This window comes from Electrophorus electricus, chromosome 7 (genome assembly GCF_041902795.1).
Source record: "Electrophorus electricus isolate QZ-2024a chromosome 7, ASM4190279v1, whole genome shotgun sequence".
Taxonomy (NCBI): domain Eukaryota; kingdom Metazoa; phylum Chordata; class Actinopteri; order Gymnotiformes; family Gymnotidae; genus Electrophorus; species Electrophorus electricus.
This window is the reverse complement of record NC_137503.1, coordinates 2900001-2957500: the sequence shown is the minus strand read 5'-3', so window position 1 is coordinate 2957500 and position 57500 is coordinate 2900001. Positions and strand designations below refer to the sequence as shown.

Genomic DNA, 57500 nt, shown 5'->3' with positions numbered 1-57500 from the left:
ATCTTTTATATAAAAAGAGCCAAACATTTCATTCTTGGTGTTAGCATGCACCTGGTACTTTATATATGCATAAAGTATTCAGACATGGATAAAAATTATATTCTACTTGAAGTCATCAGTGTGCCATGCATTACCATAAGCACTCGCGCTGTAGCTTCAAAATTTCTCCTATTCCTCTCAGCAGAGCAGGAAACCACTTTGGCTCTGAGTAAAATGGTCACCTCTTTTCCTTCAATAATGCTTTTGTAACACACTTCCCAGTGTCCTATATCTTCACAGAGTTTCCTGAGGGCGCCTTTTAGCTGGGGCGGCTCCGAGCGGCCTTCGCTGTCTGTGATAGGGCCCGTGTACTGGGCAGGTTTTCAGCGATAGCGGCTCTCCGGAGGTGAATCCTCTCTCCCAGGTCTCTCTCCGGCAGAACGCGAGAGAATGGGAATAAGGAGCAGCGGGGCGGAGGGAGTCTGGAAGAGAAAGGCAAAGAGGCAGCAGGGAATTGACACAGAGCTTGGCTTCACGCCAGGGCTGGCCTCCTCACGCCTAATGTACGAGCAGGGATTTATTTAAACTGGGAGAAGAGAGGACAGCTTCACAGCGCCAGATTAATTCCGCCTTTTTATTCAGAAAATAAAAGAGACTTTGAATTATTGAGAGATAGCGGGATTAGGAGCCTCTCTTTCCAACCCCAATCTACACTCCTTTTAATTTCCACTTCATTAGAATTCTTTTTGAAGTATTTTAATGTGGACAAAGGGAGAGAAAGAGAGAGAAAGCAGAAAATATTAAATATCAGTTAAACTGTATTAGACTTAAGCCTTGGCCTCCATTTTCCTCTCTCTCTCTCTCTCTCTCTCTCTCTCTCTTTCTATGTTTCTCCCTCTTTTTTCCACTAGTCATATTGATCCCACCCTCTTGCCTCTCAATTATCAACTTTTATTGTAGGTTTAGCCAAGTGCAGAGAGGCTTCTGTCATTTCTTCATCCGGGGGGCTCGGTCCGGCCCCGGGGCAGGAACCCCCACTCCCCTCTCTCTGCATAAACTCCCTCTGATCCATGAGCTGTCTCAGCTACATTAACCTCAGCCCTGGTGTCAGGGCTCAAAGAGGACACGGAAGCACTAACCTCCTCCAACGAGGTCAAAGGTCAGGAGGGTCAAGGCTCTGCTGTAGTGATGTTTCTGCACACTAGTGTTGCTCTCCTCACTGGGATAGACTGTTGCTGTTGGATACAGGGTGGTGCTAGGGGGGGTGAGCTAGCATCTGTTGAAAGATGGCCGTTGGTGTGTTGACAGTTTGGTCTGATGACAACGGCTTGTTATTTTCTTCCTCCTTTTCCTCGCTGTGGGCCCAGTTGCTTTTCTTTGGCTTTTTGGGGATTGTTCCTTCCTCTCCCATGATCTGTGATATCACTGGCGTGGGCTGCGTACCTCTCTGAGCTCCCAGCTGCGGCTGAAATGTGATTGTGTACCGGGGGATTCTCTCTCTGTCAGATGACTGCTGCCTAATCTCTGCCAGCGCTTTGTGTGGGGCGGATTACCACTAAAAATGTTAGCACGTATTTACAACTTCCCCAGTAAACTCACAACAGCCACTCTTGCTGAAGGGGACCCACCGACTGGCGGCTAAGCTACTTTTAGCATATTGAATCAAGCCCAGCTTTTTTAAACAACGGTGTCTGTATCTAGCCTCACTAAAGGGAGAAAATCTGTTTGACCAGGCAGTTGAAACACCGCATTCGAGAAACAGGATTACCTGTGCAAATAAGAGACGTCTCCATGCCAGAGTGCTTACAGTGTTTGTTTATGGAGGATAGGAAACTGTTCTCAGGGGAAGGCCTTATGATTCCAAATGCACTGAGAGGCCATCTGGGATTTCTGCCGTATTTAATGAGCACACAGCCTTGAGTGATTTGTGGGCGGATAATGTGATGGGACTGCAAGAATTGGCATGGTGTATAAATTCTCCAGGTGCTTAATCAAACAATTTTTGACTATGTTAAAAAACTAATAGCTGATTTTAATTCATGCTATTTTAAATTGATTTAAAAAGATTGAGACAGTACACATGTTTGAGTGAGTTTTGTGACTTTTTCATTTGCTCTCTGGACATCATTGTAAATAAAGGCTTTTGTGAGGAGTTAAGCTCTGGGAGTCTATAATGTGCTCTGTGGAGTGGATGGCCTGCTCTTCCCCTCCCACGGCAACCGGCAGTGGAGTGGAGTCAGGCAGTTGGCTCGCGCGCTAGCATCTGGGTCTTATCAGCGCATCGGGACGCCAGCGTGTGATTTAGAGCCTGACGATGTGGCCCTTGTGTCGGCCTGTTGTCATTGAAATAAAGCCGGGGGCCCCCGCAACTCTCTGTCTCCCCCTCGTCTGCGCGGAACAAGTGTATCTTCAGAAACACGCTGGCCTCTTATGATAATGGTGCTGCTTGCGTGGGTGTGTGCGGGGTGTGTATGTGTGTGTTGGTGTGTGTGTCTGTGTGTATACATGCATTTTAGGGTTCCCTCTGGGGTATTTGAGAAGCTAAAACCCTATTTGATCTACATGCTGAGATTAGTAAGGCTAGAGCTAGCCTTGCTGAACATGCTAACGTTACATAGCTTACCTTTGCTAAAGTGTCCCCCTTAACTACGACATGGAAAAAGCAAATTAAATAGACATGGGTGAATATTTCTGATCTTCCTATGGCTTTCTAAGATTTTATTTCATAAGTCTACAAAAATGTTGGGCAAAAACTGACAGCACAGTCTGAGCGCTAAATGGGAAATCATCCAGTATCTGATGCTGACAACAGCCTGCAGACAGGGAGGAGGTGTCACCAGAGGAAAGAATGTTGGGACGCCGGTCTGATGCCATGTGTGTACCCCAAAAATAGAGCTGGACATAGAAAAAAAACTGAGGTCTTCTTCATCCTCAGGCCAAAGGGCAGGGATCCTAATATTAAACCTGACCTATAAATAAAATATACTGCACTTGAGTCAGTAGGTACCCTGGACAGCTTGTCCAGGAAGTCCTCCGAAAAGCATTGAGGATAGCATGTGGTTTATAAAAATGAAGAGAGAGAGACAGAGACTGACAAAGTGAGAGAGAGAGAGAGAGAGAGAGAGAGAGAGAGAGAGAGAGAGAGAGAGAGAATAAGGCAGAGAACAATGTCAAATTCAGTGTTTAAAAGAGAATGCTTGATATCCATCATCTATTTAAACAAACCTAATGCTTGACTGCTTGTCGTGGACTGCATTTCATACATAAAATGTGTTCCGTCAGTGATATTTGGCCTTATCAGAGGCAAGAGAGGCAGAGGTGTGCTGTGGGAGGCAGGGTGGGAGCACTGGGCTGTTTGTGCAGGATGATTGAGGCCCCAGAGCTGGAGATGCACCAGTGATAACATCAGTCTGTCTGTCTGTCAGCCAAGCAGACAGGACGTGTGTGTGTGTGTGTGTGTGTGTTCTGTAAGAAAGAGGATAGAGACATAGATGGAGATGGAGCACAAAAAGAGAAAATGTAAAAGGGACACGAAGGTTTGGCTGTAGTTGGTACGTCTGGTTGAAGTCAATATGGGACGTGGCCATAAGGTTCTGGCCGTCCCTGTGGGAGGGGAGGGGTGGGGTGGGGTGGGGAGTTTCCCTTAACCCCCCCTCCCCACAGCCAAGCCTGCTTGAATCCTCCCAACGGATCCTCCCAAAAAAACATCACAAAAGCGTCGGAGGGTGACTCCACCAATGAGAGGCGTCAGGGCCAGAGGGCAGGGGTGGGTTACACTCCGCAGCTACCCGTGCACAGGTCAGGGAAGGCTGTCACAGAGGTCAAGGGTAATGGGGGCAGGCACAGTGGAATGGAGAGGGCAGACCATGAAGGCTGTGGCCTGCTGACTCTCTGGTGACCGAGGCAATGATGGTTCTGATGGGTGCTTTCACTGGCTGTCTCCCACTCTCTGCAGCACGGATAGAGCAGAGAGGTTAGACACAGGTGTTAAAGGGCAGGCCATGGCTGACTAGGCAACACGTGTGTGTGTGTGTGTGTGTGTGTGTGTGTGTGTGTGTGTGTGTGTGTGTGTGTGTTTGCAAGCTTTATATGCACTTTCACTGTTTCACATTTCACATGCTTTTGCTGCTTCAAGTTCATATTTGATAAAGAGTGAGAACTTGTGACGTTACGTGTGTGTATGCGCACTTGTGTGTGTGTGTGTGTACGCGTGTAGGTGGGCTTCAGCAGGGGGTCTTCCACCTGGCCTGCAGAAGACAGCCAGATCCATGAACAGGATTCAGAGCTGCATGAGGCAGGGTTCTGCAGAGATGAAGGATTCCATTTGTCAGATCAGTGGCTTTCATGAATTCTTAAAGAATGGGGAAATACACCAGTCTAATTACACTTGTAAAGACACGGAGGATATATGGCTAGAACATACAAGCACTTCATATGGAGAAAATTTTTTTGCCATTCACAACTGGTCATATAATTTCATACATAAAGCATAATGCGAGGATAAATTAATGCACTTGTTACAGAATGAATATATATATATATATATATATATATATATATATATATATATATATATATATATATATCCTGAAGAATTGCAAGAAGGCAGAGAGCCCTGGGGTCAGTGCAGAGAGGTGGTGTAGGTTGAACTGATGAGTGGATGCTTCTTGTTCTCTGCCCACGCTGAACCTCTGGAGTGGCAGGTATACACAGGGAAAATAAGTTCACAAGAAAGACTGATGTCTTGCGTTTTCCGTGTTGATGCTGGAGACCAAACAAAATCAGGCTCATGTCAGCTTTAAGATGTGATTTGTTAGCCCTGTTAGTGATTCTGTTCCTTTGTGAATGTACTAAGAGCAGTTTGAAGTGTGTAGATACATGACCTAATACTGTGGTTATAACGATAGGTACCTGTTTCATTGTCCTGTATCCAAGGAGAGAGTCTCAGTGTAGCAGTCATTTATTGACATGCAGGTTAGTGTACACACAAATACGTGCACTCATACGCCAACAACCTCACACACAGAATGCCTTGTCTTTTATCCACACTAATGTATGCTTATAAAGACAGCTTATTGCCATCCATTGTTTCCCCTCATAATCTCTACATCAGGTCAATCTCTACATCAGGTCAAAATATTACACGTGGTTCAGTGGTTCTACAACAACAACAACAAATTTTTTTTAAACAAACAAAAACCAGAAAGTAGAAGATTGTGTTCTTTAGTGCAATGTCACCCACTTATGATAAAATCAGAAAAGGTATTTTTCTTCATGCGTTAGCCGCTCAGTGGATCTCCATGTGGCTTGCGAACCTTGCTGTGACATTCAGGCTTCTTCTGTGCATTTTTACTGTTGTTGTTCCAGCTTCAAGAGTAACAGCCCCCAGATGATTCAATCAGATATGAACCGAATGCAAACCCTCTGTTAAAAATCAATGAACCTCCTGGGCCTCAGTATGTAATTATATTTGTGATTAGTATTGATTAGGCATTGGACTATCCAAGGCCTCTAGATCGTAGCTAAAACAATTCTTGAATACAAACATCATAATGCAGGTGGTAATGTTGTTATCGTGTCAGAGGTAGTTAAGGCCCTATATGATTAACACTGTGTTATCCACCTAGTAAGGGATGCAGTCTTGTCAGCAGTGGTGGCTCAGTGTTTAAGGTGCTTGACTCCTAATCAGAAGGTTGCCAGTTCAAGCCCTGCCACTGTTGGGCCCCTGAGAAAGACCCTTAATTGCTCCAGTTGTGTTCAGTCATAATTGTAAGTCGCTTTGGATAAAAGCGTCAGCTAAAATGCTGTAAGTTTATTGTTAGGTACCTATGCTTTTGAGAGTTTAACTCAGTAAAAGTGAAATTTGTTATTTTTTTTGTTATTTTAATAATCTTTTCTAAACAGACTAATCTTTTCTAGGCCCAGATTTGCCTTTTTTTTTTTCTTTTTTTTTTGTAAAACACAAATACTATCTCTTACAAAAACAAACAACAGCAAAAATAAATAAATAAAAAAAAACCCCCACAAAGCTGTGTTCTTCAGGTGATAATCTGTATGTATTTTGTAGCGCTATGTGTGTACATCAGTATTCTTATGTGTGTGTGTTCATGTGCGTGCGCTTGTGTGTGGGTGTGTGCGTGTGAGTGTGTGTGTCCATACACATTTGTGTGTCGTCTTGTCCCTTTAACACAGCTGCTTCGCTGGAGGGAAACTGCAGGCTGTGATGGCTTAGATGTGCCAGTGATCTATAGTTTTTACTGCACCAGATTGTCTGCAAGCTTGAAGAGATTAGTTGCATCTGGGGCTTTAAAGAAGGTGGCAAATTGTGGCCTTTCTTTAGTGCGGCCGATAAGGCCTTAAATGAAGGGAGTGCGCTTATCAGTCCACTGCTAGCCATAAATCACAAACGCCTGCTCCTGCTCCTGCTACCCCTGGTGGTTCCTATCTGCATGTTGAGCTGAGGGAGAGCCCAGCGTTACCTCACAACATGAGCACACACTCTCTTTCTCTCTCTCTCTCACATGCACACACACGCGCGCACATACGCACGCACATGCGCACACATACGCACACACTCCCGCACATACATGCGCACACACACGCACACACCTGCGCACGCACACACACACACACACGCACGCACACGCATGCACACACACGTGCGCACACACACCCACACACACACACACACGTGCACACACACAAACACACACACACACACACACACACACACACACACACACATGCACACACACATTCACACACATGCACACACACATGTAGACATGAACAGTGCTTTTCTCTGTTTTCTATTTCTTCTCTCCTATGCGTGTGTGTGTGTGTGTGTGTGTGTGTGTTTTGTGTGTGTGTGTGTGTGTGTGTGTGTGTTGGTGTTTTCAAGTCTTCAAAGAAAAGAGTCATTTTCTGTTGGACGACTATCAAAGTTTAATCCAGAGAAAAACACCAACACTTTAGTACCAGTTCAGCTGAATGGGATGAGAAAACATTTAATGTGATATTGTCCCTCTTTTGTCTCCCTTCAACTAAAAGGAAAATAAAGAGGATAGCATGAGCTTTAATGAGCTTGTGTAAATGATTCGCTTGCTTAATTATTTCTCTCTCTTTCTTCCCCTTCAGTAATTACAGCGAGCACTCGTTCATACTTCGGTTGTGTTTTCGACGACTCATAGCCCTTTAAATTCTATTCATCATTTCTCTCGTGTTGTGTATGCGTGAGCGTCCGCCACACACAAATCACTTCTCCATTCTTATTTATCAGCCTCTTGAACTCTCTAATGGCAGGCTTTGTGTTGCTCTACACAATAACACTACAGATAGGGAAGGCAGACTCTTCATTCAGGGTTTCGACGGCGCTGCGTGTCTGAGGGTGACTTGCGGAGACTAGCCGAAGACGGATGGGTTAGCCGCTGCCGGCTAGAACTCTGGGTTAGTGCAGGCCCGGCTCGCAGTAGATCAGGCCCTACACATTTAGTGTCCTGGAAATGATTGAGGACTGTTAGGCCCAGCCTGGCCCGAGCATTAGAACAAGCAGCTTAAGATCCTAATCTTGCCAGTCACTGCCTGCAGGATGACTGTAGATTATCAGGTCAGGATAATGTGTTGGGGGAAGGGGGCGGGTGTTGATAAACAACCATGGCTTTATTGGTTGATAATTATATGTTAAGCCAACACTCCCTGCTCACTAGCGAATTGCATGCGTAAGAGATGTGGGGGGTCACTTGCCCCCCCTTATCAAGGTCATGAGTCATCGTTCGGTTGACTCGGCAGTCCCCTGCCCAGCTAGGGTTGCTGAGCAGGTCGTCTTGGCTGTTTGTCCGGTCTTTCAACACTGTATTCCCGTACTGCTGAACTCAGTGGAGGGCTGGACCACTACTGAAACAGCTGAATGAGATGTAATCATGGCACTGGCGTTAGGTGCGTTATTACAGCCAATTTAAAGGGGAAATGGCTGAATTAGCATTGCGTGACATCTCTGATGGATTTCATTGTCTGAAAGCATTAAGATCTTTGCTGAAAATGTGTACATTGAAGACAACAGATCTAGTGTAAAAAACCCCACAGATTTTAGGTATTGGACAGCCTGGTTCATGCTTGTTACGCAGCACTTGCTGATTGTTATGACTGTTGATACACCTCTCACAGTCCTTTATAGGTGGAAGGTCACCATCTGCTTTGGCTTGCTATTATTGCCTTATCCTGTAACTTTCACAAAGGAGGCTGCCACATTCCCATAATCCCTCTCTCCAAAGCAAAATGAAACAAACCAGAGAGCAAGCAATTTCATTGTTCACTGATATCTTTAATTGTGATGAGAGGGAGGGGTGGATTATGCAGATTGGGGTAAGCCCTCCTGACAAGGCGCATTTGAAAGCGAATGGGCCATAGTACAGGAATATGTGTCAGTGTTTGCGGCTTAGTGGAACATCTTGGCTATAATAGGGTAATCCAAGAGTCAGGGGGATGCCTCCTTCCTTCCGCCTGCCAAGACACAGGCAAGGACCAGCCCCCTCAACCCCGCCGCACGTCCTGCAATGGGGTTCGTGCCAATGGGGAGGACATGGAACAGGACAGCGTCCACTCTTCGGTGATCGCTGCAGTCAGTACCGCTGCTTGGTCCAGTCCTGGACCGCGGGGTGTACAAACCCGCTGAACGGGTCCGCCTCGGGTCTCTCGTCCACCCCTGCAATTAGCCAAGACGCTTTGAGCGGTGAACATGATGGTCTGGCAAAGAAATCCCATGTGGCTAGAGATAAAGGACATGTTTAAAGATGTTCAGAGATTTGGCTGGATGTTTGAGAAGGTAGAGATGGCTGGTGAGTTGTGTTGGCAGGGCTGTTTGGATCATACTGTAAAACTCTGTCTGCGCTGACCTTACGGTTGCTTCAGTGGTGCATACACCCTCGTGGAATGTGCCACGGCTGCATTTAGCAAGAAGTCAGGGAGAATAGCGTGCTTCGGACCCATGGCAGAGGTCAAACTCTTGTTAGTTCCGCGCAATTCACCCAAGGATTTCTCCTTGTGTTGGGGTTTGGAGGAGGGAGGGAGGGAGGTGGAATGGAAGTGCAAAAGAAGGCCGTGTGATTTGTATAAAGGATAAACAAAGAGCTAAAACTAATTACTGCTGGAGGTCAGTACTCCAAATGCATATTCAAAAGCGCAGGGCGTTGCAGCGAATTTATGGCAGTCACACTTATTTAGCAGCCTGAATAGGCAATTTCGCAGCGAATCTGGAGAGAAAAGGGGACATGAAAAGTTGTGAAGAATTGATGACGGACTCCTTGAGAGTGAGCAAAATAAAATTGACCATGAAATCTGTAGCCGAGAATTAAATTGGGTGGAAGAGGAGATGAAAAGCGGGGGGGGGGGCTGGGGGGGCCAAGGTGTGACTTCTAAAAGTGGTTTTGTGCAAATGCCATGGTTAATTTGCACATCAGTTAAACAGATTATTACATTTGAGAGGATCGGTTTAAAGGAAAGGAACTTTAATGGCTTGATATGTATCATTCAGAGTCATGGAGGGATGAATGCTTGGAAGCTTGTAATGGGTCGTATTTCCTGTGGGCTGAATGCAGTTTCAAAGTGAATACTCCTGACAGCAAATATTTTTTAGACCAGTGGTAAACAATCCTTATATGTGAGTGGACTCAACAGATAGCAACAGTAGTGTAGATTTCTCTGGGGGCAAAACAGTCACAGAAGCTCCATCAACTCTCTATCTGCAGCTGTTGTGCAGAGTGGTCATTTGTCGCTTCTCTCTTCATGTCCTTCATGTTTTTTGTCGGTTTTGTTTTTACCCATAACAGCTTTGAATGAAGATGTGAGAAGGACAGCCTCTGTGGGTGTTCGTTAGCACAGATTAGCTCAACCAGCAAAATCTTTTTTTCAGCACCTTTCTTCACAGTAGAGCCCTCAGCTCCACATGGATCATTTGCACAGTGATTTCTCCGAGCCCGGTTGTAGACACTGGTTACATGAAAACTTGTAGACAGTATTGTTGATCATAGAGTTTATATCCCATAGTAGCCAAAATGACAGAGTTCACACTGGGAGAACATTTTCGATTCAAAACAATCCACACTTCTCAGAGATGTCCGCAAGAGAGGTAGCCAAACCAAGCTGCCGTTAAAATAGATGCACCAAAACCAATTGTGGAATATTAACTGGGAAGTGACAAGGAGGAACGGACAAGGCGTTTTCCTGGTAGATGGAGTTCTTGCAAGCCGTGAAATTTGGATACTTGGCAATGAAGGGAACAGTTCTTGCTGGTGAGCTGAGTAGCCGGCCATCTCTGAGAGACAGAAAGACAGAGAGAGAGAGAGAGAGAGAGAGAGAGAGAGAGAGAGAGAGAGAGAGAGAGAAGAGAGAGAGAGAGAGAGAGAGAGAGAGAGGAAGAGAGAGAGAGAGAGAGAGAGAAAGAGAGAGAGAGAGAGAGAGAGAGAGAGAGAGAGAAGAACGTCTTCTTAATTGCCTTCGGTCACCCACACTGGCAAAATGGTGCCACGCAGCTTAGAATGGAGCACCAGGCAAGAGGCACAAATGGCTGATAGATATTTTATCGCTCAAGTTAACGGTTAATACATTTCCATTCCCCGTGTGAAATCTGTCACTTGAAAAAATAAAGCGGGAGGCAAATTAAAGGGAGATGGAGAGAGACCAGAGCAGCCGGGAAACGGCGCGGTTGACACAGTTTTAGGATGCCCTATCTTCTGGCCATCCCTCTTTTCAAAGGAATAAAGAAACTTTCTTTTCTTTTTTCCCCCCACTTTTCTCTTCTCTCTTTCTCTCTCTCCCTCCTGTCCTCCTATCTCTCACTGTCCTTTTCTAGTTGGGAAAAAAAATCTCATGAATGATGTATGTGTGTCTTGTTATCACCCCCGATTTCTATAGACCCCAACGCATTCACCAAGACATTTGTGGTGTAATTGTTAATTTTAATGCCATAATGGCTTCAGATGGGAGCCCTGATTAGACATTTATTGCACAATTAAATGAAACATACTCAAAAATCACAAAAGGCTTCCGTAATTATTTCAGGCCATTAATAAAATGGGCATTAAATTATATTGGACACAAAAGAGAAGTGAAATAGATTTCCATTAGAGCAAAGGAGACTCAGAGTGGGTAATAGATCCTGGCTGAATTCACTCAGAAATTAATTGTTGCCCATCCTATTTCCACACACAGTGGAATAAATGAATGAGAAAGGAAAGGATGAGAAGAAGGAGCTAGTGACCAAGCCGGAGGAGCAGGCAGGGTGGGGACATTAGGAACCTCTGATAAAAAACGCTTTTGTTTGACAGTCTACAATAGTCTTTAGATTCAAAAGAGGGAGAAAGAAGGAGGTAATGGTGAACACAGAGTGAGAGGGAGAGAGACAGAGAGAGAGAGAGAGACAGACAGACAGAGAGAGAGAGACAGAGACAGGGAGAAAGAGAGACAGACAGAGAGAGAGAGAGAGAGACAGGGAGAGAGAGAGAGAGAGAGAGAGATGTGCATTGATTCCTAATAGTTGTGGATAGGCAGCAGTCTTCCTGCAGCAGTAAATTGTAGTATTCTAAACATTCGTTTGCTGTTGAATAACCATGGCCGACAGAGCTTAAGTGTAAAACGCTTAAGACAAACAAATCGTGCTTATTGTAAAGGTCCCCTGTGAAACTGTAGAACTGCCATATTGTTTGACAATATGGACACAAACCACAAGCTAATATGCTTATCAAGATCCAATATGCACTAGAAGAAAATATGTTTTTTTTGTTGTTAAAAAATTAGTGTTGCCTAATATCAACACTGTAAGAAAAACAGCGAAAAAGAAAAAGTGAAAATAGCATTGTGTTTTCTTCATCTTTGGTAAACACACTGGAGCACTTTAAACCTTTCCAAAAGGCCAGGGCTCAGAATGGCGCTTCAGAGAACAGTGGCAATGAGAACAGTCTTTTGAAATGGTGCTCTATTGAAAACCAAACAAAAGTGAAAAGTGAAAAGGAGAACTGGTTTCTCCAAACACTTTAACGGATCCCACAGAGGGGGAAAAAAGAATCAATCGACACTTTATATCCATGTTTATTATTTGAGTTTCACATCTAAATCAATTTATCTGCCTTGAAAAGTGCTCAGATCTTTTAATTGCTTCACTTTCATCTTGGCTTTTTTCCCTGTGTACCTTGGTCCCTGGCCTGGACTGGAAGATGCTTGCCCACATGCCTTTGTTCCTTTAAAGATTTTATTCATCTGGCTGGTAGAGTCAATTGCTAAAAGAGATTTAGTCTAATAAGATTCAATTCCATTCATGAAGAGAATTTCTGTATATTTTTTTCCTAATATGCCTAAATGGCTGGCAGTAGTGACTAGTTGTCATTAGCTAAAAGCATTTGGCTTCCTAATTCATTTATTGCCTTGTTCAAAGATCAAAGCCAGCTAATTCTCCACATTAAAAGAACATTAGTGTTGTACACTCTGAAGGCATAAATACAACTCCTAAGTATGACATCCTTCTAATGAACCAATCAGGTGTCAGGTGATATGTCATCAACAGATGTTTCCCTGACGTCAGATTCATTTTAAACTGTAAAAAGCAGAATGCTGCGTTTGTTTGGTGTGAGTTCCAGGCAACCCGTCAAGAGTGAGCAGCGTCCCTGTCGTGGAGTGGCTCTGGACCGCCCACGAGCTGCCCAACCCTGCGACAGCCTTTCTTCCTCTTAATGAAGGTCAGAGAAGAGGCCCCTTTTTTTTTTTCCTTTTGGGTGATAATTTATCTCTATCTCCTGATATCTGGGACTGGCCCCGTAATCCTAATTGTATGGTATGACTGTGCTGTGCTTTCTCCTCTGTCACTGAAGCGTTGCCCTTCTCGTTTCATTATCAACCGATGCCTTGAACCTGTTTTTAATTTCCATTCTGTTTTATTTCATTCAATCATTGGCTCTGCGTTTCCTTTTCCATTAACTCTGCCCTCTGTTCAAAGCGTGTGGTGGCGAAAGCCGCTCATTCGACCCCCCCGCCCCATGAAATATCATATTGTGAAAAGATTTGACCATGAGAATTGTCAATTTGATTTTATATGTCTCTCGTCGGTCATATATTTCCGGCTGGTGCTCCTTTTTGGTTTGATTATGACTCGGCCCCCCTGTCGCTGATGATCATAGATTGATATGCAGGGTAGGAGTTGGGAGAGTTGAATCAGATCTGTAAGCAGCTGAAGATGGACCAGGCCTGACTGTGATCGGACCCCTACCCAGACATGAGACCCAATCCTGGGGTACGGACAGCTTGTCGTTCACTGCCTTCTTCCCAAAATAGCATTATCTCATCACCCCTATGGCTCTTCAAAAGAGGCCTGGAATGATGTGTGGGCTAATGAAATTTCTCCAAACCAAACAGAATTTTTTTTTTTTTTTTTTTTTTTTTTTTTTTTTTTTTGCAGAGGTTCCAGGAAAACTGCTTGCTGTGACAGCTGACTAAAATCAATTTCCACACTGGAGAGCAATGGGAGCCAAGAGCTGTAGCCAGAACAAACACTGCCAATTTGAATATGTGGGGAAAAAAATGCATGCATGTGAAGAGGAAGAAGACCTGGATAGGACAGGCAAGACTCCACTTCTCAACATATCATTTTTTAGAATGGGTGCAATATTCTGGGCTTTCCCTGAAGCCTGCTAATCAAAAAGAGCAGATGCTCAAGGTTGTGGAAAAGAAGCACACCGGTGTAGAGTGGGAGTCTGAATATTAAACCAACCTGGCATTAATAAAAAACATTCGAGCGTTTCAACTTTAACATACCACCAACATGCATAACTAAGCGTTTGCATGGCAACCCTCAAGAAGCAATTTTGTTCTTCCTATGGCTGTTTTGTGAGTGCATATGGTCTGTTAGTGCTTTATTAAAAAATTTAAAAGTCTCGTTTTAGTATGGTGCTTATTTTATGAATGCGTTAGAGCTTTTGTCTTTTCATAAACAATGGATATTCATATATGAGTATTTCAAATATTCTCCATTCTCCTGTTATAACTGTTCATTAGTTGATGTTCACATCTTAATTAATTTATCTCTGCTTCTAAGGTTTAAATCTTTTAATCCTGATCTTTTTCCTGTCTACCTTGGTTCTTTGCTTATATATTTGTTTGTATTAGTTTGCTGTTGTTTTTGTTATGTGTTGATACATACATATACACACACACATGTCTGTGTGTGTGTGTGTGTGTGTGTGTGTGTGTGTGTGTGTGTGTGTGTGTGTGTGTGTGTTCCTTAACACACAAATGTTTAGGAACACTATGTTTTGGGCCATATGTGCTTGGCAGTCACCTGGTCTTAATCTGCTTTAGCGTCTCTGTACTTCCGCAACAAAAGAAATTACTCCTCTTTTCGAACTTAAAATCGCTTTGGCTTCCCCACAACGTCAGTCTCTTTGCATTCACCTCGTGTCTTAACTGTGCATTAGAGCATTTTACCTTTTACATAAACACCCAGTCCCGTTGCTGAGTCCTTAGTGTTACGCACTGAAATAAACTTAGAGCGATTATTCCGGGGGGTGAATATTGGATTAGGACACAACATATAACTTAAAGTTTCACATGCCACTTCTTCCTGCCTGGGACACTGTACCAAAGCCTCCGTGCAAGCATCATGCGGGAAAAATCACGGCATAAACAGGATGGAAACAGACTAAAAGGCATTGAAATGTCAACACGGGTTTGAAGGGAGTCCTGAGTGGGACCACAAGTTAGCAGTGTATAAAAGCCACTTAGCGCATCAGCACCGTGGACAGCTACGGCGGCGCGGCTTACCTCGGCGCTCGCCAGAATAACGTGGTGTGCCAACAGCACATTCAGTTCCAGAACTCCATTTGAACCAGTTTTGACATGATAGAAGGCCAGAATATATGGGACGTGTACAATTATAAGGTTCAGTGTCACCGCGCGTTTGAAAAAGTGCTGCCAGTTGCGCGTGTGGTGTGTAGTTCATTTAATATCTCATAGTAATATGAATCTACATGTTAAGCTGCTGTCTTTTTGTCTTCTTTTTACTTCATTGTTTCTCTTTTACTTTTTCCATTTTTCATTCGTTTCTTCTCTCTCTCTCTCTCTCTCTCTCTCTCTCTCTCTCTCTCTCTCTCTCTCTCTCTCTCTATATATATATATATATATATATATATATATATATATATATATATATATATATATACATACACACACACGCACTTTCTCAAATAAAGTAATAATGATTCAGTACATTCATTTTAAACCAATAACCCAAGGGCATTATCTCTACAAGTATCTTACGTGAATAGCACGTGTCTTTAACTGTTTTAATCGTTTTTGTGAAAAGATAAACTCGGTAGCGGTCTCTACCATTCCAAATTGACTCGTGCCCTTCGTTAATTATTTTCCATGTCGTCACGCCTGCGCTCATCGATAGCCACTTCATTTGTGCTCTTCAGATACAGTGGCATTCGTCCTGCCGATGACCCGATCCTTTAGTGTTTCATCATGTTCGAGTGATTTATTTTCTTGTTTTCATTATTGAACACCGTTCATATTTTGCCGCTCGTCGAATTGTTATGTAACTACTGGTGAGGACTGAAGCGCGCATGATTCGCGGGTCCTTCTGCTATTGTGTCACTGCAGTATGCGTGGTGCGCTTGACATCCGTTAGAAAGAAGACTGAGGTCACCACTGGGTCTTCAAAATAGTCTATAAATCTTTATTGCTACAACCATTTACATATATTAAATCAGTACAGTTTTAATTTGGCACAAGCGGCGCGGCACACACACACACAGACACACACACACACACACACACACACACACATACCACACGCAATCTTTCTCTCTCTTTCTCCATACCATGAGTGTATGCGTGGCACAGGCTGTTACACATTTTACGAAACTGTTGAAGTTCTCAAACCACACACACACACACACACACACACACACTAGCCGCAAGTGGGTTACATGATCCTGGCTAACTTTCTCCGTCTAGGCCCACGTATTTCCATGCTCGTGTGATGAACTCCTAGTTAATGACTTCATGTATTAACATGCTTGATTTCCCAAATCTCACCTAATTTGGCTTTGAGCAGATTTTGTCTCTTTGTGAAATGGACGGTGCTTGCGTAAATGATGTGTGTCCCCCGAAAATTCCCGTTAATTCTCCTTGTAATTTATGTTTATAACGCGCTGGTGTTCTCCGAATTTCAAGCTGCTCTGCTCGCGCGCCGGGAAGAGCGGGCGTGCGCTGAAATTGAGAAGGAGGCTGAGAGGCAAAAGCTTGATGGATATCACCGTAGCACCAGTAGGAGAGCTAGCCTACCTCGCTTAAACCCTCTTCACTCCTTTCACACTGCTATTGTAACGCATTAAAAGAATTGCGTAATCCGTGTTTGCACCTAGGCTGTATATCCCGAATATATTAATGACTAAATTAAGATAAATAAAGTAACTTTCTCCAAGAAAAATAAGCAAATTTATTGCCTGGTCATATTTTAAAACACGAAGCCCTGCAGAATCAGTATACCAACAGTCGCTTTGGAAATATGAGTTTCTCTCAAAATCAGAAAACATTAAAATGTGTATATTGCATTCGGTGATTCAATTCAATGACAGATATAAGAGCAAAGATTATAACTCGTACTGCTCTTCTATTGCACAAGTTACCTCGGCTGGCTCTTTTTTTCAGTTTCTTCATGTCGCACGCTGAAATCGAAAGGGGACATCTCTGCTACACCTCCTTACAACATGCTTGCTTTTCACAGTACCGTTTCTTCCTAACAAGTCGTACTGTAATTTGAAAGTATCTGGTAAAGCACGCCGGCTGATATTTTTAAGCAAACAAACCTACAACTTAAGTGCTTGGATCTACAGTATCCCACGTGTAATGCAACCTATATTGTGAAATAAAGGTGAAATTATTTAAAGCTCAATTCCATTTTCACAAATGCTATGCAACTGCCGTGCCATGCTAAGAAAACAGCATATGCTGAATTACAGACACATCTTTACGACCACCTCTCTAAAGATCTTGCAGACTGCTGGCTAATATTTCACCGAGGACGCAAATCAAAGAAAGGCTCTAGTAGATCAGCCTTCTCGCCTCGGGCTGGTTAGAACAGTGATCTTTTTTAAACAGTCAGATTTGCATGTTAACATTCTCGGTGTAACCTGACTTAAAGATTTCCTCGCGGGGAGGATGTGTATGTGTGTGTTGGTTGGGGGGGTGGGGGGGGGGGGGGGGGTGGGGTTCGGAGGCGCATTCCGGTGTGACCAAGAAGCTTTTAATCCAGAATTTGTTTACCATGGGAACACACACACACACACCTATATATATATATATATATATATATATATATATATATATATATATATATATATATATATAAAATGATTTCAAAAAATTATAATTTCTTTATATCAACGATTTGAATTATATATACACGAATCTGAAAACAAAATTGATTTTGTGAGCAGATAAACTGGCAACAGAACAATATTCTAAAATCGATATGTAGGCTATTTAAATCAAATTCACAGAAGCAACGTACAAATCGTCTGCAGCATATAACAGGACATATGCCTCTCTGAATTTAATTATTGTCCTCGTGCAACGATATTAGACAGTGCTTGATTGTTTTCCAAATGTCAGATTTGTGAGAAGATATCAGACTCGGCTTCTTTTCTTGATTCGCTAGCTCTCTGTTCAGATACGGTCTATGGGCATGTTTTACACGAGGTCGCTTTGCTGCGAGATTAGAGCTGAAGAACAGGTGCAAGTCCCAACCCAGCCTGTCCCGCGAGAGGTTTGGACAATTGTTTTCGTTTAAGAAATATTGGCCCGAGGGCCACTGCTCAGACTATGGCCCCGGGAGCACGTTTAATTCCATGGGGTGTTCATAGCGTTATCCTTTGCGTTTAGCTAGGCTGTCCCCCCCCCCAAGCTTCCGTTGAAGGAAACCTTTTAAATTGGGTGCAATTACTTATCTCGATTTTTAAAAAGGATATCATATATCCAGCATATTAAGCAATAGCCTATACATCTTTAAAAAGCTTGACACTTCATTTTAAAAATAAAATAAACCGTATGTTATAAAATATTTAAAAAGAAACACCTTTATTTTGAAGTATCTAACAGAAATTAAATAAACTTATATTTACACTAATAGTTATATAGCTGAACATTATGTGCTGTTCGGTTGTTCGTATCCAAATTGCCACTATAGTATAGTTTACATTTTGTTTGCGTGTTTGTTTGTTTACTTAATTAGACAAGAGGCATGTCTTAAGGATTGGCGCCGTTAGATGTTAAGTTTTATTGCAGAAAGGTTGAAGGTCTGTGTTTGTAGATCTTAAACTAAATGGATTCGGGAGGGGAGAGAGTAACCTCCCCAATCTTTGTTTGCGTCGTAATATACATATTTTCGTAGGTATTATATCGGTTTCTCTTTGCTGATTGGTCGCTCAGGTTGGCAAGGAAACGCCCTGCGATTATGTCAGATTGCGTGCAGACCGAACCAGCCCAGCCTTTGAACTTCACCGCTTTTGGCGCTCATTCACGAGCTTTTACTCATTTCCTAGCCAGGTGCGTTACAAGACGAGAAACCTCCAAGAAAAAAAAAAACACAACCAGTTCGGTCGTCGAGCGCGGAACTTTGCCTCACCTCGGTGGATTTTGCTCTCTGTCAGCCTACCAGCGCTGCGTTGAAGAGGGACAAATCTTTTAACTTCGCGAGCGATTCCTTTAACTCGAAAGATTTACGCAGTTGGATTTTTCACTCATGCCGTTTTCACAGCTCTTCTCCAACTTACAAAAAGTGGCATGATCAGTGTGTGTCGGCAAGACAGGTGAATATTTTCTCTTGGCTGGTTAAAGAACTTTTTTGACGTTATTTTGATAGGAATAAACGGGCGCCGCAAAAATGTCAAAGCCAGCAGATCATATCAAGAGACCCATGAACGCCTTCATGGTCTGGTCTCGCGGCCAGAGGAGGAAAATGGCTCAAGAGAATCCCAAAATGCACAATTCCGAAATCAGCAAAAGGCTTGGCGCCGAGTGGAAGCTGCTCTCCGAATCCGAGAAGCGACCGTACATCGATGAGGCAAAGAGGCTCCGGGCACAGCACATGAAAGAGCACCCAGATTACAAGTACAGACCCCGGCGCAAACCCAAAAATCTGCTGAAAAAGGACAGGTACGTCTTCCCTTTGCCATACCTCGGGGACACAGATCACTTGAAAGGACTTCCGGTGTCTGCCACGGACTCTCTGTTGGGTTCCTCAGAAAAAGCCCGAGCGTTCCTGCCGCCGACGTCGGCACCATACTCCTTCCTCGACCCGAGCCAGTTTAGCTCCAGCGCCATTCAGAAAATGACAGAGATGCCCCACACGTTGACCACCAGCACTTTACCCTATGCGTCCTCTTTGGGATACCAGAACGGGGCTTTTGGTAGTTTGGCTTGCCCGAGTCAGCACACTCACACCCACCCGTCGCCCACAAACCCGGGCTACGTCGTACCCTGTAACTGCACGGCGTGGTCGGCGTCGAGTTTACAGCCCCCCGTTGCCTACATACTTTTTCCAGGTATGACCAAGAGCGGGATTGATCCGTACCCTTCAGCGCACGCCGCTGCTATGTAACGCCGCGGCCGCAAAAAAAAAAAAAAAGAGTACAAAGACGGTCTTCTCTGTGAAAACTTGAATACAGCAATGCATGTACATAAGGACAGTGCACCTCCCCCCCCACCCCCCCCCCCAAAAAACGAGAGAAACGACGAAAGCATTTATCCAGGCCGAGGGGACTTGAGAACAGAGTTGGCGAAAACTTTTCATGCGATCCAACAAGACGTTCCTTGGACCTCTGCATGGAACTTGGAATAGATGTGAGCAGGTGCCCAAAACTGTAAGAATTGTAAATGTTATAACGTTTATTAATGGCTACCGAAAAGGAGGCCTTTAACTTTATTTATTATGTACATTTTGATGCTATAATAATAATTTTGTTTCAACTAATATTATTATTGTTATTTTAAACACGAATTTGGTTTGCACAAGTGACATTTAACCTTCATATTTCTTGTATATTGTACCGATACTTTGGCACTCTGATGGTATGGGTTGGATCAAAATTAGAACTTTTGAGTTTCATGAATATACGGGTTATATTGTTTATATTTATCAAACTGGCACTTAAAATTAGACAGTCTATTTAAAATATCAAGTGGAAAAAACATATCTTTCAATACTTTTCTTTTCTTATTATTATCGTGGTTCAGTGCTAGTCATACATTCATTTCATGTGAGAAAGAACAAGTCTGAAGCGAAACGCGGTTAATGTTGTGATTTTTTATCTGCGATGGTAACTTAAAACCTGTAATGTTATGGAAAGGAAATTGTATCCAAAAGGGTGATACCTCGATTCTTTGTTCATTTGCCGAGCAAAGACGTTTTGAATAAAGACAATCTGTCTTCAAAAATACATAAACCTTGTTATATTGAATACTTACAAAACTTAAAGTCTAATATTTGCCTAATATAAAATAATTTGTCATTAAATATTAACGCATGTCTAATCTATAACTTAACTAACACTGATAACATGGTAGAACTACCATTAACATACATTCGGGTAATTGTTACCCGATTCAGTGTTAACATGCACTGAACAAAATGAAGTGCGACTATTTTCTCAAATTGTGCCCTTACAATTCAAACAGGCCAATTTCGGGTTTGTTTAAAATTGATATTTTCCACGCTTAATATGCACAAAACCCTAGAAAACAAAACCAAACCAAATAAAGAACAACAAAAATAGTAGCCTTTTAAAAGACATAGACTGCCTTATTTAAAATATTTATCTGGCAAAGAAAATGTTAACATTGAATTATATATCCGTTAAGAGTTATTGAACCAGTAGTACTTAAATGGTGCAACGTTTCAAGGGGGCGTCTAATAGCCACCTGGCTCCTCGGTTAAGATCTGAGATAAGTGTTGTCAACCCATGGCGTCCTCGATTGCTCTTTAGGGACCTCGGATCCAAATTAGATGGCAAAGCAAACAGGCCCTAGCGAACTCGGCCTTTCTGAAATCTCAGCGCTCAAACAATAGACATGAATTTATATTGAAACTAACAATAGAATTGAAATTAGTTCGCAGAGTGGGGCGCTTGGCAGGGCTAAGGCACGCCATGTAGCGCCTTGGCGTTTCTGAAATAAAAAGAACAATGTCCTGTCTATCCTTTAAAGACTCGGATTGTGTGAGATTCCCGTTTGTGAACAGTGCATCTTTTTAACGCCGCTTACTCGCAGTTTATAGCACCCTGCCGGCGCGCGCCTGATGTCCGAGCTAACGCGCAGTGACTCGCGCTGTCACATTTCCAAGGGATGCACATTGCTCTTCAGTCAGCGCTGTTGAACAGGACCTGAGTCCAAACACGAGGCCTCCGAACTATTACTGGTGCTGGATTTATTCATTATATTTATTCATTATATCGTAGGCAGTTTCCTCTTCCCCGACAGTCCATTCCTCTTATGAATAAATCCTTTTTTTCCTATTCCTCCTAACAGGTTAAGGCTATCGGAGTTTTCCTCTGTTTTTGGCTACTGTGCTCATACATTTGGGTCCTAATGTATTTTTTTTTCTCACTCGTATGTGTGTCTCCTCCAAGTTGTCGTGACGCTTAAATGAACTGATTACGTCCTTTGATGTTTGGTAGTGTGGGAGAGGACGTTACCCTAAGGGATTTTGCTCGTCTGACTTGTTCTACCGCTCAGCCGCGTCAAGATCCAGGTCTGTTCTTACAGATCCTCGGTCATCATAGCACATCATCAATGCTCCTGTTAAATTAACACGATTATTAGGTATAAAACGCATAGATTGTTAAAAAAAAAGGTTACATTTACAATACGTACTAAATGTCTTCATTCGAATAATGTTGACAAGATGGTATAAATTTTAAAATACGCTTTGTTAGGACAGGCAATACATCTGTTACCGAGAAGACACGTGACCAAATTCCCATATTCTCCCCTTTTTTCTCCTCCTCTTCATCATCATCATTATTATTATTATTATTATTATTATTATTATTATTGTCACTATTGTTACCACTATAATTATTACTATTATCGTTTTTGTTGCTGGTGTTAATAATGTTAAAGCATTAACAGTAGTCGCGCAGGCCCGCCTACACGTTATGAAAATTATGATGTGTGCGCTCCTGCTTTCAAACGTGGGAAATGCGAGTCCATTTATAACCCAATGTTTCGTTTCTCTCTTATTTACACACATAATTCCTTTTAGTGATATATTCCATTTAAAAAAAAAACAAGTCACGTGATTACTTATACTCTGCATGTGAACAGTCAAACATGTAACAACTTGCTCAGATTTGCGGCTACGTTTCATAACTTCACACGATTCGTATAATCATATAATTCGCACACCAATTTTCAAAGGGCAGAATTTCTGAAATTATAGCGATCGTGTGAATAGAAAATGGGATTCACTCAAAGGGAACACGCTTGCCGAACAATTGAGCTGCGGCTGCATACAGAGGATTGGAATTCGCGTGTACTTTTTGTCTATTGTCGCAAGGCTAGGCAATGGGATTTGCACACCGAGGTGTAATAGCATTACTGTATTAATTAAAAAATTCATTTCACATCCAGATTGTTTACTTATCTGCCAAGAACATATGCCGGGAGAAGTTAAGATTCACGATTCTGCACTATTGCCCAAGGTGCAATTCAATATAGGGTAGGGAGGGGGCGGGAGAATGCAGGCGCAGATTTTTATGACAGACTTCGCTCTTATCTGTCCCTGTAAATTAGGGTGATACTTCATTGAACCGAATACCGAAGCCGAAGTTTTGCATCAGTTCCCTAAAGCATGCAGATTCAACTTTGTCAATGATAGGCCTACTTTTAGGAGCACTTCTATAAAAGCCGGCTTTTTTTCTGCAGTGCGATAGGCTTAGAACATTTAAGCAATCAAGCATCTCAGCTGGTCGCGTTTAAGCACCCATATTTAAATGTAGCCCATTATAAATCGCTCGAGCTAAGAGTATCCTATAAAGCTTGATTGCAGCTTTGTTTTCCGTCGTGAACTTTAATGACGCAAAGGCTTAGCGTGAATAGGCAAAATATGCCTATATGTTTGTCATTTTCTGAAAACATGATTTAGGCGCCATTACAGAAAGCTAAATTGTTAAACACTCTAAATTGTCAAGTACCGGCCGTAAGATGATGCCGAAAGTGGGTCTTGTGTGAATGATAATCAACTTGTTATGTTTAGTTAAGTTGCGAGCATGGGCGTGTATAGGCGAGCATGTGCGCGTAATTAGATGTTAATTTATTACCTTTTCGTGGCTATTAATCAGCTGTGATCACTCGAACCATATTGAATTAACACAGTTAGTTTTCTTAAGTGCGAGTTGCATTATTCAAAAGTGAAAAACAAAAAACAAATAGCAAGCAGGAAGAGAAAATAATAGAGGGAAAATTATGATTTGAAATTATAGACGCCCTAAATCTCTTTTTAAGTCTTCTGACGTTTTTATTTGAGCACAACAGAGAGCTTGCGCTCACATAGCCGAATTCAATCTGCCTTATCTCTCCGGGACTGCTTTCAGCGGGAGATCAGAGAAAAGGAGGATAATTGTTCTTTATTTTATTTAATTTAATGCGACAGCCAGCGCTTTCAGGTCATTTATATGCTTAATTTAGTGATAAAAGTCAATGAGGAGGGGGGACACAAGGCGCTTTTCTTTTCTCAAACACTTTAGTTGAAAATATAAAACACATGAAACAAAAGTAGGGGGACATGACACTTTTAATTGAATGCCATGGGTCATTTGCCTTATTGTCTCCTAATGTCACCCTGAAATCATCGGCGCTGAATTAAATTTGATATGTAGCTTGTGAATATCTCCCTCTGCATCTTGCCATGCTAATTTTCTATTTCATTGGAACGGAAATCAGCAGAATGCAACAGCAGCCTCTACCGCAGCAGGCCCGAAACGGAAGTACGCATTCAGCAGATGTAACATTTATTTAAAATCGACAATAATAATAATAATAATAATTATTATTATTATTATTATGCATTATATACTGGGCGTATGATTATCTCAGACCTGATGCAGTATGATGTGTACTATATTACATTTAAATAGAAATATGTTGGTAGGTTTAGGGTACTGCTGATCTCATTTTAAAATACTAACTATTGTCTCTGTCGCGGAAAGTCTAAAAAGCATCATTGCTAAATCCTCGTCTATCTGAAATTGGATCTGGGATACCATTTCGACAGAAGAAAAGTAAACCGCGGTCCCGTTGTTTGAAGCGCCGGCCTTGAATTTGGGTGTCCCCGAATTCTCATTTGAAAGAAATGAAATGGTGAACGAGCTGATAAGGAAATACGGAAGGGATGTGCTGAGAGAAAGGGAATCATGCCACGCTTGTTTAATGTGCGGTTCCAGTCGGGAAAGTGATTTACACTGGGACTTTACCCCTCCGACCGATATAAAGAAAGAGTACGCATACGCCCGCTCTCTCTCTCTCTCTCTCTCTCTCTCTCTCTCTCTCTCTCTCTCTCTCTCTCTTGTGTGTATGTATGTACGTGTATATATATATATATATATATATATATATAATGTATGTATGCATGTATACACACATACATACGTGTGTGTGTGTGTGCGCAGGTATGTATGGACACAACAAGCACGACAGTAATGCAACGTAGTAATATTGTATGACATTGCAAACACGTGGCCGCGAGCGCTCAGACGCGCAGTCCAGCGCAAACCGTTAAGTGACAGATTCCGAAAGGTGTGAAGTCTGGTTTACGGGTCATTTCTAAACGTTCAGCCCGGTACATTACTGTGAGCATTATGGGTTACACATACCTTTAGCGAGGTTGTAACTAGTCCACATATTTACTATACATGTATTTGTCTATAACGCGCTTCCGATGGGTGAAACAAGTTCTCAGCAGCTCTTAAACATTTAAATTTAAATAAAGATATCGAGATAAAAATGTGAAACTTTAAAGCAGAAGCCTATACACACATTGGCACACTTTAAAAAATCAAACCTTTTGATTTTTTAATGTAATGGTCATGCTTGCCATTATAGGAAAGTTTGCAGAAGAAAAGGAGCTAAATGCATTAAAAGCATTCATTCACTTATTCATCTCTTCTCATTTCATCTTTCATATATCATATAGGTCTCTGACACGTGTTTAACTCAGTCTGTTCGTGTTTGACATCATCATAAGATCAGTTCAAGTACCAGCAGTTTGGCCAAAGCAGCAACATCGTTGTGTCAGAGGAGCAAGATAGAGACTGTCCATGTGTGTAACTTACAGACTTTATGCCAAAGTTAAAAGGTTCTGTGCAAACATATGCCTGAATATTACATCTTTTCTTATACAATACTGTAGTTGTTCACAACTGGAATAGACCTGTTAATACACATTTTAAACATGAGGAACAGAATGAATTCAAGAAATAATACAAAACACACACAAACACACAAACAAACTGGGCACATAATGTTGAGTATCTCAATCTTGCTCCAGCTTGTGGACAGCTGGCCATCAGTAAACCTCAGAAATTCAGCACACAGTTAAGTCTCAGGTTAGATCACCTCCTGGCAAAGCCATGCTGGAAACATGGAAGCAATTAGCGCTCATATTTGATCCAGCAGATGTAGTGTTTCGCCTGGTACATAACCATGGGCCATTGTTAAACAGGACCTGAGATATGAACCAAAACCCAGTTGGAATGAAACAGGATTTCTAAACCGTGACCCATTCTCCATACGGCTCCATACAGGACTGAAGGGTTCTCAAAGCAAGGTTTTCGGTATTACTGTGCCGGGTGTGTCTGGGGTCTGAATATGTCCAGAACAAATATGGCTTTGTGTTTGCCTCAGAAAGGAAAAGAGTCTGAAAGTGCCTGGTATGTGAATTTAAGGGTTTCTATTTATTAGAATATAGACATGACAATGATATAATAAAATACTATACTTGAAGAAGGATATTTACCCCAAAGAACTGCTTAATTTTTTCTTTTAAAATTTTGGAGTGTGTGATACAAATGCTAAATGCCATTCTGGAGTTTGATTACTTAAAATCTCTCAGTCTCATGAAGCACTGGATCTCTGCTGAGCCCGGAACTCAACTGCTCTGTGAAGGCACCTGTAATCACATCTGAATTATTAGACAAAATCCTAAGGATGTATAGTCTTTCAGTCCAATATGGCTAACATAATGATCTTCACCTTGCACTTTGAGATTAGTGACAGTGGAATACACCTTGAAAGTTTAAAAACTTGAGAGTAAAATTCTTTTTTGTATATGGAAAATCAGATGAACAACCAGCCAACCTATCCATGTCAGAGGGGAGTTCTGGAAATGGGGAGGTATCAATTTTCACAGAGTCAAATAGCATCCACATAATATTGAAATACAATCTTCTTCCTTTCTCATTCTAAACTGTGCCTTAACAACTTATGTTCTGAGCACACACAATGACTATACGCAAAGATTATAAACTGTACAGCACAATTCTCATTTAGGTGTGCAGGTTGGTGAGGAGAGTTTGTGAAGGCTTATCTCTCAGTAAACTGAGAGAAACTGTTCCCTGAGAGTCCACGTTTGAAACAGAATAGATGCTAACAAATACATTTAGTGCAATAATTAAATTTGAACTCAACAATGACAGCAAAAAACCCAGCAACTCCCCCTTACATTAGTTGATGATATCTTGCTAAAATAGTAGTACATGATATGTAGATGTTTATTGACAACGCTGGGCAGATGTGACGTTCATTGCCACGCGTGTCACAAGCTGTCAGTCATATTGTTGGTCAGTCACATCCTGGGTGAACAGCGCCTCCCCCAGCTGTATTGTAGCCCAAGACTCAGTTGTCCATGGCTATGGAAATGAACTTAAGTCATGATGTCAATGATCTTTCACTCTGTGTGATGAGGTCACCTGTCTCACCTGAGTCCTGATGTTGGTGACCTTTCACTCTGTGGAGGTCAACTGCCTCAACTGACAGTAAAAAACATGCAACAGTGGACCAATGATCAGCCTTATTTTCAACATTGTTATGGATAACTGTTGTTTGCCTGGGTCAGGATGTTTTTTTTAATTTTTATTTTTTTTTATGAACCTCTTTGAACTAAGGAAGTCTGTTCCATTTATTCATTTTTTCAAGTAAACTCCACAACTCAATAAAATCCAAAATGGGTTTAAGGTTCATTGTGTTTCAAGAGAAAGAAAACATTGGCTGTCATGTCTGGAATATACTACATAGATCGTCAAAGGTGGGGTAATTTATGGACTGCCTAAGGCAGCCATAAAAAGTTTTATGGTAAGTTATTTTTAAAATTATTTTTATTTAATTCATCAAATGATCTTTTGTTCTTCACAGTAAATGTATGATTGATGTTGATACAAGAAGGGAAGGTGTCAAGCCAGAGGAAGGGAGAGGCCATACAGCTATACAGTGTGACTGTAGGCGCCCTGGTCGGGTCTCTGTTACGTTCAGGTTTAAGTGCTGTTGGAGTACTTTAACAGAATATCTGTTGCTCCTTTTAATATGTCTAACCCTTTCCACGCAGTCATCTGTATTTACGCTACTTTGTCAGTATCTCCATCCTGCATGTCTACGAGCTACTGGCGGATTTCTGGCGTTCGCTGCCCAGAAGCCACTGTAGGACTGTGTGTTTCTTCTTTAGAAACGTGGAGTACCTTTCTTGAATTTGAGGAACTCGTCCCGCAGGTGACCCTCAAAGAGAGGTGATGACAGGATATGGTAACAATGGAAGAAACCTTTGCTCCTCTAGTCTGTCTCAGGCCAGGAGGGAGACAGAGGTACTTGTCCTCATAAAACCCAAGGTCTACATTAAAGGTAATTACATTTGGTAACACTGGTTAGATGGTCTTTATATATATTTTTCAAAGAGTAACATTAATTCAACAAAGGGGATTAAAATGCAAAACAAAGCCTGCAGCAATTAATTGGTTTGCTGTTGGCAGGTGGGAACTCTTTTAAATGATATACGACCAGTGTGAGTTCCGACATCTCATTAGAAAAGACCCGGCAAGCAAAAATGCGCTAAGGTTTTACCATGAAATATGATTTTGTGTAATGATCAAAATAAATTTTATTCTAATGTCCAGAACTAAAAATCTGCGCTCAAACTGAGTTTGAATGTAAGTTCTTATGGATGGCAGACAGCTCCGCAGTTATTATCGGGACTATGCAGCACTCGCTACATTTTACAAGACCCATCTTCCAAGGTTAAATATAACTCCAGCAAACACCACTGTGCATGAGTACAGACATGCACACAAAACTCATACGTACTACTTATTCAGGTGATGGGTAGTCTGCTTGCTGGTCTATTCAGGGCTATGTCCATTGTGTGTGTTTATGTGTGTAGTTGTGTGCAATAGAGAGAGAGAGAGACTGAATGGATGTGTGTGTGTGTGTGTGTGTGTGTGTGTGTGAGAGAGAGAGAGAGAGAGAGAGAGAGAGAGAGAGAGACAGACACCTAATGGATGTGTGTATGTGTGTGTGTGTGACAGAGAGAGAGAGAGAGCGAGCGAGCACTGAGTGGATGCTAATCGCTGCTACCCCTGCCAGAGCATGCCTTCCTGGGCAATATGAGATTAGAGCCGTGTGTGCGTGGGGCTGTGGAGGTGAAAGGTAAAGGCACTTATCGGAAGGGTTCCCCTCAGGGGCTGGCTCCATCAAAACCCCGGCACGCACTTCGCACGGGATTAGACTAATCAAGAGAGAGCACTGGGGATGTATAGACCACTTATCAGGACAAAAAACATTGGGCTCCCTTTCCCTTTAAACAAACCCTACAGAAATGTTTGTTAATTTTATTTATTACAGGATGCTTGTCGATGTGGCAATCTTCCACGGAATCATTGAAAAGAGCTCTTCAACGCGTGGAAAGCACTCACTGTTTACGTGCCACAGAGATAGCAATGCCTTTGATGTTTTAACCTCCCCCACTCACTTATTGTCCTCATTATTTATTTATTTCCTCCTCTCTGCTCATGTTTGTGGAGCAACCACAGATCGTAATGATTTAAAGTAGTCAGTGCAACAAAGACCCCGAAAGTGATGAATATTAATACTGAGGCAACTTTTGGAGCGAAACAGGATCGTGGCAGAGGAATGCCAGTCTTATTTCAACAGACTAAAATTCCCTTCAAAGTCTTCTCCATTTCTGCAAGGGCTTTTCGATTGTTATCAAATGTATATCTGCTTTTTACGTTAATAAATGCCACTAGTTCATTATGGAAAAGTTTCCTAAATAAGATTTAAAAAAAAGAGAGAATCCATTGCTAATTTTAATTGCACTCAGCACCGGCAACCGTTTTTGGGCAGTTAATTGGAGTCAAGAAGGCCAGTTCTGGACAATTCTACTTAAGAATTGACATTCGTACACTGAAGAGAAAATGAGAGAGGAAAAAGCTCCTCTCATCAGACCTAATTGGACGTGGTCTGCGGTCCAGCGAGGACCTGATTTAAATGATTCACCCTCATTAAACCTTATGAATCATGCCTTACAGACAGCCCCATTAAGCTGCTCTCCTTTCCTCTCTGCAGCAGAACAGCCTGGGACTCTGCTCAGGAATGTTTCTGGACTCGAGGCCCATGTGATTTAACCACGCCCACATCCGTGCATACAGCACTGGGTAACCTGCGTTGGACTAGGACGCCGATATGGTGGCCTCGATGATCTTGTTGCCATGGCTGTAACGCTCTGCAGTAATCCCATTATTAATTGGCATGCCACTGAAAACCATTGTGAGAGATCAAGTCGTACATTTTTGATCAGCAGCGAGTCTAGTTATGTTTGTGAATTGTAAAATTAACATTTTCTGTTTATTTTAATTCATGCTTGTTTCTTTTAGGATATTGTAAAGTGTAGTGTTCCCACATGAATGCAATTTGAGTGAAACATATTGCATCTGTGCTTTTCAATTCACATACAATGTAACTGTACCTCAGAACTCAGAATGAATGAGCTAAATGTTATTTATGCAGTTTGGTGCCCAAGTCCATTTGAGGAAACTTCAGACTCCTCCAGATTGCTCTCAACAGTATGTAGTTTGTTGTGCTATCACCTCTATGTATGTGTTCTAGTTTGTCTGCTTTTGCAAAGTCTTGCTTGTCTGTGAAATGGATACCTCCCCATTTCCAGCAATTCATACTCATAGATCTGCGTGTTTATTGGTTTGTGTTTTTGTTGCCTTGTTTTGACTTTGTTTGCCTGATCCTTGTCTATGATCTTCAGGTTGCAATGGCCATATTACTGCTTTTAGTAATGCCTACTATAATTATAGGAAATGCCAAAAGAAAATATGACTGATCACCTCTGACTTTTGATTGTTACAATTACCAATAAATATGATAACTGTGTTGAATATGATAACTGTGTATAAAAGCATTCCCCTCTGGTCCTTTAACACTGTCTGTGTGTGTTGTTTAAGTTTATCAGTGCACAGAAAAAGACTGACATGCATTCTCCACTAGAGCGGACATGTGTTATTCACTGCCTGTGATATATAAAGTGTGTGTAATGTGATCCAAAAAAATAAAACAATAAAAACCCTGAGCTAGCGTTCTAAACACTTTGTTAAGAGTATGAAAGAGGGGAGGTGAGTATAGCAGAAGCAGGTGGAGTGTGGCAGAGAGGAGGAGGTGAGTTTGACAATGAGGAGGTGAGTATGATGGGGATATATATCACGTTTATATTATGTGTGTGTGTGTGTGTGTGTGTGTGTGTGTGTGTGTGTGTGTGTGTGTGTGTGTGTGTGTGTCTGGGACTGTTGACATGTTTGAGTTTATTTAATACATGATAGAGAAATCCAGCCATGGTGTCCCTGTGGTCCCACTCTGTCAACAAGTAACAGCAACTTGGAGAACACACAGTTAAATGCTTGTGTGTGTATGTGTGTGTGTGTGTGTGTGTGTGTGTGTGTGTGTGTGTGTGTGTGTGTGTGTGTGTGCGTGAGAGAGAGAGAGAGAGAGAGAGAGAGAGAGAGAGAGAGCGAGTGAGAGTGTTTGTGTGTGTGTGAGAGAGAGAGAGCGCGAGTGAGAGTGTGTTTGTGTGTGTGTGTGTGTGTGTAAGAGAGAGAGAGCGAGTGAGAGTGTGTTTGTGTGTGTGTGAGAGAAAGAGAGAGAGCGAGAGCGAGTGAGAGTGTGTTTGTGTGTGTGTGTGTGTGTGTGAGAGAGAGAGAGAGAGAGAGTGTGTTTGTGTGTGTGTGTGTGAGAGAGAGAGAGAGAGAGAGAGAGAGAGAGAGTGCGAGTGAATGTCAGTGTGTTTGTGAAAGAGAGTGTGAGTGAGTGTGTGTTTGTGTGTGTGTGTGTGGGTGTGTGAGAGAGAGAGCGCGTGAATGAGCATGTGTGTGTGAGTGTGTGTGTGAGTGTTTGTGTGTGTGTGTGTGTGTGTGTGTGTGTGTGTGTATAGTAACCAGCATTAACCTGTCAGTACAGAGAGCTATGTACATTAACAAAATAGCAACAAAATTGCAAGTATACTTAATTATAGTAAGATTTATCATTCTTTACCTTTAAAGAAAGTTAATATTTAGGGGCAGAGTGTAAGATACATCAATGAATAATTTCAGTTAGAACAGGATCGTCCGGTTCCTGGGCCTTATAAAGAGATGACTGATGTAGGTGAAGGAGCTATGGGTGGGTGGGAGGAACAGTGATGCTCCTGTTGAGAATGCAGGACGACGCCGGTGTGACAAGCAGCTCATGAAATTCCCTGCATTTGGTTCTTCAGCATTACAGGTGTGGTTGGATACTTTTTTATTCTAGATGGGTTATACATAAGCAGTGGGGGGGCGGGGGGGGGAATCTTATTAATGTTTAAAACGGACCTCTCAGGGACGGTACCGTAAGTCATGAATGACCTGCTCATCACCTGAAAGGTTCCTCAGCCAACTCTAACTGGGCTATTCATTCAAGTTTCAATTCCTCTCCGATTTTCTCTTCTTACTGCTGTCCGAGTGTTTTTACGTGGGTTGAATCTTTCTTGCTTTCAATTACTTTTTTTTTTCACACTGAACACACTTACACTTGCCTCATGCAACCTCTCATCTCCGTTCAACACAAGACTAGTACTTTTCTGTCTGCTCCTCAAGGCCAGCGCAGTCCGACTGCGAAGTCAAAAGTATGGTCATTTGTCTTTGTGCTGATTTTCTCGCGAAGGAGCTTTATTTCAGTTGGCTGAAAGAGATGAATATGTTGGCGAACAAAAGATACTTGTTTTGACACAGAAGTCATTGTTTTGAATGCCAGACTCTCATTGTTCTGCAGAAATGGGTTGGCATTGTTCGACTCCAGCTCTATTCGATACGCGCCGAGCTGGTAAGAGCTCTGCTTGCCTAGACTTTGAGCATCGGTGAATACCGCCCAGGAAATCAGTGGTAAAGAAGTCAGTGAAAATCTGATCCAATTACATAACAGTTCTCGGACGAAATCTAACCGAAGCTGTGAGGCTCAGAAGAAAACGTTTTAATGTGTGGAAATGTGGACATGGTTCATCTAATTTGTTAATAATTGCAATTTGAATTGTCATCTTTACTTTGCATTTACTTTCATTTTTTGTACTAAACAATGTAGTGGTCAATGCTGTTTCTAGAAAAAACTCATAAGAGCAAATAATTTTTCACCATTCTATGGGGCACAGTATACTGAAGAAACATCCTAATATGGTCTTCATTGGAATAGGACATATTTCAATAATATTATTGAAGATGACTGGCAAAGGTAGAAGACAAGTGGAGACCATCCAAGGCAGAGCTGCAGACAGGAAGGATGTAGTGAAGATTTGGTTATTTGGTTAGAAAGTGTCATTAGCATTCATCCTTCTCCCATAAGCTCGAGTAATTACAGGCGTAAGAGCAAAAAGGAAGAGCAGTTTACACTGCTAGTAATTTGATTTGCATCTTACGCTAATAACTTCTTTTGTGCGTGTTTATGTGCCGTGGCGGAACACAAAGGCTGCGCTGCTGCAGGCTAAATGAGGAGGAGTGGAAAGAGCCTTTAAAAAAGCCGAATTTTAGTTTCCTCCGTCTCATTTGGTCAGAAAGGAAAGCCCGCCGTAGGCCCGCACATGCCATCAGTGCAACAAGTGAGGCTTCTGGTCTGTCAAAAGGAAGTGCCTCAAGACACCACTGCTGTCTCCCAAGCTGCTGTCAAATTAAAAGTCCCATTAAAAAAAAAAAGTTTATAGGCACAGTAAATGACTTAGAAAGTAGACTTATGCAGGCATCATAACAGTCAAGGATGTTATGATGTGCTTGTGATGAGATGTTCCTGGTTTCCTTGGTTTTCATAGCTGTGACATAAAACCAAGATTCTCACATGTATCAAGCTGTAAACAGTGACCTTGTCTATTTATCTGGTTATATCTGGTTGCACTTTTGTTTGACAGTCAAGCTTTGTAAAAATTGTTTTGAATAAGTCATTACCCTTAAATATCACATCTCATTTTTTGAGTAAATACTCTTAAATATCACATTTGGGTATAATTCTCCCCTTTACTAAGGTTTTAGGTGAAGCTGTTCAAAAAGAAAATTATTGCTCCAATTAAAATAAGATGTCTAGGTCTGGCAGAGAGTTATAAACAAAGCACAACTATTATCCAGCCAAACCCAAAAGCACTCCTGTAGTTCAGTCAGAAGTAGTAGTGTTCTCACACTAGCCATAATATTCCATAACTGGTTTTACCAGCAAATACAAATTAATTAGATGAATGCGCTGAGTAATGAGCTGACCTGGCACCAGTATGTCTACCTTTCATTCTAATTCACTCCTCCCAGCTCTCGTTATTATATTTCAAATAACTCCTTGCTATGTCATTGCACACCTTTAAGTACATGGCCGCTGCTGTTTTTCACAATGTTTCGGTCCACTGATTATTTGAGATTTCATAGCCGAGAACCTGTTTTGTTGGTTGTGTGAATTTCACACTAGCCATTCAAATTCTCCATATGGAACGGATTCTGGGAATACAATTCTTAATATGAATGTTCAATTGTGCTTTGCAATGGGCGAAATGAGTGACCATAGTAACTGGAACACTGCACAATAGTTGGAGCTGTGCATCTTTCTGGGCTTTTCACACACCACTGATTCAAAATGCTACCAGTGATGAACAATGTTGTGGATAAAGACAGTCAGGAGGAGGGTCAGTGAGGGGAATGTTTCCCTGGTCCACATTAGGGCCCCCGATACCCACTGAAGAACATGTGAATGGCACAGTATGTCTGAACATCATTGGTGACCAAGCTCCTCCTTTCATAGATACAGTTTATCCCCTCTTGGATGGACACTTCACACATGATGAAGGTCCATGTCACCAGGCATGTGTTGTCACTGACCGGTTCCCGGAACATTCCAGAGAGTTTCCATCAAGCCCCTTTGGGATTAAGAAGGAGGAAAGGACTGTGATTTTGTTCAGCTGTCTAGTTTGCAACAGTGTAATCATATTATTGCGCTACTACTGCTTACACATAGCAAATTATCCTTGAAACACAAAACCGTATTTTCCAGGTTCCAGGAAAATGATCGTAAATACTCAGTGTTATTCTACTAGTGTCTGGTTTCATTCAGTGGGAATCTAATTTTGTTTAGAAAGATGATGCCTTGAAGAATTGCATCCATGGTGCTAGCATGCCACTGAAAGCACTGATTAAAACCTGCAAAGGAATATACATAGTGTGAATAAACGAAATGAAACGTGATCCCACTCACTTTCATCTCTGAATCAAAAAAAGCAATCACTGTGCTCTTGTGTCACCATCAGAAATGATCTGGGAAATGATGGTGTCTAAATAATGTCTCAATTAACCTAGGCAGTCATGAAGAAAAGATGAGGGAGAAAGTGAAAACACAGAGATCAGAACAGTCGTGAGTCATACCAGTGTGTGTTTGCATCCCCATGCCTGACCAGAGTCCTCAAAGCGATTAGGAGGGAGAGCAAGAGAGAGAGAGAAAAGCAGAGAGGCATTTCATATTTTAATGGACCAATTTTGTGCATTAGAACAAAACCTGCTCACTTTTGCTTTCATTGGGAGCGGTTATTTTCCTGACTACCCTAAATCAGTGTGCATAAGATCAAGGGGAACAGTTGCAGTATGGTCATATGGCACACACACACACACACACACACACACACACACACACACACACACACACACACACACTCGCAAAGCCTATATGTTCAAAAACTATTTTTGTTTCGTGTGGTAAACCATGGGAATTGCCTTCTCTTGCAGGGTTAGCGAAGGTTGCCTAACGGTAATTGCATTGAAATGAGGGCGACGCGCAAGTTGGCACCTCTGTTGTTCCTACAGTACATAATTGCTACAGCCTCAACCTCCACTGCTGCCCCCAGTACGGTACCCACACTGTCGCCCGAAGGCACCTGGCTGGGCAAAACGAGGGTGTGCATGGCTGGCTCCACCCAGCTGCGGTGGAATGGGGGTCGGACCTTGGCTGAGGCAGACAAGGCTGGGAGGGTAACCCCCAGTGCCTGTGTAATAGCACAACAACTTTCTATTTGTCTGGCAGTGCGGGTCTTTTCTTCTCCGTGTGAGTGTGACCCAGCTGCCAGGAGCAGGCCTTTGTCCGGATGAAGAGAGCAGCAGCCCGAGCGTTCGTGTTCTCTCTCTCACTCCTGAATGGCCTCTCGCTGAAGGGAGAAAGGCTCTCTCGCGGCGGCTGGGAGCTGGCATCTGCGTGGAATGACAAGAAGAGACCAAGGCTGGAATTCGGTGGATCTGTGAGAACACCAGAACAGTTTGTTTCCACTGTGGCTGTAGAAAAACTTGATTTATAGCCTGAAATGCCTAATGCCAATGTGTTTTCCTGAGCATTTGTATGGCTATAATCTCTTTGTATCGCAATGTTTATGCTTACTGTATTTATTGTTACATGAAGAGAGGTGAAATCCTAGTACCCCAACACAGAAAGAACAAAGGATCTGTTATTATGGCAGTAATGAGCACTTTGAGAACAGACGGGTGTAAACTGTGAAATAATTTAACATGTTACAGCATGACATTCATTCAACTAAACAGAAGCCAGATGTTCTTTGAAGCATTTTAATTGTTCTGTTTTGTTATGAGAGAAAGGTGTTACTCGCTGTTTGACATGGGAAGAGGGTGTGGTGTGCACTGAGAACAAGGGTCTTGTTTCACTTTCTTGATTTTCACTCAAGTCATTGCTTGAGGAGCTAAAGTTTTTTTTTCTCTTTTAAAAACATTGGAAAGATGTGAACAAAGATGTGAAAACAGAGTGAACCCAGTTAGTAAGCTATAGTAAAGTATAGTTTAAAGGCTAAGCAGGACTTAATGCACCTCCATGAAGATTTCGCATTATTTTAGGTACTGAAAAAAATGTATATGTGAATAAAAATTAAAATAACGTTAATTTCTTTAAAAATGACGAATTCAAGTAAATTGACGAAAAAACCCGAAGTCGTTCCTAAAATTCCAGAAAGCTGCCAAGTGACGTGACTGGTAGTCAGCAGTGAACAACGCTGAGATCAAGCAACACAATTCTCCAGATATTTTTGAATTTGATGAATCTCCTATGACATCGGGGGTGATTGTGTATCACAATAGTGAAATTCAATCATTTAGATTTGAGCCAGTTATAGAAGCTGCACCAGAGAGCAATGAACAACCTGACCCAGGAGTCAGAATTGCCTATTCCAACTTGTAAAAACTTATATGTTAGCCATTATACTGATAACTGATCCTAAAAGTAAAACGTATTACTACAAGCAACCGTGTCTATTAACAATTAGTTATAGCAGGTGCTTGGTTAGCTAGGAAATGCTAAATAACATAATGATTAACATCAGACACTTTGCACTGAGCTATTAATGACAGGAGCTAGATAGGTAAACTTCCACATCCCACAGGCGTGAAACGAGCACTACAGATAACAGAGTAACCCGATGGTCCTTTCCGGTGTGCCCTTTTAAAGTTAACATATTTTTCCCATTTTTAGGATATTTTGGCATATTTGTGATATTGGTGCTTAGCCTTGAACTTCAAATGAACTTCAAATACTAATTCATGGAGATTCATTTTCAGCATTACTAGCACATACCACCTGCATTAATCATTATATAGAAAAGAGATCTTAAAACAAGTGTTCTGTCTCAGAAGAAACAGCACACTGGTTCTCATGCCAATATTTCAGTAATGAAATATGTTTCACATTGTTATATACAGTGCTGAAGTAGCCTGGTGAATTGAGGCCCTACAGATCCACCTACTAAACCTACCACTTTAATTAGAAGTACCTTGTCAGTGTGTGGATCGGGTCTACGTATGAGTCTATGTACAATTCTGTGCATCAGAGTTAAACAGAACCAAACAAGTGCCTGACTGTGTTTCCAAAGGGCTTGCTAGAGTGCACATGTCCAACATCCTTTTACGTAAGAAATGTGATTTCTTGGTAAGGAAGAAGTGTTTCCTGTTTTAGAAACACCCTACCCCACCCCTGGACATAACTTTGTTGTTCTTGTTGTTGTTTATTTCTGCGTGTATGACTGCAACAACTCTTCACTTTTTAGCTTCAGTCATGCTTTAAAGAGTTCACTTTAGCGGAAAGATTTTATTTTATTTTTTTTAAGAAAATGATGCCACCTGAATACAGTCTCCGTCAGCAATGCGTTAAGACGATTACACTGAAAAGGCAAAAAACAAAACAAAACTGTTAAGTAAAAGAGCGAGGGAAAAAAAAACCAAAGAGAGTGGAGCTCCACCAGTGAAAGATGACCAGGAGTGTTTCTCAGGAAGCTCCGCCCCCTCCGGCTCTCTGGGCGGCCTGGCCTGGCTGGCATGTGCCATGTTTCCAGCACTCATCTGCCAACTGTGTCAGAGGCGCTGGCGTGTGGCGATGCCAGTCGGAGAGCAGCCCATGCCAGTGCGGAAGGAGCTTTTGTGTGGCTGGCTGATTCCCTGGCACGCACGGGCTCCTGTGCCATCAGCGCAGAGGCTTGTGCCGGAATGTGGATCCCATGTCTGCAGCTACAGGTGTGACAAGGCATGAGACATTTGTGGATCGTCTTTAAAGCATGCTGGGAAGGACCTGTAGCGGATATGGCTCTGCTGTTTCCACCCATATGTTTCCACTGTAAATGATCTCATTTACGTTGCTGCATTTCAAACCAGACCTTCCATAAACTATATCAATCTATTTTTCATATATAGGAAACATATCATTTTCACGTGATCTTAAATGTTCCACTGGAAAAATGGGTTTATAATACATTACTAAATTTACTATACAGAGTTCATGATACTATACTTACTATGGTGTGCTATGCTATGCTGAACTATTCTATAGTTCGTCACCACAGGCTAAAATGACTCTTTGGACCATATTGAAGCCCAGTAAAAACGTGCAGAGCAGTGGTGTTAAGACTGTGCTTTGCATCATTTGAAACAATGGGAATAATCCCTTTGAATTAAGTTCAGAGATTAAATAACCTATATCATTCACTAAGGTCAAGGCCAGGTTAATGGCTTAATTTGATTTAATTGCAAACAGCTTGTTGGAATTATCTGCAAACAACCCTTTTAAAACTGACCAGAATTCTCTCTCTCTCTCTCTCTCTCTCTCTCTCTCTCTCTCTCTCTCTCTCTCTCTCTCTCTAATCCTCTGTTAATGGCTGGAGTCTCAGAGGGAGAGAGAGAGAGCTGCAGGTGAGGCCGTGCTGCGCTTGGCAGAGCGCTCAGTGAAGCACAGAGGAGAGGAGACACAGAAGGCCTGAACTGTATGCTCAAGGTGACCTTTACACACACACACACACACACACACACACACACACACACACACACATTCCTCCACACTCTACCATTTCTGTGAGGCCTACTGCAAATGTGCTGTCACACTCACCCGCAAAAGTGGAGGACAAAAGAGAGAAAGGAGCCTCTGATTTTGTTTTCACTTACACAATTATCCCACAAACATCTGTCAGACACACCTGTAAATAAGAATGTTATTCAACTGCTTTACTATATAGTGGTTCTTTCAACGCAAATCTCCTCTATGCCCCCATGAAGGGCACACACACACACACACACACACACACACACACACACACACACACACACAAGCTCTTTCTCTCTCCCACTTTCCCTGCTGGGCGTTCAGTCTTCTTTATTACTGATCAAAAGCAGAGACGGAGGCTTGGCTGCGGGGCCCAGACTGACTCCTCTGGAGGGTGTTTTAATTATGAGCTGACAGTCAGGACTCCAGGAGCGAGCAGACCCAAACAAAACCCCTCCTCCCCCCCTTCAGCTCCTGGAGCAAGCGGGGCTTGCAGCCGACCTCAGGACAGTAACTCACACTACTGATTACCCCATTTCTCCCTCCCGCCATATGCAGGAACCTTCACAGAGGGGGTGGGTTTGCTGTGGCACATGCAAGCAGAGGAAAAGCCCTTGGTGTTATCCCTCAACTGGAGACCTTGTGACTGAATCCTGGGAATGTGAGTAAAAGTGGGAATTCTCCGGCATGGGTGGTGTTGTGGTGACTTTCTCTGCAGCGGACAGAAGAACCCCTAAGGCTCTCTATACCGGACAAGCAGAAGCTGAGTTTAAGCCGCCGATGTGTTGTCCTCGACGTGACCTTTGACCTGACATCTGACCCCTGCTGTGTGTCAGAGAGCAGCGGTGGTTAGCGAGGATAATGGATCGTAAAAGCATGTCGCACAGGAAGGAGGGCCCATCTCCACCACGTCACACACCCGTGGTGCCTGTGAAGGTCAAGGTGGACCAGAGCCGCTCAGCTGTGACCCCAATACCTGGCTTCCTTCCCCAATCTCCCGCCTGAAGTTGTCCGCTAACAAGATCTGACGGCATAGGATAACGGCTGGAAATTTGACGGTGGGTGGCAAAGTTGTTCTCCACCACTGACAAAATGTTGACATCGCCTTTGTCACTAATGTCACGCTGAAGTGGTTTGCCATCTTAACTTATGACAAGACCAACAGACGTTGTTTGGCAAAAAAAAAAAAAAACATCTAATATCAGATCTCATTACCTTCCTGAAGATGATTGAAAGAGGAAGTATGTATAACACTACGTGTGCGTGTGTGTGCGCGTGTGTGTGTGTGTGTGTGTGTGTGTGTGTGAGAGAGAGAGAGAGAGAGAGAGAGAAAATATTAAACATGCTAGAAGTAGTAAATGTTCCACACAAGCATTAACCACTAGTATCATTGTCTAGAAGAAAATCTTCAAACATCACACAGATCTTTATCCAGCATCACGATTAATCTCCACCTGAAACAGTAAAACCACTTCATGCCAACTCCAGCAAATCACACAAGAGCTTAATGAGTGTCAAAGGGCAAGCGCAGGATCTGATAATCTCAATGAGACGAGAGCTGGAGCCCTAAATGGATATTAATATCAAATCGGGGCCTGAGTGGTCAGAGCACAGCACCGTGAAATGCCTAATCTGCAGAACTGGGCTTGCTGTCCCAGCTGGCACTAATAGCAGATGACCCCCGGCTGGCCTCGCTCACGGCCCGATTAATAATGGAGCACCAGCATGGCCAAAGACGCCTCTGTCCCTGCCTTCCCTCCATGAGGACCCCCCGCGCCAGTCACCCCGAAAAACACAGGGCTCCCAGAAGCCTGGGAGAGGCCATTTATTATTGATGGTTGATCAGCGAGTAGGAGCGTTTCTGATGATGTGATTATGAGTCCTACCGTAGGTCTTGTTAGTGCAGTTGCAGCAAACACACATCCTGCAAAGAGAGTGGGGTGGTAAAGTGCTAAGCTGTAACAGGTCCGATCTGGGTCCGATCTGACTCAAAATGTTATTCATTAACCAATCAGTTTTTGAATAACATTTGCTGCTGCCAGATTTTCTAAACACGTGCTCACTCTGACAAAGCATGTCAAAAATTAAGTTATTTAATTAACTAAAATGCTGACAAAGTGCTCCATTTCTCCTGGAAAACCCAATACACCTATAAAGAATTGATTTGATTGTTTCTTTTGTGTGTGTGCATGTCACCACATCCAAACGGGCTATTAACACTAAAAGCTAAGCAATCACTGGGTTTGTTTACGAGCTCACTCGTGGGCCTTCACAGCCTGTCTGTTTCCTCCATGCACACATTCTCACTCGCCCTTTCAGGTGTTGATCAAACATGTCTAGACTCAGATGAATACTCGGGTATCGGGTGTCGGGCCTGAAAGCGCGTGAGGCTCCACGCAGAGTTTTACTTAACCCTTCACCTCCCGAGAACCCTGTTCCTCTCTGCCTCTGGGACCTCAGACTGGAGGAGGAGCCACACTATGCACTTCACATGCTTAGATAGACATCAGGAATGCATTGACGACTTGTGATGTAATGTGATCTACTTGTGATCAAGTGCGGTCTACTTGTGATCTACTGTCGTCTACTTGTGATCTGCTGTGTTCCAGTGACAGGCTTTTGTAATTTGATTGTGTAAAGTTACATTTACTCAGTTAAGGCCAGTTACTCCATATTTGTCTGATAGTCTGTGTAACTATTTGCTAACTATTCCACCTTGAGTCTAATTGAATAAAAGTTATATTGTATACGTGTATATGTATAATTGAACAACACCATGTAGTTTGTTATCACAATACCTGTCTTTGTGGTACCAGTTAAACCTGTGTCAACCGTGTTCTGTGGGTGCTTCAAAGAATCAGCACAGTTACATGGTCTGAAACAGTAAGTATATTTGATCTAAATAATGCAGATACATCTTTAAGCATGACAGCTGAGGATGCACCTGGCCTTCCCCACTAAAACACAAGGAATGTCACAGTCCTGTAGTATGGTAGTGGTGTTGTATTCTGCCCGTACCATCTGGCCTCCCTATAAAATGTAATAATAACTTTTAAACGTTTCATTTGTTGGGGTCAAATATGCTTTTTTATGTATGTAGTAGATGTCTCAGAATAAACAAAGAAATAACAAGAAGAAGGAAGAACATGAATGGCGAATAAATGCGAAGTTTTGAGTATCAGTTTAATTCTGTAATAAAACAGAAATTTGCTTCTACACTTCAAGTGATCCATGAAAAAACTCAGTCTGTATATTCATTAGTGATATTTTAACAAATCATTTAAGAATATTACTGTAATATTGCAGATTTCATTTGTTTGTTACACCTGTGTAATAAAGAGCTTGCATGACAGGTTTGCAATAATCAGATCATTTCCTGTTGTCAGGATTAAACCCATCAAACTTGCTATCCAAACTGCATTTCACACATACAGTCTCAAACACAATTAAAGTGCAGTAGAGGCACATTTCTGTTTATTTTCGAGAGGCAGTAATTAGAGGGTATGAATGAGTTATGACTGTGTGAGAGACTTTCTACAAAGAGGAAAGAAAAACTTGTTCACCCGATTGTGACTGCCAGAGCATTGCCCTGTGGAGCTGTTGAAAACAGAGAGAGAGAGAGAGAGAGAGAGAGAGAGAGAGAGAGAGAGAGAGAGAGAGAGAGAGAGAGAGAGAGCGAGAGAGAGAACACAAAATCCCAAACCATATCTTTATTCTTTCTATTGTATGTCATCATTCTTTTCTTTCATTCTTCTCTCTCTCTCTCTCTCTCTCTCTCTCTCTCTCTCTCTCTCTCGTTTTTTTCATTCTGCCTCGTCTTTCCCAACCTTTTCCTAACGCCCCGCCCTCAACTTTGCAACAAATTTGTTGCTTCTTCAAGTGCACTGGCAGACAAAACTTTTTTTTTTTTTTTTTGCTCCTTTTTTCTGCAACACAAGGACAGAAAGCAAGAGGAAGGCAAACATTTGCTAGCCCAGTGGGAGGATCTGCCAATGAAAATATTTGGCAATCAGGAAAGAATCGAAAGAGATAATAAAATGTTTTGGAATCTGGGCACCCTATGGACTCCCCACGCTCTCACTATCAGATTTAAGCATAGGGTAGCTCGTCTTTATCAGTATTTAGCTGCCTCTCTGCAGACCTCCGTGACAAAGGGGAAATGACTGGGCTGCAGTGCCCTCTGGTGGTGGAGAGGGGAAAGACAATCTTGCATAATTACTCTTCACTTTAACAGCTGTATGAGCCTGGGAAACTTGGCAAGGATACGGTCGCCTTACGTAAACCTGAAAGTTGGTGTGGTGGGGCGCTTTTCTGGTGTTATCTACAAAAAAAAAAAAAAAAAAAAAAAAAAAAAGGAGCATATATTCCACAGAGAGAAAAGAAGATGCATAAAAAAGAGGGCAGATCAACTGACATGATCTAAAAAACATAAAAGTGTGTGAAACCTAAACGCTGACATCTGTCTGCATGTCCATGTGTAGATGTTTTTGGCAAAATCCCACAATTCCAAGCAGCCTCCTACATCACCTGGTGCCAGGTGCGGTGCCCAGGCAAATACTGGAGAAGCCTATAGAAGGAGTTCTCTGAGGCCCTGCCCCTGAGTGGCGGTGTGGGTGGCGACCTGTGCCTGGTGCCCTCGCGCCGTCCAGTCTCCACTTATGGAGACAGCTCCCCCTGGTGCGGGGAGAGGGGCGAGGCTGAGAGGATTTTGCCAGGGCTTGTGTTCACTGATGATGAACAAGGCCTCGTTACTGAGCACTGTAATGCAGGCGCAGATAGTGCACTCGTTAGTGTCACTAACGAGCACTTCAGATCCCACTGCCACTGTAATTGAGCCTTTTTGTTCTGCGAGCGACTCAGAATGTGTGCAGACCGTCTTCCTCTGAGAGCTCTGTCATCACTTCCTCATCTGTCTGTTCACTCTTTCACAGTCTCTCCCCACCATATTTACGCTCTCACGTCAGTGGCTTGATTCAGGGGCTGATTTATTTGGTGAAGGCCTGTGCTATAATGCTGCCGAGCCTTAATTGAACCCAGTTGCTGGGAAGGCACTGCAGATCCATCATAGCGGCCAGCCAAGCCCGGCCCGGGAAGAGCTAAGCTGCGTCTGCCTGGCGGAACGGTCTCTGCTATTTGTGCCAACCAGAAAATACCTGTGAGGAGAAGCAGAGCTCAGACTGATAGTTCTGCAGATTCATGCATGGTGCCGTTGACGATCTTAAAATGAAATACAAAGATACAGATGCAAATCTGCTTCTGATTCTTTTTTTTTGTGATAATAAAATCTTGTACTATATAAATAGCCCTTCGTTCCCATGACCTGTGCCATCCTGTGGTGAGAGAGCGAGGAGAGTTTACTCTATGTGTTGGAGATTCTTCGTCGCTTCTTACTCCCACAGCAGGAAGTGTTTCAGCGTGGATGATTTGAAGGTACAGACAGACTTCCCTTCTCCCCTGATGTTACTACCAGCTGAGTGTTCTCTCAGCATTTCCTTTGATGTCCTTTATTCCTTGGGAGTCCAAGGTGTTTATTCTTCACAATCACAATCTGTTATGTCGAATAAATGTATTTATACATCAACACAAAGAGCTTCAGAGGAAATCTCTCTGAGCCCGGCCTTTTCGTTGCAGAAGCGTCACGCCTGGCCGAATGCCTGTGCGGGTTTGTTGCTGTCGTTTCTGCTCTGTCCTGTCATTTCTGGTCCACTTGCGAACGCGTAGCTACATGACAAGGGCTGTAACTTAAATCAATTTAAATCAGCCTTTGAAATTCCTTTTGCTATGCTATTGTGTGCACTTGGGAAAAACAGAATGAAAGGCAAATCGGAATTCTAACATCTGCCATACTGGGACATGCCCCTCCCCCTGCACCCTGCCGTCACACGCACAATAAGGTATTGATCGATTCAAGTCCATTTAAAGGTTTTGAAATAAATCTTTAAAAAAACAACAACATTCTATTCTGCATTTGAAGAGGGGGAGAGAGAACAGACCTCCCAGCCAAACAAATGCCATAAAGCTTTTCGGAGGATCGAAGCAGCCAAGTGCTGTTTAAGCCAACTGGATGATTCATTTTAAGCAAATCTCTTGTCTTCTTAAGCACTGTGTATTAAAGCTGACACTGCTGCTACTGCTGGGGACTTGCTCTTCATCCATCTCTTTCTCTCTCTGTCTTTTTCTTTCTTTCTCTCTAAAAGGAGAGCAATAGGAGCAGAGCTATACACTGCAGTAGTAGTTAGTAAGCAGTCAAGATATTGAGAAAGATCTTCTCAGAGCTGCATGAAAGATGCAACATTAGTTAAATAACTCTAGACTGGGGTCCCCCAGATGGTGGCATTTGCCACAGTAACAATAGTATTTTCACTATAGTATATATACCATGGTAGCAATAGTATTTTCATTATAGTGTATATATTTTCATTATATTACATGTACCATGGTAGCAATAATATTTTAATTATATATACTATCATTATAGTATATATATTATATATACTATAGTATATACACTATCATCCCCTCCAGACTCACTACCAAGTTGGAGGATCTAGGACTGCATCCATCCCTGTGTGACTGGATCTCCAACTTCCTAATCACAATCAGTACAGGTGGGCAACTCTGTCTCATCCACCCTCACCCTCAGCATTGGAGCTCCCCAGGGTTGTGTTCTATGCCCCCTGCTCTACTCACTGTACACCTACGACTGTGTGGCCACTTCCAGCTCTCCCACCATCGTCAAGTTCGCTGACGATACCGTCGTCATGGGCCTGATCTCCAACAGCGACAAGAGGGCCTACCTGGAGGAGATTAAACACCTGGAGAACTGGTGCCAGGAAAATAATCTCCTCCGAAACGTCAGCAAGACAAAGGAGCTGATCGTGGACTGCGGCAAGAAGCAGGAGCAGCACTATCAACCTGTTAGGTTCAAAGGAACCCTGGTGAAAAGAGTAGACAGTTTCAGGTACCTTGGAGTTCACATCTCACAGGACCTGTCCTGGTCCCGCCCCACCAGCTCCCTGGCAAAGAAGGCTCGTCAGAGACTTCACAGTCTGGTTTTGGAACAGCACCAAGCAGGACAGGCAAGCACTTCAGAGGGTGGTGCATTCAGCAGAGCGCATCACTCATATGGAACTTCCTGACCTGCAGACCATATTTTACAAGCAGTGCCAGACAAAGGCCAGGAGGATTGTGAAGGACCCCACCCAACCCAACAATAGGCTCTTCTCTCTGAGGTCAGGGAAGCGCTTTCGCTCCCTCTAGACCAACACAGAGAGACTGAAGAGGAGCTTCTTCCTGCAGAACTGATGGGACTACTCTGCGTATGATGTCCACAATAACATCATAAAAAACTGTAAAAACTGGAAACTGTACATTGTATATATGCATAGTATACATCCCCTCTTCATTCATCATAACATTTTTATTTATTCATTAAATAGCATTCCATTTCCCTGTATCTCTCCTCGGCCACGGACAGAGCAGTTACAAAAAGCCTTTCACTGCCAGTTATACCAGGTATGACTATGTGTGTGGTAAGTCAACTTTGAACTTTAAACTTTGACATACCATGGTAACAATAGTATTTTCATTATAGAATATATACCACTGTAGCAATAGCATTTTCATTGTCGTATATATACCACAGTACCAATAGTATTTTCATTATAGAATATATACCACTGTAGCAATAGTATATATACTATGCTAGCAATAGTATTTTCATTATAGTATATATACTATGGAAACAATAGTATTTTCATTATAGTATATACCACGGCAGCAATAGTATTTTCATTATAGTATATATACTACGTTAGCAATTGTGTTTTCATTATAGTATATATACCATGGTACCAATAGTATTTTCATCATTGTATATGTACAATTGTAGCAATAGCATTTTCATTATAGTATATACCACTATATCAATAGAATTTTCATTATAGTATATATACCATAGTAGCAATAGTATTTTTATTATAGTATATATACCACAGTACCAATAGTATTTTCATTATAGTATATATACTACAGAAACAATAGTATTTTCATTATTGTCATGGAACACTCGCCTCTCGCGAGTCACATGGTTTGGCCCACCATGTGCAGTGGGAGGATCTTCATTTGTGGCCACGCCTGCACACACCTGCGCCTCGTCTTGTCTATGTGTAGTTAAACCCACATCAGTGTGTGCAGTGTCATTGGTCATTGTCGCTGTAGCGTGTTAATTGCAGCTCTATGTATCAGTCTATGTTTGTTTAATATGGTGTTAAATGTTAGAAGTGTTTAGTGTGCTTGTGTTCATTGTTTGTGTTTATACGTGAGTGCCACATTAGTCCTCTATGTTTTATGTAAATAAATGTCTTACATGTCGAAAGAGTCTGTGCGTCCTGCTCCACACCCTTTGGCACTCGGGCCACCACGTTACAATTATAGTATATACCACGGTAGCAATAGTATTTTCATCATTGTATATATACAATTGTAGCAATAGTTTTTTAATTATAGTATATACCACTATACCAATAGTATTTTTATTATAGTATATATACCATGGTAGCAATAGTATTTTCATTATAGTATATACCACTATACCAATAGTATTTTTATTATAGGATATATACCATGGTAACAATAGTATTTTCATTATAGTATATATACCATAGTAGCACTAGCATTCTCATTGTAGTATAGTTTAGTAATAGTATTTTCATTATAGTGTATTTTCTATTTTCTATTCATTATAGTCTAGTTTCACTGCAGTATATATACCACGATATCAATAGTAGTTTCATTATAGTATATACCACTGTAGCAATAGAATTTTCATCATAGTATATATACCACGGTAACAATAGTAGTTTCATTATAGTGTATATATATATATATATATATATATATATATATACACACTAAATTAGCAATGGTAATTTTATTATAGTATATATACAGTAACAACAGTATTTTCATTATCGTATATATACCATGGTAACAACAGCATTTTCAGTGTAGTATATATACCATGGTAGCAATACTATTTTCATTATAGTATATATACCACGGTAATAATAGTATTTTCAGTGTAGTATATATACCACAGTAGCAATAGTATTTTCATTATTGCATATATAGCATGGTAGCAATAGCATTCTCATTGTAGTATATATACCACAGTAGAAATAGTATTTTCATTATTGCAAGGTTATATATGTTGGTATGATAGTTATAAACATCTGATTCTTTGATCTTAGGTTGTGATATAATTCATGTCATATATTTTAACTGGCTCATTAGGCACGCTGCCCCCTGCTGGCCATGCAGCTGAGGTGTCGACGATCCCTACCTAGCAGTCATCTCTGTTCTGGTTGAATTAAGGATGACTCCGTTAAGAACAGCTTAAACCGCAGGAGCGCAGCCACCGAAAAGGGTTCACCCTCTAAGTCAAGTATCTCATTGACCACACTTCAAACTTGGTGAATTCTTGAGCCTTTTTCGAAAAGGCCATCTTGGCAACATAACACATGTGAACAAGTGCATTACACTTGGAAAAAAAACAGCCCCTGCAGCTCTGATACAAGCAAATCCTCTCTAAGCCACTAAACTGTGGTTAAGCACTGACCATGTGGACAGGGCAGTGTGAGGATCTCTCCTGGCCATCGCTGTACTGGAGCTGCAGGACTGGGGGAGAGAGAGAGAGAGAGAGAGAGAGAGAGAGAGAGAGAGAGAGAGAGAGAGAGAGAGAGAGAGAGAGTGAAAACAAGTGAGAGAGTGAGAGAGAATGAGAGTGATAGAGTGCAGGTCTGGGGAGAGAGTGAGAGAGAGAGAGAGAGGGGGGGTGTATGGGGGTGAGTTGATCTCTCTTAAATCGGACAGGAAAATGGAGGCTACTGGGATTATGGGGCTTGTGTAATTGTGAAGAGGTGGCAGAGTCAGAGAGCAGTGATTCTACTGGATTAAGACAAGGGTCTGTGTGTGTGTGTGTGTGTGTGTGTGTGTGTACATTTGGAAGATGTGTTCATCTAAATCCCTAGGGCTGAAAGAGAAACTTGCACTTTTCTTAAACTCACAGTTTCTCAGGAGAAAGACAGATGATTTAGAGAATAATGCAATAACAGTTTTCTTTATTTACATTATACTTGACTCCTTTCTCATTTGAAAGTGTACAGTACACAGCTACCTTTGTGAGCCTTTGCCACAGCAACGACTGTTAGGTGTGTGTAAGTATGTGTGTGCGTGTGTGTGCGTGTGTGTGCATGTGTGTGTGCGTGTGAGTGTGATTGTGCATGTGTATGCGCGTGTGAGTCTGTGTGTGGTTGTGTCTGTGTCTGTGTGCATGTGTACTTGCATGTGTGAGTGTGTGTTTGTGTGTGTGTTTTATGTGTACTTGTATGAGAATGCATGCATGCATACACGTGAATGTGTGTGTGTGTGTGTGTGAATTTGTGTGCGTGTGTGCCTGCGTTCCCCCACATGTATGCCAACAAAGTGCGGTGTCGGAGTCGGAGCAGGCATGACGGTGCTGGGGTGGTGCTGGTGGTGTTGGTGGGTGGGGGTAGAGCTCATCTTGGCACTCGGAGCACGGCTCCAGCCCGCCAGAGCTAGTGGGGGAGGTGACCCCTTGTCTGCTGCTTGTATCAGCTGCACTGCATTGTGCTCCGGGGAAGACTTAGCCTCCCAAAGCATCTCCTGGCCCCAGCTTTACCCACAAACACCTCCACTGCCATCTCACCTTCTCTGGCGCGGAGACATTAATCTTACTCTCCCCTCCTGCAGCTCGCAGGCACTCGCATCGTTGGCATGCCGCTAATGTTTGCCTCCCATTCACAGAACACACACACACACACACACACACACACACACACACACACACACACACACACACACACACACACACACACATATATGTATTTTTGCGTCGGGGCGAATCAGCGCAGCCGCATTGTTCCCAAATCATTGTAATATCTATTTAGAGCGGCAACAGCAGTGGCAGGAGATGCTGAGCATTCACGGAGCATAAACCATCCGTAAGACTTAGAGAAGCTGAAAGAGCTTATCCCTATATTCTTAAACTTTTCTTTTATATGGGTCTTAGGCATTAAGGGTAGGCTTGTGAATAGCAATTGTTCCATTGCTGCAGTGAGGGAGTGAGCGTGTACACGTGGGTGGGGGAGTTTTATTCCACTCTGAAATCTTCTCTTTTCCTCTTGTTGCTTTTTTTTCTCATTCTCTCTTTTCTTTCAGTCTCCTACTCCCTCTTTTTCTTCTATTTCTTCATGACTGTAAACCACGCTCTTAACTCTTAACGGTGTGGGGGACAGAGTAATATGCTTTTAAAGACACACTATGTGAAAGATTTTCCACTGTGCAGATCGCTGCTCAGAAATTAAAAAAAAAAAAGGCCATTTTATGGAGCCTGAAAACAAATTTGCTGCGGTGGAGAAGAAAAGAGAAAAAAGTAAATTATGTGGAAGAAAATACTACTGATATAATTTTGTAGTATCAAGTCATCATCAAACAATAGAGGAAAGCTTCCAATAGGGTTGAGAGAATCAGTGTGTGTGTGTGTGTGTGTGTGTGTGTGTGTGTGTGTGTATACACACACGTGCGTGGATTTGGGTGTGTGTGGGTGTGTGTTTGTGTTTATATTTAATTTCATTTATATTTTAAATTATATATACTTGTTGCATAAATTCATTTCAAAGCCCCTTTTCAAAGCAATAGGAATACCACCATCCAAGTTTAGCAGTTGCATTGCAAAAAGCAGTTCAGCAGAACAGCGTACTGGTGAGAAGAGCTGGAGGCTCAAACCCTACCCCACACCACACCCCAACACAAATCATACCCCACACCACACCCCAACACAAATCATACCCCACACCACACCCCAACACAAATCATACCCCACACCACACCCCAACACAAATCATACCCCACACCACACCCTAACACAAATCATACCCCACACCACATCCCAACACAAATCATACCCCACACCACATCCTAACACAAATCATACCCCACACCACACCCTAACACAAATCATACCCCACACCACATCCCAACACAAATCATACCCCACACCACACCCTAACACAAATCATACCCCACACCACACCCCAACACAAATCATACCCCACACCACACCCCAACACAAACCATACCCCAACACAAACTATACCCCACACCACACCCCAAAACAAACCATAATCCACACCACACCCCAACTCAAACCATACTCGACACCATATCTCAACAGAAACCGTACCCCACACCATATCCCAACACAAACAATACCCCACACCACACCCCAACACACAACCATACCCCATACCATACACCAACACAAACTATACCCCACACCACACCCTAACTCAAACCATACTCCACACCATATTCCAACACAAACCGTACCCCACACCATATCCCAACACAAACAATACCCCACACCACACCCCAACACAAATCATACCCCACACCATATCTCTACACAAACAATACCCCACACCGCACCCCAACTCAAACCATACCCCACACCATACCCCAACACAAACCATACCCCACACCATACCCACATCCACACCATACGTCAACACAAGCTTGAATCTTGTAAATTTAAAAAAAATATATAGCATGGATAACAGTGTACCAAATTTGCTGTTATCACAATGTCACTGATCTCAACAATGGTTATGAATTGAATATATATATATATGCTAGTAAAGATTGCAGGACCTGCTGGGTCCTCAAGCATGAGAACAACATGAGAACAACATGAGAAAAACATGAGAATACCATGAGAACAACATGAGGAAAACATGAGAACAACATGAGAACAACAGGAGAATAACATGAGAACAACATGAGAACAACATGAGAATAACATGAGAACAACATGAGAACAGGTACAGAGCGAAAGCTCTCCTGTCCTTTCCACTGTCTTCCCCTACATTGCTCATTGGACACGTGATGTCAAATAGATTCACAAACTGCTTGGTATGCACTGTGTGTGTGTGTGTGTGTGTGTGTGTGTGTGTGTGTGTGTGTGTGAGGGTTCCTAAATAGGTCTGAACTAACCCAGCGCTGAGCGCAGCTGCTGTCGATATCCTCTGGAGCTGGACACAGGCCCTCGAGGCCCAGTTAACATGAAACAAATTGCTCGTTAATTGTCAGGAGAGTGAATTGTGACTGGGAGCGTTTGTAATTCTGGCGGCTGCCACTCTGCAGGTGGGGGCTCCTCACTGGAGCAAGCTGGGCACTGGGTGGGACCTTGTCCGAGTGCTTGGCTAATGGGAATGAGCAGTTTTAATCAGCTCCTTCTTCCACAACAGGATGGAAATGACTGTGAACAGCCTCTCTTCAGCATAGCAGAACTGCCATCCATCCTGAGAGCTACAAGGTGCATGTGCCAATTACTCTCTCTGTCTTTCTCCCCCTCTCGCTGGCTCTCTCTCTCCCACATCCTCCCTCACTCTCCATCTCTCTTCCTCTCTCTCCCTTCCCTCTTTATATTTCTCAATCTTTCTCTCTTGTTCACATATGACACTTGTCATGGGTTTTTAAGATTGGAATATATATTGCTCAAAGCTCCAGAGAGGATATATGAATTTGTTGTGTGTAGCTCTAATAATGACTACGTCTTCCCGTGCGATTTACTGGCACTTAACAACTGCTCTTGGGCCACTGATACCGGGGCTACAAATGTTTCCAAAAGGTCCATAAACAAAACGGAACCATATTCTTGCTATATCAAACCGGGGCACAAGTAAGACAAAGCGTGTGATTGCAGTACAAGGAGATTGTCGCGTCTGTCATGGAGACTCAGCGCTTGTGTTTCTGTGAATTGGGGTCGTCGCAGGTCGTCTGACGACGCCTCCCTTTGTTTCCGGGCCTGGAGGACATTCGCCAGGCGTTTCATATGCAAAACGTCAGGTGACATCACAAGACGCTCTCATTTGTCCATGCCGCGTTTGTCATTAATCCACGGCCGCGTTTGGTGGGAGACGACGGTGGAGTCATACAGAAGGATCTCCGGGGAGAATTCCAAGGCATTCCGAATTAATACAATGCCATTATGGCAGGCCGTGGTAAAACATGTCACATAAATTATACATTACCGAGTAGCGACAAGAAGCCCAGATTGATATGACAACTTTCAGTCTGCAGTGACATCCATAGTGGGTCAGGAAAAGGATCTGAAGGGGAGGAAGAAGCCTCCTCCTTCCCTTAAGACCCAAGCTTCATTACGGAAGCCTTCATTAACACTGAAGTGGCTTGTTTCCTCATGGCCCGTTTGATGGTACACAATGGCAAGAACACACACACTGGAGTAAAGCCCCTACCCCTGGGCCTCACGCAGGGAAGGAATTAAGCCCAGATCAGGGTGTATAATGTTGCTTGCCCTGCTCAAACACTCAACACCTAAGTGTGACCCTCCAGGATCGGTTGCTGTGGGTGGTGGGAGGGGAGAAGCGCGGAAGTTCCTGTAACGTGCCGCGCTCTCTGTGAAAGCCCCCCCGCCCTCCTGACACCCCCATGCTGGCTCTGTTTACTCATTTGTGCTTTTTGCTATAGGTGTCTGGTTTTGGTTTTGTTCTGTCGCTGGACATGCAGCAAGGCAGAGGCTGCACACATCGCCAGGGCGATGCGATACACTGTCCTGGATTTACTGGATATCTGTGCTCTTCGCTTGCTTGCAAAGCAGCAGAGGACCCGAGGCACCGTGCATCTTCACCCTCCTCGAGAAAAGCATTATAATCTTTCATATGGTATTACTCCTGTTTCAAGCACTAATATTGCACCTTTTTGCAGAGGCCTGTGTAGCTGTGCACCACTTACCCCACTGACATTGCTGGTTTAAGGCACTTCTCCTCTGCTTTAATAGGGTTACAATGCGCCGTATTCTCAAAGCAAAATGGAAATAGGCAAGTGGAGAAGCGGGTGCAGGGGAAATCGGCGCAGTCCCCTCAGGGCCAGCAAAACAAGGTGAACGGGGCCGCAGGAGCACTAAGGCACAGTTCAGCGTGGGAGCCAGCTACCAGACTCAAAGCCTGGAGACTTAGCTGGCAGAGATGAATTAGAGGACTGGAAATAGCCTTTTCCATCTCACCTCTGATACAACCAGTTAACACACCTGCATGTGCGCATACACACAACATTCACACACACACACACACACACACACACAACTCCCTCCTCTATCTCTTTCCAAACATCCACACAAAAAGACAGAGAAGAAGAGAAGACTGTGGCGTGTTAAAAGTGAGTCTTGGTTACCAGTTCTCCAAAAATCCATTTAGATTGTTCTCTGAATGTGACGAAAGCAAAAATAATATGCTTGACTCCTTTGTGTGTGCACTTTAAGAAGTTTGTTAGGCTGCAAAGGCCCGTAATAATTCACCAGAGCTCATGTATATTAAGTAGAAATTCGTTGGCTTTTATGATGAATTGCCACGGTAATGGTGGGACACCTCTTTTGCATTTCAATACGTGTGAGTGTCAGACACTTATTTCATTACCCAGTGTCACATTAGCTGATGGATTTTAATTTGATTTTTTTTCATTCTCTCTCTCTCCCTCTCTTCACCTCGCTCTCTCTCTTCTTCATTTGTCATTCTCTCTCTCCCTCTCTTCACCTCGCTCTCTCCTTCATTCTTCACTCTTCCTCCATTGTCAGGCACTCATTGAGGCCAGGTCTGCATGCGCAAGTTCTCAATGCTGAGCGGGTCTGAAGGTGGAAATAAATAGTTTTGAAAAAAACAAATAATACAGATCACTGTCATGCAATATGTCGAGATATCAGCGCAGTGTGTGCATGTGCATTAACACACCTTTAGCCCTTTTCTAACCACAGCAGGTTTTAGAGACGTGGCATTAAAGGGGAGCAGAAGAGAGATTGCTGGAGATTGCCAGGCTGTGCTTTGCTGAGGAGGCATGAATTCAAGATTCAGTTCATTTCCCAATAAAACTCTGGATCACACTAGGTTGGGGACATGGCACGCCGGAGCAATATTGTGCCGTTTTATCCCTTATAGTCATTCCTTCACTCTCTCTCTCTCTTTCTCTCCATCACTGTTTAATAACCCCTTCCACTAATCTACGATACAAACTCACCAGCGAAATAATTCCCCTATGCCTCACTCACCTGCTCAATTAACAAATGGATTCTGTCTTTCTTGCCTCCTCTTTAATGTGCTCGTAGCAAATCCCACTAATAATGCATTAATGGAGAAAACGATTAGTGGATGAAACGAGACCCTCGGTGTGGGCCAGTAATTACTCTCTTTAGCGCTCAACAGGCACAGACGGCATCAAAGGCAGGCTCGGCGGAGCAATACGTGGGAAACGGAGGCGTGCTGCGATCCCCCGCCTGTAAACCACTCCGCCGTAATTCACGCCAAAAAAAAAGAGATTCCCACTGCGAACTGTTGATATGATTTTTCGCACGTAGGAAAATGAAACAAGTGAGACCCCGACGTGTATTGTTCAACCCGAAATCGGTCAGAGTTTAACGATGCGTTAGTACCACAGCAGACGAACAGGACCAAAGCAAAAGCACATTAAATGTGTTATTGACATCTGAATGTGGCTGAAAGAAAAGCAGTCGTAGATGATTAAGGCATTAAAGTATCCGACCTGGATCTTCAGACATCTCTGAAGCAGAGATGGTCTGACAGAGTTTGCTAAGATTGATCCCACATGCACACTTTCTCGGGCTAAGCTGTAAGGTCTCCGTACCTTCGTATTCACTAAGCGGCAGGGCGAACTGACAGCGTGCTCTTGCGTGCCCTCTACCAACGCGTCCTCCGCCTGGCACGGGCCGCCTGCGATCCATCTTCACCGCCCCGCTGTGATTGGACCAGGCCGGATGGATTGGCGAGATAGGACCGTGCACTTGCGTGCATCATTACAGCTCATAATTCAAGACTAATGGCTAGTTAAACTGAAGAGATTGGCTAAGCACGGCTGCTAATGCAAACCCGGGTAATAAGAAGTGATGGATGATGATTGATGGGGACTCTTGTCTGGAGAATGGAGCGCTGGAGGAGGGATGAATGGAGGAGGTCAGTCAGTTCCACACGCTCTCTCTCTCCCTCACAGTCTCTCACTCTCACAGTTCAGTTAATTAGCAGTGTAGTCAGACATGCTCGGTTATTTCATCGGCGTTAAATGAGATGAGAGTTCAAGAGATGAAGAGATCATCCGTGGCAAAAATTAAAGAAACTTTTTTAGGGGAACTGTAGCTCAGAGAACTTGCTGCAAAAAATAAAAAAAAATAAAATAAAATAAAAACAATAATTAATTAACTAATTAAAAATCCTGTCCTGTGTCAGGCACCAAAGGTGGAAAGCTTAATTATTCTGAGCTGAACTGTCTACCAGTTAACAATTCAAACTAAACATATGCCATGTCTATAGAAATACGATATAATGACACTGTTGATTTTTTTATTTTGATGTTTTTTGACATTTTCACATTTCAACTTTAGAGAAGCCATTATTCAAAAGCTTTTTATATTTCATACACTTTATTCTTTCATGATTTTGCTGGTTGTAGGCTAGCTTCTTGCATGACAAACAAAACCATTGCTAGCTTTAGCCAGTGGATGCTGACACCCTGCTCTCATCCGTCCCCCCTCCCTGCATTCCTGTGTCCCTGTAAATGGGATCTTCGCTGCACACTGGCGCTGTGCTAACCGTAGGCTAGCATAAAAGTAATTGGAAACCGACATGAGTTTGAGCTCCAATTAACGCTCACACCAAAAGTCCCGGTCCCGTGTAATCCGCAATAATGGCTCTGTGTTTTGGGGGGAAGCAGGTCACCGGTGTTCACAGCTCACCTCATGACACAGCCACTTCAGCTCCGCACAAAAACCACTCCGCTCCTCAATCTTCATTTTTAGTGCTCTCTCTCTCTCTCCAACACACACGCACGCACGCTGGCGTTACTCTCCGTTGCTCGCAGTCATAGTGTCTGGTCAGCAGGAGCAGCGAGTGTAATTGACTGCTGACGGACTGGCGGCAGGCTTGTTAATTATTACCCCGGGGTGTGGCACTCGTCGGGGAGAGTTCAGCTTCACCGCTCAGTGTACTTAAAGAGCCATGACTGCTGTGCTTATCTCATCCAAACGCATTCTGCTCTCCAGAGTCCAGAGTCAGGGCTCTCTCTCTGTGTCACACACAATGCTTCCGTCTCTGCCTTACTGACGCTTCCGCGTAGTCTTTCTTTCAGAATTTCCAAAAGTGTTTTAATCCCGCCTTTCACTGCGGATGCCTCCGCTGGTGTGGGTGTGCGGAAATTTTACCCAGTTCACCTCCTCATATGTGGGACAGAGGAAAGAAACCCCAGACAACTGTACGTAGCGATCCTGATAGGAACATGATGAAACAATTGCTGCACAATGCCCGTCCAGCGTCTGTGCCATTGGCTTGGCCCGGCAGCGTGCTGCAGGCGGGTGCACTCGGCACTGCCAGAAGGGGCTTTTTTTTCCCACTTTGGCATCTATGTTGCGTTTGCTCTGCAGGAGGACACGGATGACGCCGCGAAACAATCGCACAAAAACGGCCCTAACGCGCTTAGGGCCCCTTCTTTCTTTAATCGAGGCGCGCACA

General features: G+C 42.8%; 1 protein-coding gene and 1 long non-coding RNA gene across 3 annotated transcripts; both read left to right on the top strand.

The window, feature by feature from the left end:
- The first annotated feature begins 18537 nt into the window (after positions 1-18537).
- On the top strand, positions 18538-20454 carry sox14 (SRY-box transcription factor 14). The gene has a single exon (XM_027007764.2). The coding sequence runs from the start codon at positions 18908-18910 to the stop codon at positions 19622-19624; it is 717 nt and encodes a 238-aa protein (XP_026863565.1). The 5' UTR covers positions 18538-18907; the 3' UTR covers positions 19625-20454.
- Positions 20455-31751: 11297 nt separating this feature from the next.
- Positions 31752-42163, top strand: LOC145658777 (uncharacterized). Of its 2 annotated transcripts, XR_014124640.1 has the most exons (4): positions 31752-31824; positions 38744-38847; positions 39451-39553; positions 39729-42163. It is a non-coding gene; the product is annotated as an uncharacterized LOC145658777 (long non-coding RNA). The 2 variants fall into 2 exon arrangements; XR_014124639.1 differs by having other exon boundaries at positions 39451-42163.
- Positions 42164-57500: the final 15337 nt, after the last annotated feature.

Excerpts from the sequence above, each read along its gene's own strand:
- sox14 (XM_027007764.2), top strand. The coding sequence starts at position 18,908 with ATGTCAAAGCCAGCAGATCATATCAAGAGACCCATGAACGCCTTCATG.